The sequence below is a fragment of the Salvelinus namaycush genome, chromosome 26, assembly GCF_016432855.1.
Source record: "Salvelinus namaycush isolate Seneca chromosome 26, SaNama_1.0, whole genome shotgun sequence".
NCBI classification, from domain to species: domain Eukaryota; kingdom Metazoa; phylum Chordata; class Actinopteri; order Salmoniformes; family Salmonidae; genus Salvelinus; species Salvelinus namaycush.
In genome coordinates, this window is record NC_052332.1 from 39146489 (window position 1) to 39218577 (window position 72089).

Sequence of the window (72089 nt, forward strand, 5' to 3'; positions counted from 1 at the left end):
AAACCATTCACTCATGTACCTGATCTTCAGACCAAGTCTGTAAAACTACAAGTACACTATCTGCTTTGTAAAACACACTTTTTGTAAAACACTAAACACAGTCCTCTACATTAAACACATAATTCCAAAACTAATAGGCCTTGTGTTTCGTTTGGAAAACACTGCCATTCAAAATGCCACAATCATTTACCGATTTACCTCCACCCAGTGCTCACTTGTGAAAACACTTATATAGCTAATTTCTTCACTTAGAAAGTCGAGCTTGGGCGCTATAAATATGCTTTCTTGGTTTGGACAACAAATGGAGACCAATTGAGGAGAGAGAGATAGAGGATGAGGAGTGGGACGAGGAAGAGGAGGAAAGAGAACAATCACAGATGAGATCCGGGCCACTTTGGTTGAACCATGTGGTCAACCGTGGTTTGAGTTTTAGGGAAGCTGGGCAGAGGGTCCAGCCTAACTTGAGCCGCTACACCGCAGCAAGAGTCATCTGGACATTTTCGAAATGAGAACAGGTTAGTAAACCTACCCTCTACACCATGCTACTGTACTTACAGCACTACGATAACATTTCATACTGAAAGATATCTGACACACTAACCATTCACATCATGTCTTTGCAGAATTACTCGACGACCCTTCAATAGAGGCAAAAACCGTATGTTTACAAGCAGAGCAGGAACAACACATAGTGAATAGGGTCATTTCAAACAACAGCATATCTTTACGACAACCGCAACACCACATCGTCACTGACAACACAACGTTCAGTAATATGAATAGGGTGATTCGTATGAAGCAGCTCTACAGAGTGAAACAACTGCGCTATGAATACGTACAAGTCAACTATACTATCCTGTCATTGTAATGAAACAGCAGGGAGCAGGTCTCGTACCCTCGACCTTCTAGCCCGAGGTCCCGGCGCGCTATCGACTGTGCCGCAAAAGCATGCTCGAACGGCAGAGTCGATTTCCACGCTTATAAACCCAGGGTCGTTACAATATTGACTGCTCTATGTCTATTCATACAATAATGTCTGGTCTGTTTCAGAGAGTTGTGGAGCTAGATGCTGCTGCAGAGTATCATGATTTCGTCTACGTTGATGAGGTCAGCTTTAAGCTAGCCAAAACAAGACGCAGGGGAAGAAACCTCATATGACACTGCGCCATCGTCAATGTCCCTGGACAGCAGGGTGGCAACATCACAATGTGTGCAGCCGTTAGTCAGAACGGTGTCCTTCATTATCATGCCGCTCTTGGTCCTTTACAATACTGCCAACGTTATCACCTTCCTTGACACCCTGCATAATATCCTCATTCCCAATGACCAGAGGAATGGGCCAGAGCAGTCCAGGTTTGTTGTCATCTGGGACAACGTAAATTTCCACCGGGCTGCGCTGGGTCCGCAATTGGTTCATTGACCATCCGCAAGTTTTGATGCTCAACCTAGCCACCATATTCTCCATTTCTAAAACCAATAGAGGAGTTATTTTCGGCGTGGCGTTGGAAGGTATACGATCGCCAACCCCACCAACGCATACCCCTTCTCCAGGCGATGGAGGAGGCCTGTGGTGGCGCAGACGAGGGGGCATGCCAGGGCTGGATACGCCACTCCAGACACTACTTCCCCCGATGTTTAGCCAGTGAGAACATCACTTGTGATGTTGATGAGGTGCTGTGGCCAGACCCAAATAAGAGACAGGATGCACCCTAATTGTTTTTTTTCCTTTATAGTAACAAGCCTATTTGTTAATCTTCTACTGTATCTGTTTTGTCTGTTACTGTTCATCCCGAAATCTGGATGAAAATACAATGTATAGAGAAATAAATACATTACATTTTTTACCCCCTTTGCATTTCTGTTTATAGTGTAAATATATACTGAATATGCATACATACTGTATATATGTGTGCATATACATGTAGGTGTGAGTGCTATTACAAACTGCCGTGGACTCCACTGAACATGCAAAAGACACAAGATAGTAGTGTTTTACATTTGCCAAATCCGTGTGTAGTTGGTGTGTATAAGAGCTAATCATTTGATGGTTTGTGTGTAGAGTTTTGATGCAAAAACACATTGAATGAAGTGTTTGGTTTTGCAAGAGATGTGTGACGTTTTGCATGTTGTTTTTTGGGGTTTTGCATGTTGTGTGTTTTGGGGTTGTGTGTGTGTGTGTTTTGGGGTTGTGTGTGTGTTTTGGGGTTTTGTGTGTGTGTTTTGGGGTTGTGTGTGTGTGTGTGTTTTGGGGTTTTGTGTGTTGTGTGTTTTGGGGTTGTGGGTGTTGTCTAGAGAAAAGGAGCCATAGTTTCAGAAATCATGTGGAAGCAATTGTCAAAAACTGTAACCCATAGCAACCCATATTAACTCTGGTTCTCATAGCAACCCATATTAACTCTGGTTCCAATAGAAACCTATATTAACTCTGGTTCCCAAAGCAACCCATATTAACTCTGGTTCCCATGGCCAACCCATATTAACTCTGGTTCCCATAGCAACCCAAATTAACTCTGGTTCCCATAGCAAACCATATTAACTCTGGTTCCCATGGCCAACCCATATTAACTCTGGTTCCAATAGCCAACCCATATTAACTCTGGTTCCAATAGGAACCCATATTAACTCTGGTTCCAATAGGAACCTATATTAACTCTGGTTCCATAGAAACCCATATTAACTCTGGTTCCCATAGCAACCCATATTAACTCTGGTTCCCATAGCAACCCATGTTAACTCTGGTTCCCATAGCAACCCATATTAACTCTGGTTCCCATGGCAACCCATATTAACTCTGGTTCCCATAGCAACCCATATTAACTCTGGTTCCCATAGCAACCCATATTAACTCTGGTTCCCATAGCAACCCATATTAACTCTAGTTCCTATGTCCAACCCATATTAACTCTGGTTCCAATAGAAACCCATATTAACTCTGGTTCCCATAGCAATCCATATTAACTCTGGTTCCCATAGCCTACCTATATTAACTCTGGTTCCCATAGCAACCCATATTAACTCTGGTTCCATTAGCCAACCCATATTAACTCTGGTTCCAATAGAAACCCATATTAACTCTGGTTCCCATAGCAACCCATATTAACTCTGGTTCCTATGTCCAACCCATATTAACTCTGGTTCCAATAGAAACCCATATTAACTCTGGTTCCCATAGCCTACCTATATTAACTCTGGTTCCCATAGCAACCCATATTAACTCTGGTTCCATTAGCCAACCCATATTAACTCTGGTTCCAATAGAAACCCATATTAACTCTGGTTCCCATAGCAACCCATATTAACTCTGGTTCCCATAGCAACCCATATTAACTCTGGTTCCTATGTCCAACCCATATTAACTTTGGTTCCAATAGAAACCCATATTAACTCTGGTTCCCATAGCAATCCATATTAACTCTGGTTCCCATAGCAACCCATATTAACTCTGGCTCCCATAGCAACCCATATTAACTCTGGTTCCCATAGCAACCCATATTAACTCTGGTTCCCATACATTCCTTTGTACTTTTCTATTGTTTTGTTTCTGACTGATAGGTCCTGTGAGGGGCACTTGTTTTGAAACATTTCCTCCACATAACAGAGAATACGTCCCAAATGACACCCCATCCCCTAGTGCATCAGAGCCCTATGGTCCCTTGTCAAAAGTAGTGCACAATATAGGGAATGGGGTGCCATTTGCGACACAAGCACACAGAGAGAGTTCTTGCGGTCTAACTAAATGAAGTCTCTGGGTAATTTACTGGGTTGTAGTGCGAGGCTGAGGTTTGGCACCGGGCTAATAATGTGGATGTATCTACGGGTTGCCTCCTTGAGCCCCGGAGAGCACTTCCTGTTTGTCCTGCTGGTTGTCTGTATGTCTCTCCCTGCACTTCCTGTTTGTCCTGCTGGTTGTCTGTATGTCTCTCCCTGCACATCCTGTTTGTCCTGGTGGTTGTCTGTATGTCTCTCCCTGCACTTCCTGTTTGTCCAACTGATTGTCTGTATATCTCTCCCTGCACATCCTGTTTTGTCCTGCTGGTTGTCTGTATGTCTCTCTCCTCTCTCCCCCCTCTCCCCCTCCTCTCTCTCCCCTCTCCCTCTCCCCCCTCCTCTCTCTCCCCTCTCCCCCCTCCTCTCTCTCCCCTCTCCCCCCCTCTCTCTCCCCTCTCCCCCTCCTTTCTCTCCCCCCCCCTCCTCCCTCTCCCCCCTCCTCTCTCTCTCTCCCCTCCTCTCTCTCTCCCCTCTCCCCCCTCCTCTCCCTCTCCCCCCTCCTCTCTCTCTCTCCCCTCTCCCCCCTCCTCTCCCTCTCCATCTGGTTCTGTTGCAGCTCCCAGTCTGGAAGTCATTTTTCCAAATAGTCCTTCTATATACAGGTATCTGCCAAAATAAAGGAAACACCAACACCAAGTGTCTTAATAAGGAGATGGCCCACCAGCAGCTAGAACAGCTTCAGTGCACCTTTGCATTCATTCTACAAGTGTCTGGAACTCTATTGGAGGGATGTGACACCATTCTTCAACAAGAAATCGCATCACGTTGTGTTTTGTTGATGGTAGTGGAAAACACAATCGCCACTCCAGAATCGCCCATAAGAGTTCAATTGGGTTCTTGTGGCTACGAGATGGCATATGGTTTACATCATTTTCATGCTCATCAAACCATTCAGTGACTACTCGTCCTGTGGGTGGGGGCATTATCACCCTATGGAGGCATTATCACCCTATGGGGGCATAGCCATCGTAGCCAAAATAATGGCCTAACCAACATTTTTATACATTACCCTAAGCATATTATGGGATGTTAATTGCTTAATTATCTCAGGAACCACTTATGTGGAAGCACCTGCTTTCAATATACTCCCGAGTGCCGCAGGGGTCTAAGGCAATGCATCTCAGCGCTTGAGGTGTCATTACAGACACCCTGGTTCGATTCCAGGCTGTATCACAACCGGCCGTGATTGGGAGTCCCATAGGGCGGCGCACAATTGGCCCAGCATCGTCCGTGTTTGGCCGGTGTAGGCCGTCATTGTAAATAAGAATTTATTCTTAACTGATTTGCCTAGTTCAATAAAGGTTAAATTAAAAAAATATTAAAATGTACTCAAGTGTTTCCTTTATTTTGGCAGTTACCTGTACACAGAGCATTCGGAAAGTATTCAGACCCCTTCCCTATTTCCATTTTGTTAAGTTACAGCCTTATTCTAAAATGGATTAAATACATGTTTTTCATCATCAAACCACACACAATACCCCATAATGACAAAGTGAAAACAGGTTTTTAGGAATTTTTGCAATTTAAGTACAAATAAAAAACAGAAATACCTTATTTACATGTATTCAGATCCGTCGCTATGAGACTCTAAATTGAGCTCAGGTGCATCCTGTTTCCACTGATCATCCTTGAGATGTTTCTACAACTTGATTGGAGTCCACCTGTGGTAAATTAAATTAATTGGACATGATATGGAAAGGCACACACCTGTCTATATAAGGTCCCACAGTTGACAGTGCATGTCAGAGCAAAAACCAAGCCATGAGGTTGAAGGAATTGTCCGTAGAGCTCCAAGACAGGATTGTGTTGAGTCACAGATCTGGGGAAGGGTACCAAAAACTGCAGCATTGAAAGTCCTCAAGAACACAGTGGCCTCCATCTTTCTTGAATGGAAGAAGTTTGGAACCACCTCTTCCTAGAGCTGGCCGCTCGGCCAAACTGAGCAATCGGGGGAGAAGGGCCTTGGTCAGGGAGGTGGCCAAGAACCCGATGGTCATTCTGACAGAGCTCTAGAGTTCCTCTGTGGAGAACCTTCCAGAAGAATAACCATCTTTGGCCTGAATGCCAAGCTTCGCGTTTGGAGGAAACCTGGCACCATCCCTACTGTGAAGCATGTGGTGGCAGCATCATGCTGTGGGGATGTTTTTCAGCTGCAGGGACTGGTAGACTAGTCAGGATCGAGGGAAAGATGAATGGCGCAAAGTACAGAGAGATCCTTGATGAAAATTTGGAGAAAGTCATGAATACTTTCCGTGTGTGTGTGTGTGTGTGTGTGTGTGTGTGTGTGTGTGTGTGTGTGTGTGTGTGTGTGTGTGTGTGTGTGTGTGTGTGTGTGTGTGTGTGTGTGTGTGTGTGTGTGTGTGTGTGTGTGTGTGTGTGTGTGTGTGTGTGGTACCAGTCAAAAGTTTGGACACACCTACTCATCCAAGGGTTGTTCTTTATTTGTTCTATATTGTAGAATAATAGTGAAGACATCCTTAACTATGAAATAACACATATGGAATCATGTAGTAACCAAAAAAGTGTTAAACAAATCAAAATATATTTTATATTTGAGGTTCTTCAAAGTAGCCACCCTTTGCCTTGACAGCTTTGCACACTCTTGGAATTCTCTCAACCAGCTTCATGACGTAGTCACCTGAAATGCATTTAAATGAACAGGTGTGCCTTGTTAAAAGTTAATTTGTGGAATTTCTTTCCTTCTCAATGTGTTTGAGCCAATCAGTTGTGTTGTACCACTCCTTCAAGGTAGGGGTGGTATACAAAAGATAGCCCTATTTAGTAAAAGACCAAGTCCATATTATGGCAAGAACAGCTCAAATAAGCAAAGACAAACGACAGTCTATCATTACTTTAAGACATGTAGGTCAGCCAATACGGAAAAATGGTTGAATTGCTGCATAGAAACCACTACAAAAGGACACCAATAATAAGAAGAGACTTGCTTGGGCCAAGAAACACGAGCAATGGACATTAGACCGGCAGAAATCTGTCCTTTGGTCTGATGAGTCCAAATTTGAGATTTTTGGTTCCAACAACCGTGTCCTTTTGAGACACGGAGTAGGTGAACGGATGATCTCCGCATGTGTGGTTCCCACCCTGAAGCATGGAGGAGGAGGTGTGATGGTGCCTTGCTGGTGACACTGTCAGTGATTTATTTATAATTCAAGTCACACTTAACCAGCATGGCTACCACAGCATTCTGCAGCGATACACCATCCCATCTGGTTTGCGCTTAGTGGGACTATCATCTGTTTTTCAACAGGACAATGACCCAACACACCTCCAAGCTGTGTAAGGGCTATTTGACCGAGAAGGAGAGTGATGGAGTGCTCCATCAGATGACCTGGCCTCCACAATCACCTGACCTCAACCCAATTGAGATGGCTTGGGATGAGTTGGACCACAGAGTGAAGGAAAAGCATCCAACAAGTGCTCAGCATATGTGGGAACTCCTTCAAGACTGTTGGAAAAGCATTCCAGGTGAAGCTGGTTGAGAGAATGCCAAGAGTGTGCAAAGCTGTCGTCAAGGCAAAAGGTGGCTACTTTGAAGAATATGAAATATTTTGATTTGTTTTACACTTTTTTGGTTACTACATGATTCCATATGTGTTATTTCATAGTTTTGATGTCTTCACTATTATTATACAATGTAGAAAATATTATAAAGAAAGAAAAACGCTTGAATGAGTAGGTGTCCAAACTTTTGACTGGTACTGTATATTTATAATTTGTATTTATTTATCAAATATTCTGTATATTAACCAGATGTATTGCAGTGACTACAGGGCTAAACAGACATTGGCCATAGAAACGGCTTACTGTCAGTCCAATCTGTCTCTTATACACATGTCATTGTTTGGTCACTACTACCACCTATACGTTGAATTGATACACAACTCTCACTCGCGGGTGCAACAAAATTGTTGTCTTTTTCAAGGCATGCCTTAAAATATTGTAATAAATCAGAAACAACAATACCATGCACCCACTAGTGATCCCAATTTACTGTACTTACTGCATTCTGTGGGGTCGAATTACGCTCCCATTTGAAATACAGTCCTTCTTTACAGTAATGTACTGTTAAACCAAGGTTTCATTGGAACTGACGGTATCATTCACCAGTTACGCCTAAAATAAGTGCAGTGCGAAATGCGGCAATTTACTGTAAATAATTAATATGTTACATTGCTGTTAGTTTTATTGTATATAAAAACAAGATTTTAGCCCAAAACAAAAGTACCATACCACATCTTTGGAGCGCCAAAAACCTTTTGACCACTAATGGGTGCATGGTATTGTTGTTTCTGGCTCATTGTCATATTTTAAGACGTGCCTTGTAAAAGGCAACAATTTTATGGGGTCTGTGAATAAGAGTTCGGTATCAATACAATTTATAGGTGGTAGATGAAATGTGTATGGGGTCAGATTGGAGAGGTAGCATATTTGCCATGTCCTTGGTGTGTTTTGCCCCGTAGTCACTGCAAGTTTGGAAGCCTTTGTTAAGGCCTCTAGAAGTGCAGGTGATTCATACCTATTCAGTATATATACAGTATATATTTGATATCCATCATGTGAACAGGTTTTATCCTCCTATCTCCCTCCCTTTAATAGGACACATGTTCTGCTCTTTCTGGACATAATTTTTTACCTTTATTTAACTAGGCAAGTCAGTTAAGAACAAATTCTTAATTTCAATAACGGCCTAGGAACAGCTGGTTAACTGCCTTGTTCAGGGGCAGAACGAAAGACTTTTACCTCGTCAGCTCGGGGATTTGATCTGGCAAACGTTCAGTTATTAGTCCATGGCTCTAACCACTAGACTACCTGCCGCCTCTAATAATAATAGCCTATAGTATATCATATTTGGTTCTTACAATTATGTTGTTTATTGAGCTACACCCAAAACGAAATGTTACTAGCCTTAGCCCAAGAAGTCTGACTGTGACGACATAATGTTAGGTTTTTGAGTCCTAATATATAAAGAAAACATTGAAACAAACCCACCTGTGATTTGTTTATAATAGGTTATAAACAATAATGTCCTACAAAAACGCCATAGAAGCTCTCGCTTTATTGATTTATTCTCAACTTCAAGCTGAAGCATTTCTATGAACATGTGATACTCGTTATCAATTTGCATCAGTATCCTAGAGCCTCCCTCGGACTGCTGTTCATTGCGGATGTATACAACCCGTATTGTCTGAGTGCCGTGCCTGGTCCGTTAATGACGCAAGCCCGACTGGCGACAGTCAGTCTAGAAGTTTGACATGTTCACAGTTTACAGCAACTGCTGTGGAACTTAACAATACTTCCAATTTTAAGCGCATCCATTTCGAGAAGGATCCTCTCGAACCATATTTATCGGGACTCTGATGGATCGTGGCCAGAGCGTAGTGTGGAAAAGTAGTCAGGAGACCTGCCACACTGGTTGAATCAATGTTGTTTCCACTCAATTCAATGAAATGACGTTGAACCAACGTGGAATATACGTTTAATTGACGTATGTGCAGAGTGGGTCGTGATTCAAAGTACCTACATCCAACCCGCTCACGTAGAAGCGCTAGTGAATGTGTGTTTCTATCATCCCAGTATCAAATAGTTCACAAATATTTCTGATCCCTCTTTTGCATAGAAACTAGGCTATTTAAGATTCAAATTAGGTACAAAAAGACACGGACTAGGCGAAACCAATAATTCCAGACACTTGTAGAATATATGACAAGGCGCATTGAATCTGTTCTGGTGGCTCGTGGTGGCCCAACGCCCTATTAAGACTCTTTATGTTGGTGTTTCCTTAATTTTGGCAGTTACCTGTATACCATATACATAGAGCGGTGAGGAGTAAGAGTACCCGGTTTTATCTTCTGGATTCAGGTTCACTCAAACATCGTTTTAAGCTTTGTTTTAATATTGAAAGTCATAGCTGATTTCTTGCATTTATATCGATTTGTTCTCCTTAAATATTATGTATTCGTTTCAGTCTCTTGAGTTGTTTAAACAAACCGTTTGCCGACAGCTCCTGATATCCAGGCATAAAAACTACAATCTGTCCTGAATTAGCCTAGTTCGCATGTGCGCTGAGCTACATCCTGTCCCCGGTTTTCCTTGGCAAAACTAGCTGGCTAGCTGATCTATGCTCGTTTTCGTCCTCATTGCCTAACATCATAAATACTCCACCCTCAACTTCCAAACCCATTTGCTAGTTATACAATCATGTAACTAAAGAAATTCGCTTGAAAGACACATGAAAATGTGTTGTTTTATTGTTTTATTGAATAGACATGACTGGTTCGAGCTATCTGTCACTCATGTCGTAAGACAACAGTGGCTAATTATTTTATATATGTTTTTATTTAACTAGGCAAGCCAGTTAAACAAGAACAAATTCTTATTTACTATGATGGCCTAACCCAGATGACGCTGGGCCAATTGTGTACCGGCCCTACGGGACTCCCAATCACAGCCGGTTGTGATACAGCAGAGGATCAAACCAGGGTGTCTCTAGTGACTCCTCTAACACTGTGATGTAGTGCCTTAAACCCCTGTGATACAGCCTGTAATGGAACCAGGGTCTGTAGTGACTCCTCTAACACTGTGATGCAGTGCCTTAGACCGCTGTGATACAGCCTGGAATGGAACCAGGGTCTGTAGTGACTCCTCTAACACTGAGATGCAGTGCCTTAGACCGCTGTGATACAGCCTGGAATGGAACCAGGGTCTGTAGTGACTCCTCTAACACTGTGATGTAGTGCCTTAGACCGCTGTGATACAGCCTGGAATGGAACCAGGGTCTGTAGTGACTCCTCTAACACTGAGATGCAGTGTCTTAGACCGCTGTGATACAGCCTGGAATGGAACCAGGGTCTGTAGTGACTCCTCTAACACTGAGATGCAGTGTCTTAGACCGCTGTGATACAGCCTGGAATGGAACCAGGGTCTGTAGTGACTCCTCTAACACTGAGATGCAGTGTCTTAGACCACTGTGATACAGCCTGTAATGGAACCAGGGTCTGTAGTGACTCCTCTAACACTGAGATGCAGTGTCTTAGACCGCTGTGATACAGCCTGGAATGGAACCAGGGTCTGTAGTGACTCCTCTAACACTGAGATGCAGTGTCTTAGACCACTGTGATACAGCCTGTAATGGAACCAGGGTCTGTAGTGACTCCTCTAACACTGAGATGCAGTGTCTTAGACCGCTGTGATACAGCCTGGAATGGAACCAGGGTCTGTAGTGACTCCTCTAACACTGTGATGTAGTGCCTTAGACCGCTGTGATACAGCCTGTAATGGAACCAGGGTCTGTAGTGACTCCTCTAACACTGAGATGCAGTGTCTTAGACCGCTGTGATACAGCCTGGAATGGAACCAGGGTCTGTAGTGACTCCTCTAACACTGAGATGCAGTGTCTTAGACCGCTGTGATACAGCCTGGAATGGAACCAGGGTCTGTAGTGACTCCTCTAACACTGAGATGCAGTGCCTTAGACCGCTGTGATACAGCCTGGAATGGAACCAGGGTCTGTAGTGACTCCTCTAACATTGAGATGCAGTGCCTTAGACCGCTGTGATACAGCCTGGAATGGAACCAGGGTCTGTAGTGACTCCTCTAACATTGAGATGCAGTGTCTTAGACCGCTGTGATACAGCCTGGAATGGAACCAGGGTCTGTAGTGACTCCTCTAACATTGAGATGCAGTGTCTTAGACCGCTGTGATACAGCCTGGAATGGAACCAGGGTCTGTAGTGACTCCTCTAACACTGAGATGCAGTGTCTTAGACCGCTGTGATACAGCCTGGAATGGAACCAGGGTCTGTAGTGACTCCTCTAGCACTGAGATGCAGTGTCTTAGACCACTGTGATACAGCCTGGAATGGAACCAGGGTCTGTAGTGACTCCTCTAACATTGAGATGCAGTGTCTTAGACCACTGTGATACAGCCTGGAATGGAACCAGGGTCTGTAGTGACTCCTCTAGCACTGAGATGCAGTGTCTTAGACCGCTGTGATACAGCCTGGAATGGAACCAGGGTCTGTAGTGACTCCTCTAGCACTGAGATGCAGTGTCTTAGACCGCTGTGATACACAGGAGCCCAAGTGTTATGGATTCAAGTTCAGTTTTGCTATCCACCGGCGTTGCTGGACGTTTCTAGTCGTCTGACTTCGATATGTAGTGATTTGACAAAACAACCAGATACACTACATGACCAAAAGTATGTGGACACCTGCTCATCGAACATCTCATTCCAAAATCGTGGACATTAATATGGAATTGGTCCCCTCCTTTAGCTGCTATAACAGCCTCTACTTGTCTGGGAAGGCTTTCCACTAGATGTTGGAACATTGCTGTGGGGACTTGCTTCCATTCAGCCACGAGCATTAGGGAGGTCGGACACTGATGTTGGGCGATTAGTCCAGGCTCGCAGTCGGTGTTCCAATTCATCCCAAAGGTGTTCGATGGGGTTGGGGTCAGGGCTCTGTGCAGGCCAGTCAAGTTCTTCAACACCGATCTCGACAAACCATTTCTGTATGGAGCTCGCTTTGTGCATGGGGGCATTGTCATGCTGAAACAGGAAAGGGCCTTCTCCAAACTGTTGCCACAAAGTTGGAAGCACAGAATCATCTAGAATGTAATTGTATGCTGCAGTGTTAAGATTCCCTTCACTGGAATTAAGGGGCCTGAACCATGAAAAACAGCCCCAGCTTGTGTGGCCTACCACTTTACGACTGTGATGTTGTTGCTCCTAGACGTTTCCACTTCACAATAACAGCACTACAGTTGACCCGGGCAGCTCTAGCAGGGCAGAAATTTGACTAACTGACTTGTTGGAAAGGTGGCATCCTATGACAGTTTCACGTTGAGAGTCACTGAGATCTTCTACTGCCAATGTTTGTCTATGGAGATTGCATGGCTGTGTGCTCAATTTTATACACCTGTCAGCAACAGGTGTGGCTGAAATAGCGGAATCCACTCATTTGAAGGGGTGTCCACATACTTTTGTATATAGTGTATGTACATTCCTGTACCCTTTACCTTCTTATTTGTTGATTAAATCTGACTTTATTAGTATAATGAGTAATCCAGGAATGTTATGAGTTAATTGACAAGAGAAAACTCAATGTAAATAGAAACTCTACAGGATGCCAATGGCTACAATGAATGACTAAATTACTTCCGGAGACAAAGGCTCCACGGAATGGTCCTCCTCCCCACCACTCTATATACATATATGTTTAATTTGCTGTAATATGAAAATACATTACTTAGCAGCCAACCTGTTTGCACCAATCCCATGCAATTACGGTAAAATAATGTAAAATACAAACCCCGCCTCCCCTAAATTAATGAAAATGATTAATCCATTCATTCATGACAATTACTGTACAAATATTACAGTATGAATATTGGTACAATAGGCTTATTTAGTTACTGTAAAACGTTTTACTGCATCCCTTCTTGTAAATCAAAATTTACAATATTTAGCTGAAAATGTTGTACATTTACAAGGGAAAGTTGTAGAGTGTAATCATTACAATAATTATTATCTGGGAGATTTTTTTCTTTACAAAAAAAAACTAAAATAGTCTGAGATTCATGTGGCTCACCCGACAGCATGAGGTTGGCGACTGAACATTTAAATCTACAGTAGGCATAAGCAATTACTGTAAAGAAATACAGCATTTTAGAGACATTTTTACAGGAGGATTCCAATTACAGTTAATAGCCATATTTTACCCATAATACAATGCAATCTACAACATTAATTCAATGGTACACATTTAAGGTATTCTTATTTTAAATTATGGCCTAGGAGGTTACCTGTCTTGTTCATGGGCAGAAGGACAGATTTTTACCTTGTCAGCTTGGGGATTTGATCTTGCAACCTTTTGGTTACTAGTCCAACGCTCTAACCACTAGGCTACCTGCCACCCCTCTCCTACAACATGGAGTAGAATAATAGTATTTGAAGTTGTTATGTTGTGCATTTCAGACATCAAAATTACACGACATAGAGAGACAGATATTGATAAGTGGAAAAATAATGTTGTGAAACATTTTCATAATTCTGAAGACAAAATGGTATGGAACAGGTGGCCGAGCCGATCAATGGATCAATGTCTGTTAAATGAAGGTTAAATAAATAAAAATATCCTCATACCTTATACTCAGCCTACACAACCATACATATTCACTCTATACTAGGTTCATTCATGTATTCATAGTAGGCTATTAATTCTGTAAGAGCAATAGAATTCCAATTAGTTTTGCAGTGTTGTCGATCGTGACTTTAGGATGAGCAGCATACAGAGAGAAAGAGAGAGGGAGAGAGAGAGAGAGAGAGAGAGAAAGAGAGAAAGAGAGAGAGAGACAGAGAGAGAGAGACAGAGAGAGAGAGAGAAAGAGAGAGAGACAGAGACAGAGAGCAAGAGAGAGAGAGAGAGACAGAGACAGAGAGAAAGAGAGAGAGCACACCGCTGCTGTCTGTCTGAATCTTTCTCGAATCCTGGGAAAGTTCCAGGGGCAGGCTGGCTGGCGGAGGGATCTGGCACGCAGGCACTGCGGCTCCAGCCTGGCTGACGCCGGGGTTGTGGCGCTCCGCTCGGCTCGTGGAGGCTCAAGGGCTCCTAGCAAACACGCTCCCCACCTTGCTCTATCCGCGCCACGCTCAACTGGGCAGCCAGACATCACACGCAGGAACAGAGGGACAGGAATTGCCCCCGTCTTTCACAACAGTGAAGCGCTGTAGTGAATGGACATCACACAGCAGAGGTGAGAGATTAAAAATGTACCTTTTTTAAAGGATATTAATAACTTTGTGTGGGTCTTCTAGGGGGTTGTTGTAGGCTATCACTTACAAGGAGCATGTTGTTTAAGGATACAGTGTAATGGAAAATGGTAAATTATACGGTCATTTTTGGGTATTTATCAACAGTAAAATACTCTCACACGTTTTACTGTGGCATACTGTAAATTATGGTGCATTGTGGGAAAATGTTGTGGGTGGGAATGGAATTGCTGTATTTTGAATGGTACTGTAATTCCACCCCACAGAATACAGTACCATACTGTATCTTTGGAGTGACAAAAACCTTTTGACCACTAGTGGGTGCATGGTATTGTTGATTCTGGCTCATTAACATATCGAAGGCGTGCTCTATATGTTGCACCCCTGAGTGAGAATGCTGTACCAATTTAACTCCTATGTGGTTATAGTGCCCCTTAATTGTGTGTTGGGGACGGATTGTAGTGGCAGCAAGTCTTAAACCTTAAAAGGGTTGAGCATTTTGCCATGTCATTTTGTTCTGTTTTGCCTTGTCGTCACTGCCAGTTTTGGAAGCCTTTGTTAAGGCGTTTAGAAGTGCCACTGATATAAAACACCAAAATATTAATTAATATACTTAAATGTTTAAAAGCGTTACCTAGCTGCCAAACTGCTCGCACCAATCCTATGTCATTACAGTATAAGACTGGGAAATAAAACCCCTCATCTCAATGAATTTCAAACAGCCATTCATTCATTCAGATTACTGAAGAATTATTTTTTTTTTTTACTGTATTTTACTGTGTGTACTTGCTTTGATACTGTATTAATATTACAGTAGGTATACTGTAATATGAAATACAGCATTTTACTGTATTTGCCTGTAAGCTACTGTCAAATTCACATTAACCCCTTTACAGTGTAGGTAGGTGAAACAATATGAACATGACGACTGTTGAACGGCATGACAAACATTTTCAAATGTCTGATTCACTTTATTTTATCTCAAACTTTTTATTTCACCTTATATTTAATAATGAGCTTAGGTTATTGTTTGTTCATAGGAAGTGAATGTCCCTGTTTGAAAGCGTGGTTGGCTTTTTGGCTATAGTGGGAAACAACATTGTGAAACAGTAGAAGACATTGTGATGCAAATGTAACCTACTACTAATGCGGAAAGCGGTTACCTTGTCGCTCTGTGATAGTGTGTAGCTGTGCAGAGGGCCGGGGAGGGGACCACGTCCTCAACATGTCATGTACAGAAGAAAAAAAACGTCCTCGTAGTAAAGGGAAACTGGTGTGTTTACCTTCGGGGTTGTGTGCTGATGATAAAGCATTAGGTAATTAAGCCTATCTCAGCCCGTAGACTGAGTGACGCCAGCTTCAGAAAGGAGTCAACGCAGGCAGAGCGGAACAGACGCGCTGGTGCCGCGCTGCCGCATTCAAGTGCAGTGGGCGTTGAGCGCCTGTAGTGCGCACCACATTTAGCCAAAATACAAACCTACGCTGTTATTATAGGCTACTTTTCCAACTAACATATAGGCTAAATATGTGGTGTCAGATGATTCAATTTCTTAATTCCAGTGGGTTTTTAATTGACCGTGACTGACTGAACTGAAGAAAGATACGAGTCGCTGTCCTGTAGCCATTCGAACAGAGCGCTGCGCGTCGTCACAGCATAACTCACGTGTCTGCTGCTGAATTATAGGGACGCTTGCTCACGGCATGTTTGGCATTCTTATGTTCCCCAGGCTAGTACATTGTTTCTATGTGCTATGGATTTTAATCCAGATATATCATGATTATAACAATACATTCGTTTTTGTTGTCATCTCAGTCCAAGAGAGGTTCAAACAGAGCAACAGATCATAAACAGTAGCCAGGGTTTTTCAGGAGGAAACGTAGGACTGAAAATCACAAGAATCACTCTTTTACAAGACCACGTTAACGACTCAACTACCAGACTACTCTGTGTAGGCTTCCTTAGACTGTTTTACAATGGAATAAATATCCCCCTCTTTCTGTATGGGAGGAGAAGGGGAGAGAGAGAGAGAGAGAAAGAGACATAAATAAATAAAGAGAGCAGGAGAGAGAGAGGGAGAGAGAGAGAGGGAGAGAAAGAGAGAGAGGGGGGAGGGGGGAGAGAGAGGGGGGAGGGGGGGAGAGAGAGAGAGAAAGGATGCTGTCACATTAAAGTTGTTTATTTAAAGCAAATATCTGAGTTCTTCCATCTACCAGTACAGTAGCTTATGAATAGCACATTAGGTAATGTTGTAGTCAGCCTGACTACAAGGCAGAGAGAGAGAGAGAGACAGAGAGAGAGGGAGAGAGAGAGAGAGAGAGAGAGGAGAGAGAGAGACAGAGAGAGAGAGAGACAGAGAGAGAGACAAGACAGAGAGAGAGGGAGAGAGAGAGACAGAGAGAGAGAGAGAGAGAGGGAGAGAGAGAGAGAGAGACAGAGAGACAAGACAGAGAGAGAGGGAGAGAGAGGAGAGAGAGACAGAGAGAGAGAGAGAGGGAGAGAGAGGGAGAGAGAGAGAGAGAGAGAGAGAGGAGAGAGAGAGGGAGACAGAGAGAGAGAGAGAGAGAGAGAGAGAGAGAGAGAGAGAGAGAGAGAGAGAGAGAGAGGGAGAGAGAGAGAGAGAGAGAGAGCATGCCTGTCTGGATCAGAATGTTTCAGTTTCCATGCTGTCTGTCCGTCGGTCCATCTGTGAGTGGTGTGACCCATGCTGGCCAGACTGTGGGGCTCCTCACTATGAGACAGTGGGATGTACACTGAGTCAATACTTTGTACAAGCACCTTTGGCGGTGATTATAGCTGTGAGTCTTTTTTGGGGGTGAGTCTCTAAGAGCTTTGCACATCTGGATTGTACAATATTTGCCCATTAGTCTTAAAAAAAATTCTTCAAGTTCTGTCAAGTTGGTTGTTGATCATTGCTAGACATCCATTTTCAAGTCTTGCCATAGATTTTCAAGTTGATTTCACTCAAAACTGTAACTAGGCCACTCAGGAACATTCAATGTATTCTTGGTAAGCAACTCCAGTGAAGATTTGGCCTTGTGTTTTAAGTTATTGTCCTGCTGAAAGGTAAATTAGTCTCCCAGTGTCTGTTGGAAAGTAGACTGAACCAGGTTTTCCTGTAGAATTTTGCCGATAGCTATAGCTGTATTCTGTTTCTATTTGTCCTGAAAAACTCCCTAGTCCTTGCCGATTACAAGCAGACCCATAACATGATGCAGCCACCACCATGCTTGAAAATATGAAAAGTGGTACTCAGTGATGTGTTGTGTTGGATTTGCCCCAAACATAACGGTTAGTATTCTGGACAAAAAGTTAATTTCTTTGCCACATTTTTTCAGTATTGCCAAAGTGACTTGTTGCAAACAGGATGCATGTTAATATTTTGTATTGTGTACAGGCTTCCTTCTTTTCACTCTTGTCAATTAGGTTAGTATTGTGGAGTAACTACAATGTTGTTGATCCATCCTCAGTTTTCTCCGATCACAGCCATCAAACTCTGTAACTGTTTTAAAATCACCATTGGCCTCATCAAATCAAATCAAAGTTTATTTGTCACGTGCGCCGAATACAACAGATGTAGACCTTACAGTGAAATGCTTACTTACAGGCTCTAACCAATAGTGCAAAAAAGGTATTAGGTGAACAAAAGGTAAGTAAAGAAATAAAAACAACAGTAAAAAGACAGTGAAAAATAACAGTAGCGAGGCTATAAACAGTAGCGAGGCTACATACAGACACCGGTTAGTCAGGCTTATTGAGGTAGTATGTACATGTAGATATGGTTAAAGTGACTATGCATATATGATGAACAGAGAGTAGCAGTAGCGTAAAAGAGGGGTTGGCGGGTGGCGGGACACAATGCAGATAGAAATCCCTGAGCAGTTTCCTTCCTCTCCGGCAACTTCTAAAAACATGTTTTCACTTGGTCATTATGGGGTATTGTGTGTAGATGGCTGAGAGAGAAAAAAAATCAATTGAATCCATTTTGAATTCAGGCTAATGTGGAATAAGTCAAAAGGGTATGAAGACTTTCTGAAGGCCATATACATCCCATATAGTCCCCATAGACAAGTCCTAATTCTCTCCTAAATCTTCTGTTGTATTTAACCTCTGGTTCATATGACTCACAGCCCTGCTGAACAGCTCTTTGTTTCTGTTAAATTAGCGCCTAATTTCATCTCTCTCTTCTCTGGTCAGATGACTGAAACCTGACCTGCACGAGGAATAACATTCACTACCGGAGGCTACCATTCTGACCAGACTGTATTTCTGCTAAGAGAGAGAGAGAGAGGAAGAAAGAGACAGAGAAAAATAAGATATTTGGGATTATTCCAACATTCCCACCTCTGTTCCAGACTTTCCTCCCTCCTGGTCTCTTCAGGAAGCACCAACGGAACTAATGAACCCCAGCTTCTGTTTACATAGACTCCTCACACTCCTCTTCGAGCTCCTTCCCTGATCCCTCGCTCCTGCTGTCCTTTACCCATCTGGGCAACAATCCATCCCTCACACTCCTCTTCTATCCCCCTGTCCCCCCCTCTCTCACCTCCTCTCATCACATTCCCTCCCTCTTTCACCCGAAGTGGTGTTTCTCATCCCTCCCCCATCCATCTCTACATAGCACCATCCATCCCTCCCTCCATCCATCTCTACATAGCACCATCCCTCCCTCCATCCATCTCTACATAGCACCATCCCTCCCTCCATCCATCTCTACATAGCACCATCCATCCCTCATGCATTCCACCACCTCTATCACGTCCCTCTTCTCCTTCACGAGCCCTGCAGTGAAGAGGCTTCTGGGATGGAAACAGGGGGATGAGGAGGAGAAGTGGGCAGAGAAGGCTGTGGACTCTCTGGTGAAGAAACTAAAGAAGAAGAAGGGAGCGATGGAGGAGTTAGAGAAGGCCCTCAGCTGCCCCGGACAGCCCAGTGAGTAACCCCGTCTGATCAAATCACATTTTATTTGTCACATGCGTTGGTGTAGACTAACAGTGAAATGCTTACTTACTACAGGCCCTTTCCCAACAATGCAGAGAGAAAGAAAATAGAGACATAATAGAAAAGTAATAACATTTAATAATAAATACACAATGAGTAACGATAACTTGGCTGTATACACGGGGTACCAGTACTGAGTCAATGATAACTATATACAGGAAGTACCAGGTAATAACTTGGCTATATACACATGGTACCAGTACTGAGTCAATGATAACTATATACAGGAAGTACCAGGTAATAACTTGGCTATATACACATGGTACCAGTACTGAGTCAATGATAACTAGGTTATATACAGGAAGTACAAGGTAATAACTTGGCTATATACACGGGGTACCAGTACTGAGTCAATGATACCTAGGTTATATACAGGAAGTACCAGGTAATAACTTGGCTACATACCCAGGGTACCAGTACCTAGTCGATGTGCAGGGGTACGAGGTAAGTGAGGTAGATATGTACATAATATGTATATTATAGGAATAAAGTTACCGATAGTTAACAGTAGCTGTAGCGTATATGTGATCAGTCAAAAAGGTTAGTGCAAAATTGGGTCAATGCAGATAGTCCGGGTAGTTATTGGTTAACTATTTAACTAACTACACTGAACAGAAATATAAAACGCAACATGTAAAGTGTTGGTCCCATGTTTCATGAGATGAAATAAAAGATCCCAGAAATGTTCCATACGCACAAAAAGCTTATTTCACTCAATGTTGTGCACAAATTTACATCCATGTTAGTGAGCATTTCTCCTTTGCCAAGATAACAGGTGTGGCATATCAAGAATCTGATTAAACAGCATGACCATTACACAGGTGCACCTTGTGCTGGGGACAATAAAAGACCACTCTAAAATGTGCAGTTTTGTCAAACCTGTAACGACTTTCTTCCTGAGATGAAGGAGAGGACCAAAATGCAGCGTGGTTAGTGTTCAACATGTTTAATTTGAACATAAACGGTGAACACTTACAACAATACAAAAACAACAAATGTGAAAGTCGAGACAGTCCTATCTGGTGCAGAACACAAACACAGAGACAGGAAACAAACACCCACAAAATCCCAACACAAAACAAGCCTCCTATATATGATTCTCAATCAGGGACAACGATTACCATCTGCCTCTGATTGAGAACCATATTAGGCTGGACATAGAAACAGACAAACTAGACACACAACATAGAATTCCCACCCAGCTCACGTCCTGACCAACTAAACACATACAAAACAACAGAAAACAGGTCAGGAACGTGACAGAACCCCCCCCTCAAGGTGCGAACTCCGGGCGCACCCCTAAAACTCAAGGGGAGGGTCTGGGTGGGCATCTGTCCGCGGTGGCGGCTCCGGCGCAGGACGAGGACACCACTCCACCACTGTCTTTGTCCCCCTCCTTAGCGTCCTTTGAGTGGCGACCCTCGCCCACGACCTAGGCCTAAGAATCCTCCCCAAGGCCCCCACATGATTTAGGAGGTAGCTCAGGACAGAGAGGTAGCTCAGGACAGAGAGGTAGCTCAGGACAGAGAGGTAGCTCAGGACAGAGGGGCAACTCCGGACTGAGTGGCAGCTCCGGACTGAGTGGCAGCTCCGGACTGAGTGGCAGCTCCGGACTGAGTGGCAGCTCATGACTGGAAGGCAGCTCATGACTGGAGGGCAGCTCATGACTGGAGGGCAGCTCATGACTGGAGGGCAGCTCATGACTGTAGGGCAGCTCATGACTGTAGGGCAGCTCATGACTGTAGGGCAGCTCATGACTGTAGGGCAGCTCATGACTGGAGGGCAGCTCATGACTGTAGGGCAGCTCATGACTGTAGGGCAGCTCTGGCAGCTCCTGACTGGCTGGCGTCTCTGGCAGCTCCTGACTGGCTGGCGTCTCTGGCAGCTCCTGACTGGCTGGCGTCTCTGGCAGCTCCTGACTGGCTGGCGTCTCTGGCAGCTCCTGACTGGCTGGCGTCTCTGGCAGCTCCTGACTGGCTGGCGTCTCTGGCAGCTCCTGACTGGCTGGCGTCTCTGGCAGCTCCTGACTGACGGACGGCTCTAGCGGCTCCTGACTGACGGACGGCTCTAATGGCTCGGGACAGACGGGCGGCTCTAATGGCTCGTGGCAGACGGATGACTCAGATGGCGCTGGGCAGACGGATGGCTCAGATGGCGCTGGGCAGACGGATGGCTCAGATGGCGCTGGGCAGACGGATGGCTCAGATGGCGCTGGGCAGACGGATGGCTCAGATGGCGCTGGGCAGACGGATGGCTCAGACGGCGCTGGGCAGACGGATGACTCTGGCCGGCTGAGACGCACAATAGGCCTGATGCGTGGTGCCGGAACTGGAGGTACCGGGCTGAGGGCACGCACCTCAGGGCGAGTGCGGGGAGGAGGAACAGGGCTCTGGAGATGCACTGGAAGCCTGGTGCGTGGTGTAGGCACTGGTGGTACTGGGCTGGGGCGGGAAGGTGGCGCCGGATATACCGGACCGTGAAGGAGGACACGCGCTCTTGAGCACCGAGCCTCTCCAACCTTACCAGGTTGAATGGTCCCCGTAGCCCTGCCAGTGCGGCGAGGTGGAACAACCCGCACTGGGCTATGCAGGCGAACCGGGGACACCACCTGTAAGGCTGGTGCCATGTACGCCGGCCCGAGGAGACGTACTGGAGGCCAGATACGTTGGGCCGGCTTCATGACATCCGGCTCGATGCCCAACCTAGCCCTCCCAGTGCGGCAAGGTGGAATAGCCCGCACTGGGCTAAGCACGCGTACTGGGGACAGCGTGCGCTTTACCGCATAACACGGTGTCTGACCAGTACGACGGTAAGCCCGGGGAGTTGGCTCAGGTATCCAACCCGGCTTCGCCACACTCCCCTTTAGCCCCCCCCCCCCCCCCCAAGAAATTTTTGGGTGAGCCTCTCGGGTTTCCAGCCACTCTGCCTTGCAAGCGCCTCATAATGCCGCCTCTCCGCTTTTGATGCCTCCAGCTCCGCTTTGGGACGGCGACACTCCTCTGGCTCTGCCCAGGGTCCTTCTCCGTCCAGAATCTCCTCCCATGTCCATTCCTCCTTGTACTGCTGCTGCTGTTGCTGCTGCCCGTTGCCACGCTGCTTGGTCCGGGTTTGGTGGGTGTTTCTGTAACGACTTTCTTCCTGAGATGAAGGAGAGGACCAAAATGCAGCGCGGTTAGTGTTCAACATGTTTAATTTGAACATAAACGGTGAACACTTACAACAATACAAAAACAACAAATGTGAAAGTCGAGACAGTCCTATCTGGTGCAGAACACAAACACAGAGACAGGAAACAAACACCCACAAAATCCCAACACAAAACAAGCCTCCTATATATGATTCTCAATCAGGGACAACGATTACCATCTGCCTCTGATTGAGAACCATATTAGGCTGGACATAGAAACAGACAAACTAGACACACAACATAGAATTCCCACCCAGCTCACGTCCTGACCAACTAAACACATACAAAACAACAGAAAACAGGTCAGGAACGTGACAAAACCACACAATGCCACAGATGTCTCAAGTTTTGAGTAAGCGTGCAATTGGCATGCTGACTGAAGGAATGCCCACCAGAGCTGGAGAAAAATCCACCAGGGGAAATTGAATGTTAATTTCTCTACCATACAGTAAGTCACCTCCAACGTCGTTTTAGAGAATTTGGCAGTACTTCCAACAGGCCTCACAACCGCAGACCACATGTAACCACGCCAGCCCAGGACCTCCACATCCGGCTTCTTCACCTGCGGGATCATCTGAGACCAGCAACCCGGGCAGCTGATGAAACTCAGGAGTATTTCTGTCTGTAATAAAGCCCTTTTGTGGGGAAAAACTCATTCTGATTGGTTGGGCCTGGCTCCCTAGTGGGTGGACCTATGCCCTACCAGGCCCACCTATGACTGAGTGAAATCCAGGATTAGGGCCTAATGCATTTATTTAAATTGACTGATTTCCTTATTTACTTACTGAAACTCAGTAAAATCGTTGAAATTGTTGCATGTTGCATTTATATTTGTGTTCAGTCTATTTAGAAGTCTTATGGCTTGGGGGTAGAAGCTGTTCAGGGTCCTGTTGGTGTAACGGATGTGAAATGGCTAGCTAGTTAGCGGGTACGCGCTACTAGCGTTTCAATCAGTTACGTCACTTGCTCTGAAACCTAGAAGTAGTGTTGCCCCTTGCTCTGCAAGGGCCGCGGCCTTTGTGGAGCGATGGGTAACGATGCTTCGTGGGTGACCGTTGTTGATGTGTGCAGAGGGTCCCTGGTTCGCGCCCGGGTCGAGGGGACGTACTAAAGTTAAACTGTTACATTGGTTCCAGACTTGGTGTATTGGTACCGCTTGCCGTGCTGTAGCAGAGAGAACAGTCTATGACTTGGGTGGCTGGAGTCTTTGACCATTCTTAGGGCCTTCCTCTGACACCGCCTGGTATAGAGGTCCTGGATGGCAGGGAGCTTGGCCCCAGTGATATACTGGGACATACACACTACCCTCTGTTGCACCTTGCGGTCAGATGCCAAGCAGTTGCCATACCAACCGGTGATGCTCTCAATGGTGCCACTGTAAAACATTTTGAGGATCTGAGGGCCCATGCCAAATCTTTTCAGCCTCCTGAGGGGAAAGAGGCTTTGTCGTCGTGCCCTCTTCACTGCTGTGTTGGTGTGTTTGGACCATGATAGATGCTTAGTGATGTGGACACAGAGAAACTTCAAGCTTTCGACTCGCTCCACTACAGCCCTGTCGATGTAAATGGGGGTCTGCTCGACCCCTCGTTTCCTGTAGTCCACGATCAGCTCCTTGGTCTTGCTGATGTTGAGGGAGAGGTTGTTGTCCTGGCACCACACTGCCAGTTCTCTGACCTCCTCCCTATAGGTTGTCTCATCACCGTCATTGATCAGGCCTACCACTGTTATGTCGTCTGCAAACTTAATCATGGTGTTGGAATTGTGCTTGGCCACGCAGTCGTGGGTGAACAGGGAGTACAGGAGGGTACTGAGCACTCACCCCTGAGAGGCCTCCGTGTTGAGGGTCAGTGTGGCGGATGAGTTGTTGCCTACCTTTTCTACCTGGGGGTGTCCCGGCAGGAAGTCCATGATCCAGTTGCAGAGGGAGGTGTTCAGTCCCAGGGTCCTTAGCTTTGTGATGAGCTTCGAGGGCCCTATGGTGTTGAATGCTGAGCTATAGTCAATATACAGCATTCTCACATAGGTGTTCCTTTTGTCCAAGTGGGAAAGGGCAGTGTGGAGTGCAATATAGATGGGATCAGTTGGGGCGGTATGTGAAATGGAGTGGGTCCAGCGTGTCTGGGATGATGGTGTTGTTGTGAACCATGACCAGCTTTTCAAAGCATTTCATGGCTACAGATGTGAGTGCTACGGGGCAATAGTCATTTAGACAGGTTACCTTAGTGTTCTTGGGCATGGGGACTATGGTGGTCTGCTTGAAACATGTAGGTATTACAGACTGGGTCAGGAGAGCGGTTGAAAATGGCAGTGAAGACACTTTCCAGCTGGTCAGCCCATGCTCCGAGTACTCGTCCTGGTAATTTGTCTGACCCTGCTGTCTTGTGAACATCGACCTGTTTAAAGGTCTTACTCACATCGGCCACGGAGAGCGTGATCACACAGTCGTCCAGAACAGTTGGTGCTTTCAAGCATGGTTCAGTGTTGCTTGCCTCTAACTGAGCATAGAATATATTTAGCTCGTCTGGTAGGCTCGTGTCACTGGGCAGCTCGCAGCTGGGTTTCCCTTTGTAATCCGTGATAGTTTGCAAGCCCTGCCACATCCAACGAGTGTCAGAGCCGGTGTAGTAGGATTCGATCTTAGTTCTGTATAGTTGTTTTGCATGTCTTATAAACATCCGGGTTAGAGTCCCACTCCTTGAAAGCGGTGGCTCTAGCCTTTAGCTCAGTGCGGATGTTGCCTGCTATCCATGGTTTCTGGTTGGGATATGTACGTACGGTCACTGTGGGGATGACGCCGTCGATACACTTATTGATGAAGCCAGTAACTGATGTGCCTGTTTGAGTTTTTGCTTGTAAGTAGGAATCAGGAGGATAGAGTTATGGTCAGATACTACAAATGGAGGACAGGGGACAGCTTTATATGCACGTCTGTTTTTGGAGTAAAGGTAGAGTTTCTTTCGCCTCCAGTTGCACAGGTGACATGCTGGTAGAAATGAGGGAAAACGGATTTCAGTTTTCCTGCATTGAAGTCACCGGCCACTAGGAGAACCGCCTCTGGATGAGCATTTTCTTGTTTGCTTATGGCCTTATACAGGTCGTTGAGTGCGGTCTTGGTGCCAGCATCGGTTTGTGGTGAAAATCAACAGCTACAAAAAATATAGATGATAACTCTTCTCGGCAAATAGTATAGTCTACAGCTTGTCAATTAGGTATTCTTTTCTGAGGTGAGCAGAGATCCTTAGTGTTAGAGATGTTAGACCCCCCCTTGTAATAATGCCGTTCTGTCCTACCGATGCACAGAAAAAAAACAGCTAGATGTATATTATCCATGTCCTTGTTTATTTAATTTTTTATTTTACCTTTATTTAACTTGGCAAGTCAGTTAAGAACAAATTATTTTTTTCAATGACAGCCTAGGAACAGTGGGTTAACTGCCTTGTTCAGGAGCAGAACGACAGATTTGTACCTTGTCAGCTCGGGAATTCGATCTTGCAACCTTTCGGTTACTAGTCCAACGCTCTAACCACTAGTCTACGCTGCCGCCGTTTAGCCACGACTCCCAAGAAGCGTAGGATGTTACAATTCTTCAGGTCCAGTTCATAGGATGGTCTCGGAACGGAGCAGTTTATTTTTTTTCTCCAGTGATTATACATAGAACAGAGGAGTAGAGGCGGTTTATTTACGCGTCGCCATAGTTTCATCAGGACGGCCGCACGTCGGCCTCTATGTCGCCCATCTCTTTTCGCTTCCGAGTCTCGAGGATTAGGGCCTGGATTGGGGTGAGCATGAAGTCCTGCGCTGTCGACCTGTTGAAAGAAGATATCTTCATCCAAATGGAGGTTAGTGATCTCTGTTCTGATGTCAGGAAGATATCTTCATCCAAGGAAACGATGGCGGGAACATTATGTAAAAAAATATATATATATATTAAAAGTTATGAGGAGCGCAAAAAATATCAGAACTGGTCAGAAGCACGTAAAACGGTCGCTAAATAATTCAGCGCCATTTCACACGTGTGTGTGACCAGATAAAGAGTGTTTATCCAGAGATGATGTCATAACTAGGACCAGGAAACACATCACTCCCCGGTGTCCATAACAGACAGGAAGTACACATACATAGGAACCAACTGTTCCTAAACCGTTTCATTCAGTTCCGTTCACCTTTTGTAGCTTATTCTGAAGTAGTCTACAACACCTCTGATCCAATCTCTCTCTACCTCCTCCACCAGGTAAGTGTGTGACCATCCCTCGGTCTCTGGACGGTCGTCTCCAGGTATCCCATCGTAAAGGTCTTCCCCACGTCATCTACTGCAGAGTGTGGAGGTGGCCCGACCTACAGTCTCATCACGAACTCAAGGCCTTGGAGTGCTGCGAATTCGCCTTCGGATCCAAACAGAAAGACATCTGTATCAACCCCTACCACTACAGACGGGTAGAGACACCAGGTATGAAGCTATATTAACCCCTGCAGATGGGTAGAGACACCAGGTATGAAGCTATATTAACCACTGCAGACGGGTACAGACACCAGGTATGAAGCTATATTAACCCCTGCAGACAGGTACAGACACCAGGTATGAAGCTATATTAACCCGTGCAGACAGGTACAGACACCAGGTATGAAGCTATATTAACCACTACAGACACCAGGTATGAAGCTATATTAACCACTACAGACGGCTACAGACACCAGGTATGAAGCTATATTAACCACTGCAGACGGGTATAGACACCAGGTATGAAGCTATATTAACCCCTGCAGACAGGTAGAGACACCAGGTATGAAGCTATATTAACCACTGCAGACGGGTACAGACACCAGGTATGAAGCTATATTAACCCCTGCAGACAGGTAGAGACACCAGGTATGAAGCTATATTAACCACTGCAGACGGGTACAGACACCAGGTATGAAGCTATATTAACCACTACAGACACCAGGTATGAAGCTATATTAACCACTACAGACACCAGGTATGAAGCTATATTAACCCCTACAGACACCAGGTATGAAGCTATATTAACCCCTGCAGATGGGTACAGACACCAGGTATGAAGCTATATTAACCCCTACAGACACCAGGTATGAAGCTATATTAACCACTACAGACACCAGGTATGAAGCTATATTAACCCCTACAGACACCAGGTATGAAGCTATATTAACCACTACAGACACCAGGTATGAAGCTATATTAACCCCTACAGACACCAGGTATGAAGCTATATTAACCACTACAGACACCAGGTATGAAGCTATATTAACCCCTACAGACACCAGGTATGAAGCTATATCAACCACTACAAACACCAGGTATGAAGCTATATTAACCCCTACAGACACCAGGTATAAAGCTATATTAACCCCTACAGACAGGTAGAGACACCAGGTATGAAGCTATATTAACCCCTACAGACACCAGGTATGAAGCTATATTAACCCCTACAGACAGGTACAGACACCAGGTATGAAGCTATATTAACCCCTGCAGACAGGTAGAGACACCAGATATGAAGCTATATTAACCACTACAGACACCAGGTATGAAGCTATATTAACCCCTACAGACACCAGGTATGAAGCTATATTAACCCCTGCAGACAGGTACAGACACCAGGTATGAAGCTATATTAACCCCTACAGACACCAGGTATGAAGCTTTATTAACCCCTACAGACAGGTAGATACACCAGGTATGAAGCTATATTAACCACTACAGACACCAGGTATGAAGCTATATTAACCCCTACAGACACCAGGTATGAAGCTATATTAACCCCTGCAGACACCAGGTATGAAGCTATATTAACCCCTGCAGACAGGTACAGACACCAGGTATGAAGCTATATTAACCCCTACAGACACCAGGTATGAAGCTATATTAACCCCTGCAGACAGGTAGAGACACCAGGTATGAAGCTATATTAACCCCTGCAGACACCAGGTATGAAGCTATATTAACCACTACAGACACCAGGTATGAAGCTATATTAACCCCTGCAGACAGGTACAGACACCAGGTATGAAGCTATATTAACCCCTGCAGATGGGTACAGACACCAGGTATGAAGCTATATTAACCCCTACAGACACCAGGTATGAAGCTATATTAACCACTACAGACACCAGGTATGAAGCTATATTAACCCCTACAGACACCAGGTATGAAGCTATATTAACCACTACAGACACCAGGTATGAAGCTATATTAACCCCTACAGACACCAGGTATGAAGCTATATTAACCACTACAGACACCAGGTATGAAGCTATATTAACCCCTACAGACACCAGGTATGAAGCTATATCAACCACTACAAACACCAGGTATGAAGCTATATTAACCCCTACAGACACCAGGTATAAAGCTATATTAACCCCTACAGACAGGTAGAGACACCAGGTATGAAGCTATATTAACCCCTACAGACACCAGGTATGAAGCTATATTAACCCCTACAGACAGGTACAGACACCAGGTATGAAGCTATATTAACCCCTGCAGACAGGTAGAGACACCAGATATGAAGCTATATTAACCACTACAGACACCAGGTATGAAGCTATATTAACCCCTACAGACACCAGGTATGAAGCTATATTAACCCCTGCAGACAGGTACAGACACCAGGTATGAAGCTATATTAACCCCTACAGACACCAGGTATGAAGCTTTATTAACCCCTACAGACAGGTAGATACACCAGGTATGAAGCTATATTAACCACTACAGACACCAGGTATGAAGCTATATTAACCCCTACAGACACCAGGTATGAAGCTATATTAACCCCTGCAGACACCAGGTATGAAGCTATATTAACCCCTGCAGACAGGTACAGACACCAGGTATGAAGCTATATTAACCCCTACAGACACCAGGTATGAAGCTATATTAACCCCTGCAGACAGGTAGAGACACCAGGTATGAAGCTATATTAACCCCTGCAGACACCAGGTATGAAGCTATATTAACCACTACAGACACCAGGTATGAAGCTATATTAACCCCTGCAGACAGGTACAGACACCAGGTGTGAAGCTATATTAACCCCTGCAGACAGGTACAGACACCAGGTATGAAGCTATATTAACCCCTGCAGACAGGTACACACACCAGGTATGAAGCTATATTAACCCCTGCAGACAGGTACAGACACCAGGTATGAAGCTATATTAACCCCTGCAGACACCAGGTATGAAGCTATATTAACCCCTGCAGACAGGTACAGACACCAGGTGTGAAGCTATATTAACCCCTGCAGACAGGTACAGACACCAGGTGTGAAGCTATATTAACCCCTGCATACAGGTACAGACACCAGGTATGAAGCTATATTAACCCCTGCAGACACCAGGTATGAAGCTATATTAACCCCTGCAGACAGGTACAAACACCAGGTGTGAAGCTATATTAACCCCTGCAGACAGGTACAGACACCAGGTGTGAAGCTATATTAACCCCTGCAGACAGGTACAGACACCAGGTATGAAGCTATATTAACCCCTACAGACAGGTACAGACACCAGGTATGAAGCTATATTAACCCCTGCAGACACCAGGTATGAAGCTATATTAACCCCTGCAGACACCAGGTATGAAGCTATATTAACCCCTGCAGACAGGTACAGACACCAGGTGTGAAGCTATATTAACCCCTGCAGACAGGTACAGACACCAGGTATGAAGCTATATTAACCCCTGCAGACAGGTAGAGACACCAGGTATGAAGCTATATTAACCCCTGCAGACAGGTACAGACACCAGGTGTGAAGCTATATTAACCCCTGCAGACAGGTACAGACACCAGGTATGAAGCTATATTAACCCCTGCAGACAGGTACAGACACCAGGTATGAAGCTATATTAACCCCTGCAGACAGGTACAGACACCAGGTATGAAGCTATATTAACCCCTGCAGACAGGTACAGACACCAGGTGTGAAGCTATATTAACCCCTGCAGACAGGTACAGACACCAGGTATGAAGCTATATTAACCACTACAGACACCAGGTATGAAGCTATATTAACCACTACAGACGGCTACAGACACCAGGTATGAAGCTATATTAACCCCTGCAGACAGGTCCAGACACCAGGTGTGAAGCTATATTAACCGCTGCAGACAGGTACAGACACCAGGTATGAAGCTATATTAACCCCTGCAGACAGGTACAGACACCAGGTGTGAAGCTATATTAACCCCTGCAGACAGGTAGAGACACCAGGTATGAAGCTATATTAACCCCTGCAGACAGGTACAGACACCAGGTATGAAGCTATATTAACCACTGCAGACACCAGGTGTGAAGCTATATTAACCCCTGCAGACAGGTACAGACACCAGGTATGAAGCTATATTAACCCCTGCAGACAGGTACAGACACCAGGTGTATTACAATACGGGATGAGATAATACGTCACAAAGCCTAGACTTTTATATAAAGCAGCTTACCTTTTACTGATTACATACCTTTTTTACTATGTACAGTATGTAAATCAGAGATGGGATTTTGCCAGACTAAGTAGAAAGTCCTGTGTTATCTAACCCAGTCGGGATTGGCACCCTATACAATAAATAGTGCACTACTGTTGACCAGGGCCCGCATAGGGAATAGGGTGCCATTTCAGACTAATCTCAGTGGTCTGTCTGTCTCTGTATTGTTCCTGTGTTTTAATTATCTGAGATAAAGGTCAGTAGAGGGATGTGGGACGAAACCTGATCTCAGCCGCACTGTGTTCTGTTCAGAGACAAACTGGATGTACAGTTATTTGATATGAGAAGAACTGTACTGACTGATCAATCTCTCTTTCTCTGTCTCTGTCTGTCTCTCTCTCTGTTTCTCTCCTCTCTCTCTCTCTGTTTCTCTCCTCTCTCTCTGTCTCTCCTCTCCCTCTCTCTCCTCTCCCTCTCTCTCCTCTCTCTCTGTTTCTCTCCTCTCTCTCTCTCTTTGTTTCTCTCCTCTCTCTCTGTCTCTCTCTGTTTCTCTCCTCTCTCTCTCACTCTCTCTGTTTCTCTCCTCTCTCTCTGTTTCTCTCCTCTCTCTGTCTCTCCTCTCTCTCTCTGTTTCTCTCCTCTCTCTCTCTCTCTCTCTCTCCTCTCTCTCTCTCTCTCTCTCTCTCTCTCTCTCTCTCTCTATCTGTCTCTCCTCTCTCCTCTCTCTCTGTTTCTCTCCTCTCTCTCTCTCTCTCTGTCTCTCCTCTCTCTGTCTCTCCTCTCTCTCTGTTTATCTGCTCTTTCTCTCTGTTTCTCTCCTCTCTCTCTCTCTCTCTCTCTCTCTCTCTCTCTCTCTCTCTCTCTCTCTCTCTCTCTCTCTCTCTCTCTCTCTCTCTCTCTCTCTCTCTCTCTCTCTCTCTCTGTCTCTCCTCTCTCTCTGTCTCTCCTCTCTCTCTGTCTGTCTCTCTCCTCTCCCTCTCTCTCCTCTCTCTCTCTCTCTCTCCTCTCTCTCTGTTTTTCTCCTCTCTCTCTCTCTGTTTCTCTCTCTCTCTTTGTCTCTCTCTCTCCTCTCCCTCTCTCTCCTCTCTCTCTGTTTCTCTCCTCTCTCTTTCTCTGTTTCTCTCCTCTCTCTCTCTCTCTCTCTCTCTCTGTCTCTCCTCTCTCGCTCTCTCTGTATGTCTGTCTCTCGCTCTCTCTCGCTCTCCGCCTTTCTCTGTCTCTCTTTCACTGTTGATCTCTCTCTTTCTCTGTCTCTCCCTTTCTCTGTCTTGTCTGTCTGTCTGTCCCCTCCCCCTCTCAGTGCTTCCCCCAGTGTTGGTCCCCCGCCACAGTGAGTTTAACCCTCAGCACAGTCTACTGGCTAAATTCCGGAATGCCTCGCTCCACAACGAGCCCCTGATGCCCCAGAACGCTACATACCCGGACTCCTTCCCTCCTTTCCCCTGCGCCTCCTCATCCTGCGCCTCCTCATCCTCTCTCACCCAGTCCCCCACCTCCGCCAGCTACCCCAACTCTCCCAGCAGCGCAGTCGAACCTACCAGCCCCTACCACATCACAGGTACTACTACTAAATACATACGTATACTTAATACTACATAACTACTACTACAGTCCTATAGCCAGCCCCTACCACATCACAGGTACTACTACTAAATACATACGTGTACTTAATACTACATAACTACTACTACAGTCCTAGAGCCAGCCCCTACCACATCACAGGTACTACTACTAAATACATACGTATACTTAATACTACATAACTACTACTACAGTCCTAGAGCCAGCCCCTACCACATCACAGGTACTACTACTAAATACATACGTATACTTAATACTACATAACTACTACTACAGTCCTATAGCCAGCCCCTACCACATCACAGGTACTACTACTAAATACATACGTGTACTTAATAGTACATAACTACTACTACAGTCCTAGAGCCAGTCCCTACCACATCACAGGTACTACTACTAAATACATACGTATACTTAATACTACATAACTACTACTACAGTCCTAGAGCCAGCCCCTACCACATCACAGGTACTACTACTAAATACATACGTATACTTAATACTACATAACTACTACTACAGTCCTATAGCCAGCCCCTACCACATCACAGGTACTACTACTAAATACATACGTGTACTTAATACTACATAACTACTACTACAGTCCTAGAGCCAGCCCCTACCACATCACAGGTACTACTACTAAATACATACGTATACTTAATACTACATAACTACTACTACAGTCCTAGAGCCAGCCCCTACCACATCACAGGTACTACTACTAAATACATACGTATACTTAATACTACATAACTACTACTACAGTCCTATAGCCAGCCCCTACCACATCACAGGTACTACTACTAAATACATACGTGTACTTAATAGTACATAACTACTACTACAGTCCTAGAGCCAGCCCCTACCACATCACAGGTACTACTACTAAATACATACGTATACTTAATACTACATAACTACTACTACAGTCCTAGAGCCAGCCCCTACCACATCACAGGTACTACTACTAAATACATACGTATACTTAATACTACATAACTACTACTACAGTCCTAGAGCCAGCCCCTACCACATCACAGGTACTACTACTAAATACATACGTATACTTAATACTACATAACTACTACTACAGTCCTATAGCCAGCCCCTACCACATCCCAGGTACTACTACTAAATACATACGTATACTTAATACTACATAACTACTACTACAGTCCTATAGCCAGCCCCTACCACATCCCAGGTACTACTACTAAATACATACGTATACTTAATACTACATAACTACTACTACAGTCCTAGAGCCAGCCCCTACCACATCACAGGTACTACTACTAAATACATACGTATACTTAATACTACATAACTACTACTACAGTCCTAGAGCCAGCCCCTACCACATCACAGGTACTACTACTAAATACATACGTATACTCAATACTACATAACTACTACTACAGTCCTAGAGCCAGCCCCTACCACATCACAGGTACTACTACTAAATACATACGTATACTTAATACTACATAACTACTACTACAGTCCTAGAGCCAGCCCCTACCACATCACAGGTACTACTACTAAATACATACGTATACTTAATACTACATAACTACTACTACAGTCCTAGAGCCAGCCCCTACCACATCACAGGTACTACTACTAAATACATACGTGTACTTAATACTACATAACTACTACTACAGTCCTAGAGCCAGCCCCTACCACATCACAGGTACTACTACTAAATACATACGTATACTTAATACTACATAACTACTACAACAGTCCTAGAGCCAGCCCCTACCACATCACAGGTACTACTACTAAATACATACGTATACTTAATACTACATAACTACTACTACTGTCCTAGAGCCAGCCCCTACCACATCACAGGTACTACTACTAAATACATACGTATACTTAATACTACATAACTACTACTGCAGTCCTATAGCCAGCCCCTACCACATCACAGGTACTACTACTAAATACATACGTATACTTAATACTACATAACTACTACTACAGTCCTAGAGCCAGCCCCTACCACATCACAGGTACTACTACTAAATACATACGTGTACTTAATACTACATAACTACTACTACAGTCCTAGAGCCAGCCCCTACCACATCACAGGTACTACTACTAAATACATACGTATACTTAATACTACATAACTGCTACTACAGTCCTAGAGCCAGCCCCTACCACGTCACAGGTACTACTACTAAATACATACGTATACTTAATACTACATAACTACTACTACAGTCCTATAGCCAGCCCCTACCACATCACAGGTACTACTACTAAATACATATGTGTACTTAATACTACATAACTACTACTACAGTCCTAGAGCCAGCCCCTACCACATCACAGGTACTACTACTAAATACATATGTGTACTTAATACTACATAACTACTACTACAGTCCTAGAGCCAGCCCCTACCACATCACAGGTACTACTACTAAATACATATGTATACTTAATACTACATAACTACTACTACAGTCCTAGAGCCAGCCCCTACCACATTATAGGTAGAAACGCGATTACTGTGTTGCTTTAGGCTGCTATTATCTCTATTGAGTTTATAACTGCAATGTAGCCCACATGCCAGCAGATGGCGATATTGAGTCGTTTCCATCGTACCATCCAAATGGCCGGCAATGCACTGGTATCCCCCCGTGGAGCGGCTCATACCTGAAACATTCTCCATTCAGGCTGCAAAGGCGTCGATTTCATCCTTAACTAGATTTAATAGTGACAAGGAGGGGAAAAACGCTGAAAATATGCGCACTTTCTTTATGAAACACAAAAACACAAAGGCTAATGCCTAGGGATGCTAGTCCTAGTTTGTTGTTTACCCCTGGCTGAACGCAGGGCGCAACATCAGGAAGTGGCATTAGCCACTAACATGGTGGTGGAAAACAGTGTTTCATAAAGAAAGAACGCATATTTTCTCTGTTTTTTTCCACCTTCATCCCATTAAATCTAGTTCAGGAGGAAATCAACGCCTTTGCAGCCTGAATGGAGAATGTTTCAGGTATGAGCCGCTCCACGGGGGGATACCAGTGCATTGTCAGCCATTTGGATGGTAAGATGGAAACGACTCAATATCGCCATCTGCTGGCATGTGGGCTACATTGCAGTTACGAGCCGCTCCACGGGGGGATAGTGTATTGGTATAATCCTTTTGTAGATATATTTTTACTTTTGATGTGTTGTAATTTCTCTTCCTTTCCCCCCTCTGTTCCCCTCCGCCCCCCTCTGTTCCTTTCCCCCCCTCTGCTCCCTCTTCCCCCCTCTGTTCCTTTCCCCCACTCTACTCCCTATTCCCCCCTCTGTTCCCCTCCGCCCCCCTCTGTTACTTTCCCCCCCGCTGCTCCCTCTTCCCCCCCTCTGTTCCTTTCCCCCCCCCTCTGCTCCCTCTTCCCCCCCTCTGTTCCTTTCCCCCCCTCTGCTCCCTCTTCCCCCCCTCTGTTCCTTTCCCCCCCTCTGCTCCCTCTTCCCCCTCTGTTCCTTTCCCCCCCTCTACTCCTTATTCCCCCCTCTGTTCCCCTCCGCCCCCCTCTGTTCCTTTCCCCCCCTCTACTCCCTCTTCCCCCCTCTGTTCCTTACCCCCCCTCTACCCCCCCCCCCCCCTCTGCCCCTCTCCCCCTGTTCCCCTCCTCCCCCCTCTGTTCCTCTCCGCCCCCCTCTGTTCCCCATCCACCCCCCTGTTCCCTGCCCCCCTCTTCCCCCCTCTGCCCCCCCCCCCCCCTCTGTTCCCCTCCACCCCTCTGTTCCCCTCCACCCCTCTGTCCCCCCCCCCCCCCCCCTGTTCCCTTCCCCCCTCTGCTCCCCCCCCCCTCTGTTCCCCTCCACCCCTCTGCCCCCCCCCCCCCCCCCCCCCCTGTTCCCCTCCTCCCAGCAGAGACTCCACCTCCCCCCTATAGCATGATGGAGACAGTCCCAACTGAGGATGTCAAGCCTGGAGACTCCTCCAACACACACAAGCTCACCTTCTCAGCTCCGCACACAGGTACAAAAATTATATGAGCAAAATGCTTTTCTCAAACTAATCCTAGCACTTGTCCTTTTCTACTAATACCGACGCTGCTGATATCGGCTTTATTGAGGAAACATGTACTTACTATGACTGTGATATGTGGTTGTCTCACCTAGCTATCTGAAGATGAATGTACTGACTATGACTGTGATATGTGGTTGTCTCACCTAGCTATCTGAAGATGAATGTACTGACTATGACTGTGATATGTTGTTGTCTCACCTAGCTATCTGAAGATGAATGTACTGACTATGACTGTGATATGTGGTTGTCTCACCTAGCTATCTGTAGATGAATGTACTGACTATGACTGTGATATGTGGTTGTCCCACCTAGCTATCTGTAGATGAATGTACTGACTATGACTGTGATATGTGGTTGTCCCACCTAGCTATCTGAAGATGAATGTACTGACTATGACTGTGATGTGTGGTTGTCTCACCTAGCTATCTGAAGATGAATGTACTGACTGTCTGAAGATGAATGTACTGACTATGACTGTGATATGTGGTTGTCCCACCTAGCTATCTGGAGATGAATGTACTGACTATGACTGTGATATGTGGTTGTCTCACCTAGCTATCTGAAGATGAATGTACTGACTATGACTGTGATATGTGGTTGTCCCACCTAGCTATCTGAAGATGAATGTACTGACTATGACTGTGATATGTGGTTGTCCCACCTAGCTATCTGAAGATGAATGTACTGACTATGACTGTGATATGTGGTTGTCTCACCTAGCTGTCTGAAGATGAATGTACTGACTATGACTGTGATATGTGGTTGTCCCACCTAGCTATCTGAAGATGAATGTACTGACTATGACTGTGATATGTGGTTGTCTCACCTAGCTATCTGAAGATGAATGTACTGACTATGACTGTGATATGTGGTTGTCCCACCTAGCTATCTGAAGATGAATGTACTGACTATGACTGTGATATGTGGTTGTCCCACCTAGCTATCTGTAGATGAATGTACTGACTATGACTGTGATATGTGGTTGTCTCACCTAGCTATCTGTAGATGAATGTACTGACTATGACTGTGATATGTGGTTGTCCCACCTAGCTATCTGAAGATGAATGTACTGACTATGACTGTGATATGTGGTTGTCCCACCTAGCTATCTGGAGATGAATGTACTGACTATGACTGTGATATGTGGTTGTCTCACCTAGCTATCTGAAGATGAATGTACTGACTATGACTGTGATATGTGGTTGTCTCACCTAGCTATCTGGAGATGAATGTACTGACTATGACTGTGATATGTGGTTGTCCCACCTAGCTATCTGAAGATGAATGTACTGACTATGACTGTGATATGTGGTTGTCTCACCTAGCTATCTGAAGATGAATGTACTGACTATGACTGTGATATGTGGTTGTCTCACCTAGCTATCTGAAGATGAATGTACTGACTATGACTGTGATATGTGGTTGTCTCACCTAGCTATCTGTAGATGAATGTACTGACTATGACTGTGATATGTGGTCGTCCCACGTAGCTACAGTGTATTCGGAAAGTATTCAGACCCCTTGACTTTTTCCACATTTTGTTACGTTACAGCCTTATTCTAAAATTGATTAAATTGTTTTTTCCCCCTAATAATTATAGACACAATACCCCATAATGACATCACAATATCCCATAATGACAAAGCATAAACAGGTTTTTAGAACATTTTGCAAATGTATTAAAAATAAAACAATACTTAAATATCATATTTACATAAGTATTCAGACACTTTACTCAGGACTTTGTTGAAGCATTTTTGGCAGTGATTACAGCCTCGAGTCTTCTTTGGTATGGAGTTCCTCCCATTCTTCTCTGCAGATCCTCTCAAGCTATGTCAGGCTGGATGGGGAGCGTTGCTGCACAGCTATTTTCAGATCTCACCAGAGATGTTCGATCGGGTTTAAGTCCGGGCTCTAGCTGGGCCACTCATGGACATTCAGAGACGTGTCCTGAAGCCATTCCTGCCTTGTCTTGGCTGTGTGCTTAGTGTCATTGTCTTGTTGAAAGGTGAACCTTCGCCCCAGTCTGAGGTCCTGAGCGCTCTGGAGCAGGTTTTCATCAAGGATCTCTCTGTACCTTACTCCGTTCATCTTTCCCTCGATCCTGACTAGTCTCCCAGTCCCTGCTGCTGAAAAACATTGACACAGCATGATGCTGCCACCACCATGCTTCACCGTAGGGATGGTGCCAGGTTTCCTTCAGAAGTGACGCTTGGCATTCAGGCCAAAGAGTTGAGTCTTGGTTTCATCAGACCAGAGAATCTTGTTTCTCATGGTCAGAGTCCTTTAGGTGCCTTTTGGCAAACTCCAAGCGGGCTGCCATGTGCCTTTTACTGAGGAGTGGCTTCCGTCTGGTCACTCTACCACAACGGCCTGACTGGTGGAGTGCTGCAGAGATGGTTGTCCTTTTGGAAGGTTCTCCCAATTCTAGAGCTCTGTCAGAGTGACCATCAGGTGTTTGGTCACCTCCCTGACCAAGGCCCTTCTCCCCGATTGCTCAGTTTGGCCGGGCAGCCGGCTCTAGGAAGAGTCTTGTTGGTTATAAACTTCTTCCATTTAAAAATGATGAAGGCCACTGTGTTCTTTGGGACCTTCAATGCTGCAGATTTTTTTTGGTAACCTTCCCCAGTTCTCTGCCTCGACACAATCCTGTCTCTGAGCTCTACGGACAATTCCTTCGACCTCATGGCTTGGTTTTTGCTCTGACATGCACTGCCAACAGTGGGACCTTATATAGACAGGTGTGTGCCTTTCCAAATCATGTCCAATCAATTGAATTTACCACAGGTGGACTCCAATCAAGTTGTAGAAACATCTCAAGGATGATCAATGGAAACAGGATGCACCTGAGCTCAATTTTGAGTCTCATAACAAAGAGTCTGAATACTTATGTAAATAAGATGTTTGTGTTATTTATATTTTAGAAATGTGCTACAATTTCTAAAAAACCTGTTTTCGCTTTGTCATTATGGGGTATTGTGGGTAGATTGATGAGAAACAAATAATATTTAATCCATTTTAGATTAACGCTGTAGCGTAGCAACATGTGGAACAAGGGAAGGGGTCTGAATACTTTCTGAATGCTCTGTATCTTAAGATAAATGCGATGTAAATACCTCTGGATAAGAACATGTGCTAAATGATTAAAATGTCAAATGTAGCTGACAAACACACACTCTAAAGCGTCAGCATGCTTCAGTCAGCGTGCTTCAGTCAGCGTGCTTCAGTCAGCGTGCTTCAGTCAGCGTGCTTCAGTCAACGTGCTTCAGTCAGCGTGCTTCAGTCAGCGTGCTTCAGTCAGCGTGCTTCAGTCAGCGTGCTTCAGTCAGCATGCTTCAGTCAACATGCTTCAGTCAGCGTGCTTCAGTCAACGTGCTTCAGTCAACGTGCTTCAGTCAGCGTGCTTCAGTCAGCGTGCTTCAGTCAACGTGCTTCAGTCAACGTGCTTCAGTCAGCGTGCTTCAGTCAGCGTGCTTCAGTCAACGTGCTTCAGTCAGCATGCTTCAGTTCGGCTGCCGAACCGAAAAAGTGTACTCGCATACTCCCTTAAAAGACCTTCCCTTGAAAAATGGGGGGAAAACGCGGCAATAGTACTGTTTGTCCATCTTGAGACGCCGTAGCCAGTATACACTTCCTAGTCATAATTAATCTAAGATAACTCAAGAAATCTGTTGTTAATTTTGATGTTTTTTTGCCGTGGAGATCTTAGTCACACAATTGTAGATCTAACTAAGATATTTGGTGCATTATTTTTCAACTGTTTTGGCCTGGAAGCATGTGGACGTCTTAAACCCCCTTCCTGTCTGTATAGACCTGCGGCCTGTGTGTTATGAGGAACCAGAGTACTGGTGTTCAGTGGCGTACTACGAGCTGAATAATCGTGTCGGAGAGACGTTCCACGCTTCGTCCCGTAGCGTCCTGGTGGACGGCTTCACCGACCCCTCCAACAACAAGAACCGCTTCTGTCTCGGCCTGTTGTCTAACGTCAACCGCAACTCGACCATCGAACACACACGCAGGCACATCGGAAAAGGTGAGAACACACACACACAGGAACATATTGAAAATGACCCATTTTAAATAAAGTGTTCATTCATTATGAGTGTTTGTTTCACAATGTAAACAACTAGTCATCTGCCACTGTGCCTCCCTAATGGTGCTCAATTCCTTAAATAGTGTATTCCTTTTGACCAGAGACCTCTGGGAGCCATAGGAAGACATAGGAAGACATTTGAAGACATTTGGAGCCATAGGGAGCCATTGGAAGCCATTTGAAGCCATAGGGAGCCATTGGAAGCCATTTGAAGCCATAGGGAGCCATTGGAAGCCATTTGAAGCCATTGGAAGCCATTTGAAGCCATAGGGAGCCATAGAAAGCCAATTGAAGCCATAGGGAGCCATTGGAAGCCATTTGGAGCCATAGGGAGCCATTGGAAGCCATTTGAAGCCATAGGGAGTGATAGGAAGCCATAGGGAGCCATAGAAAGCCATTTGAAGCCATAGGGAGCCATTGGAAGCCATTTGGAGCCATAGGGAGCCATTGGAAGCCATAGGGAGCCATTGGAAAGCCATTTGAAGCCATAGGGAGCCATTGGAAGCCATTTGGAGCCATAGGGAGCCATTGGAAGCCATAGGGAGCCATTGGAAAGCCATTTGGAGCCATAGGGAGCCATTGGAAGCCATTTGGAGCCATAGGGAGCCATTGGAAGCCATTTGAAGCCATAGGGAACCATTGGAAGGCATTTGAAGCCACAGGGAGCCATTGCCATTTGGAGCCATAGGAGGCCATAGGGAGTGATAGGAGGCCATAGGGAGTGATAGGAAGCCATAGGGAGTGATAGGAAGCCATAGGGAGTGATAGGAAGCCATAGGGAGTGATAGGAAGCCATAGGGAGTGATAGGAGGCCATAGGGAGTGATAGGAAGCCATAGGGAGTGATAGGAAGCCATAGGGAGCCATAGGGAGCCATAGGGAGCCATTGGAAGCCATTTGAAGCCATATGGAACCATTGGAAGGCATTTGAAGCCACAGGGAGCCATTGCCATTTGGAGCCATAGGAGGCCATAGGGAGTGATAGGAAGCCATAGGGAGTGATAGGAAGCCATAGGGAGTGATAGGAAGCCATAGGGAGTGATAGGAAGCCATAGGGAGTGATAGGAAGCCATAGGGAGTGATAGGAAGCCATAGGGAGTGATAGGAAGCCATAGGGAGCCATTTGGGATGCAGACATAGTAACATGTCTTCTTCTTTTATTAAAGAGAGTTCAGTAACAGAGGAAAAGTCCTGCTGGTCTCTCACTTAGACTGGCGCCGAACCATGTACCATGGCTGTTGTAGGTCTCTCTCTCTCTCTCTCTCTCTCTCTCTCTCTCTCTCTCTCTCTCTCTCTCTCCTCTCCTCTCTCTCTGTGTGTGCGTGTGTGTGTGTGTGTGTGTGTGTGTGTGTGTGTGTGTGTGTGTGTGTGTGTGTGTGTGTGTGTGTGTGTGTGTGTGAAAGAGGCCCATATGACCTGGAACAGCCTGGCCTTTTGGCTTTTCTCATGGTGTCAGATCATAGTTGCCGTGCCAACATTGGATAAAGATAAAACGTTGCCATGGGCTGCTGTCAAAAACACGTGTGTGTGTGTGGTGTTGGGAACTAGGGAAATAGGAGAGGTCGGAGGGGTGGGAGAGGAGCCAAGTTTGGGCCTCCTCCCACATCCCTCAGTCCCCCCTATTACACACACAGACACACACACACACACACACACACACACACACACACACACACACCCGCACGCACGCACGCACACACGCACACACACACAGGGGATCAGACACAAGTGAAGTGAAGCTATCCAGACACGGCTGGTTTATAAGGAGACCATTACCGCTCTGTCTTGGCAAGGGATGAAACACTCAGCTAGGTGTGCCATGATACCTTGCTTTGGAGATATTACACTGGAATGATAGTGTCATGATAGCTTGCTTTGGATTACACTGGAATGATAGTGCCATGATAGCTTGCTTTGGATTACACTGGAATAATAGTGCCATGATACCTTGCTTTGGAGATATTACACTGGAATGATAGTGCCATGATAGCTTCCTTTGGAGATATTACACTGGAATGATAGTGCCATGATAACTTGCTTTGGAGATATTACACTGGAATGATAGTGCCATGATAGCTTCCTTTGGAGATATTACACTGGAATGATAGTGCCATGATAACTTGCTTTGGAGATATTACACTGGAATGATAGTGCCATGATAGCTTGCTTTGGAGATATTACACTGGAATGATAGTGCCATGATAGCTTGCATTGCTGATATTACACTGGAATGATAGTGCCATGATAGCTTGCTTTGGAGATATTACACTGGAATGATAGTGCCATGATAGCTTCCTTTGGAGATATTACACTGGAATGATAGTGCCATGATAGCTTGCTTTGGAGATATTACACTGGAATGATAGTGTCATGATAGCTTGCTTTGGAGATATTACACTGGAATGATAGTGCCATGATAGCTTGCTTTGGAGATATTACACTGGAATGATAGTGTCATGATAGCTTGCTTTGGAGATATTACACTGGAATGATAGTGCCATGATAGCTTGCTTTGGAGATATTACACTGGAATGATAGTGCCATGATAGCTTCCTTTGGAGACATTACACTGGAATGATAGTGCCATGATACCTTGCTTTGGAGATATTACACTGAAATGATAGTGCCATGATACCTTGCTTTGGAGATATTACACTGGAATGATAGTGTCATGATAGCTTGCTTTGGATTACACTGGAATGATAGTGCCATAATAGCTTGCTTTGCTGATATTACACTGGAATGATAGTGTCATGATAGCTTGCTTTGGAGATATTACACTTAGAATGATAGTGTCATGATAGCTTGCTTTGGAGATATTACACTGGAATGATAGTGCCATTATAGCTTGCTTTGGAGATATTACACTGGAATGATAGTGCCATGGTAGCTTCCTTTGGAGATATTACACTGGAATGATAGTGCCATGATACCTTCCTTTGGAGATATTACACTGTAATGATAGTGCCATGATAGCTTGCTTTGGTGATATTACACTGGAATGATAGTGCCATGATAGCTTGCTTTGGAGATATTACACTGGAATGATAGTGTCATGATACCTTCCTTTGGAGATATTACACTGAGAATGATAGTGTCATGATAGCTTGCTTTGGAGATATTACACTGAGAATGATAGTGTCATGATAGCTTGCTTTGGAGATATTACACTGAGAATGATAGTGTCATGATAGCTTGCTTTGGAGATATTACACTGAGAATGATAGTGTCATGATAGCTTGCATTGCTGATATTACACTGGAATGATAGTGTCATGATAGCTTGCTTTGGAGATATTACACTGGAATGATAGTGCCATGATAGCTTGCTTTGGAGATATTACACTGAGAATGATAGTGTCATGATATCTTGCTTTGGAGATATTACACTGAGAATGATAGTGTCATGATAGCTTGCTTTGCTGATATTACACTGGAATGATAGTGCCACGATAGCTTGCGTTGGAGATATTACATTGGAATGATAGTGTCATGATAGCTTGCTTTGGAGATATTACACTGGAATGATAGTGCCATGATAGCTTGCTTTGGATTACACTGGAACGATAGTGCCATGATAGCTTGCTTTGGAGATATTACACTTAGAATGATAGTGTCATGATAGCTTGCTTTGGAGATATTACACTGAGAATGATAGTGTCATGATAGCTTGCTTTGGAGATATTACACTGAGAATGATAGTGTCATGATAGCTTGCTTTGGAGATATTACACTGAGAATGATAGTGTCATGATAGCTTGCTTTGGAGATATTACACTGAGAATGATAGTGTCATGATAGCTTGCTTTGGAGATATTACACTGGAATGATAGTGCCATGATACCTTGCTTTGGAGATATTACACTGGAATGATAGTGTCATGATAGCTTGCTTTGGAGATATTACACTGTAATCATGGTGTCATTATAGCTTGCGTTGGAGATATTACACTGGAATAATAGTGTCATGATAGCTTGCATTGCTGATATTACACTGGAATGATAGTGTCATGATAACTTCCTTTGGAGATATTACACTGGAATGATAGTGCCATGATACCTTGCTTTGGAGATATTACACTGGAATGATAGTGCCATGATACCTTGCTTTGGAGATATTACACTGGAATGATAGTGTCATGATAGCTTGCTTTGGAGATATTACACTGGAATGATAGTGCCATGATAGCTTGCTTTGGAGAGATTACACTGGAATGATAGTGTCATGATAGCTTGCTTTGGAGATATTACACTGGAATGATAGTGCCATGATAGCTTGCTTTGGAGATATTACACTGGAATGATAGTGCCATGATAGCTTGCTTTGGAGATATTACACTGGAATGATAGTGTCATGATAGCTTCCTTTGGAGATATTACACTGGAATGATAGTGCCATGATAGCTTGCTTTGGAGATATTACACTGGAATGATAGTACCATGATACCTTGCTTTGGAGATATTACACTGGAATGATAGTGCCATGATAGCTTGCTTTGGAGATATTACACTGGAATGATAGTGCCATGATAGCTTGCTTTGGAGATATTACACTGGAATGATAGTGTCATGATAGCTTGCTTTGGAGATATTACACTGGAATGATAGTGCCATGATAGCTTGCTTTGCTGATATTACACTGGAAAACTCTGCTTGGAACCAGGGAGTTATCCATAAATATAGTCAGTTTTTAAAGACGCAAACTGTTATTGTATGCTACTGCTATAAAATAATTATATTATTGGAGTGATTTTATTTTCTACTTATTCATGTCTCTCCGTACGTCCTCTTCTCTGCCAAGACGATAGCAGATAGCAATGAGCTCAAGGATTTTAACCCTTCTGGCTCTCTCCTCCCCCCCTCCAGGTGTCCATCTCTACTACGTGGGTGGTGAGGTCTATGCAGAGTGTCTGAGTGACAGCAGTATCTTCGTCCAGAGTCGTAACTGTAACTATCAGCATGGTTTCCATGCCACCACCGTGTGTAAGATCCCCAGCGGCTGTAGTCTGAAGATCTTCAACAACCAGCTGTTCGCCGAGCTCCTCTCTCAGTCCGTCAACCACGGCTTCGAGGTGGTCTACGAACTCACCAAGATGTGTACTATACGCATGAGCTTCGTCAAGGTAACTATGGGTTCAGGGGTTAGAGGTCAGGGGTGAGGGTGAAGGGTCAGGTGTTAAGAGGGTAGTGTTATGAGAGAGTCTGCATGGGCAGTGAATGTAGCACTGAAATTCACATTTAAACAGATGTCTGTGAGCGAAAAGAGGAGAACTGAGATGTCTACGTTGTTTCCACGGTAACTCAACACCATGTTATTCTGATACTTGGTTCAGTAGAAACGACATTGTTTAGAAGCTTCAAGAAGGAATGATGTAATAGTTAACAGCCTACAAAACTACAGATGGCATTCAATATCTTTTTTATGTTTGCCAAATATTTCTAAATGGTTTTATGATTTGTAAAAAATTTGAAAGAAGTCATTAGGTTGAAAGCGCTGTTTCCACGGTAACTCAACACCATGTTATTCTGATATTTGGCTCCTGCCTGGAGTGAGAGTGTTCCAAGACCACTACACAGATATATATTGGTCACGGTCATATCTCGTTACACACACGTACACCAACACACACCCGCGCATACACGTATATACGCAAAGGGGTACACACGATTCTCAAGTTGCCACACATACACACACCAAAGTCATATTCACTACGCACCAAACAAGAAAATGGACAGGGGGGACTACAGGGAGGAACTACAGGGAGGGACTACAGAGAGGAACTACAGAGAGGGACTACAGGGAGGAACTACAGAGAGGAACTACAGAGAGGGACTACAGAGAGGGACTACAGAGAGGAACTACAGGGAGGGACTACAGGGAGGGACTACAGGGAGGAACTACAGAGAGGGACTACAGAGAGGAACTACAGGGAGGGACTACAGGGAGGGACTACAGGGAGGAACTACAGAGAGGGACTACAGAGAGGAACTACAGGGAGGGACTACAGGGAGGGACTACAGGGAGGAACTACAGAGAAGGACTACAGAGAGGAACTACAGGGAGGGACTACAGAGAGGAACTACAGGGAGGAACTACAGGGAGGGACTACAGAGAGGGACTACAGGGAGGGACTACAGGGAGGAACTACAGGGAGGAACTACAGAGAGGGACTACAGGGAGGAACTACAGGGAGGAACTACAGAGAGGGACTACAGAGAGGAACTACAGGGAGGAACTACAGAGAGGGACTACAGAGAGGTACTACAGGGAAGAACTACAGGGAGGGACTACAGGGAGGGACTACAGAGAGGAACTACAGGGAGGGACTACAGGGAGGAACTACAGAGAGGGACTACAGGGAGGAACTACAGGGAGGGACTACAGGGAGGAACTACAGAGAGGAACTACAGGGAAGAACTACAGGGAGGGACTACAGGGAGGAACTACTGGGAGGAACTACAGAGAGGAACTACTGGGAGGGACTACAGAGAGGAACTACAGGGAGGAACTACAGAGAGGAACTACTGGGAGGGACTACAGAGAGGAACTACAGGGAGGAACTACAGGGAGGAACTACTGGGAGGAACTACAGAGAGGAACTACTGGGAGGGACTACAGAGAGGAACTACTGGGAGGGACTACAGAGAGGGACTACAGGGAGGAACTACAGAGAGGAACTACAGGGAGGAACTACAGAGAGGAACTACTGGGAGGGACTACAGGGAGGGACTACAGGGAGGAACTACAGGGAGGGACTACAGAGAGGAACTACAGGGAGGGACTACAGAGAGGAACTACAGGGAGGAACTACAGGGAGGGACTACAGAGAGGGACTACAGAGAGGAACTACAGGGAGGGACTACAGAGAGGAACTACAGGGAGGAACTACAGGGAGGGACTACAGAGAGGGACTACAGAGAGGAACTACAGGGAGGGACTACAGAGAGGAACTACAGGGAGGAACTACAGGGAGGGACTACAGAGAGGAACTACAGGGAGGGACTACAGGGAGGGACTACAGGGAGGAACTACAGGGAGGGACTACAGGGAGGGACTACAGAGAGGGACTACAGAGAGGAACTACAGGGAGGGACTACAGGGAGGGACTACAGGGAGGGACTACAGGGAGGAACTACAGAGAGGGACTACAGGGAGGAACTACAGGGAGGGACTACAGGGAGGGACTACAGGGAGGAACTACAGGGAGGGACTACAGGGAGGAACTACAGGGAGGGACTACAGGGAGGGACTACAGGGAGGAACTACAAAGGAACTACAGGGAGGGACTACAGAGAGGAACTACAGGGAGGAACTACAGAGAGGAACTACTGGGAGGGACTACAGGGAGGAACTACAGGGAGGAACTACAGGGAGGGACTACAGAGAGGGACTACAGGGAGGAACTACAGGGAGGGACTACAGGGACGGACTACCTGAACTTGTTCAATAAGAAACATTTTAGTTTTCTGTTGCCAAACCCTTTTGCGATGTTTTGTTACAGTGTGCACTAATCAATACGACCCAACTGGGCCACATTCAATTGCCAAACGTTATCGAATGTTGCACATAGAAATTCCATGAATAGAGCAGATGTGATACTTTGTCTGAGAGGCATGTTTGTTCTACATAACATATTTCTATCTGAATGTTCCAAAACTTCCGGTTGAACACGTCTCTGAAAATGTGTTTACTTCCTCTTCTTCTATGCAGGGCTGGGGTGCAGAGTACCACCGTCAGGACGTCACCAGCACCCCCTGCTGGATAGAGGTGCACCTGCACGGCCCTCTGCAGTGGCTGGACAAAGTCCTCACACAGATGGGCTCTCCCCATAACCCCATCTCCTCCGTGTCCTAACACATACACACACACACACACACACACAGATGTGGTCTGTCCTAAAACACACACACACATATCCTCTGTATCTTGACACACACACACATTTTAATGGATCTATGCTTATCTCGACTGATGCTATTGAAATAGCAGCCTTTTCTTCCTGACTGGAATCAACCGTCATTTAACATTACGATGGTATTTCAGTTGATGACAATCAATCAATCATACATAAGTTACTGTAGCTTTCAGTTAGTCAATGTACAACGTGCCAGTGTTGCAGATACATATTGTATTGTTTTAGCTACTCTGCTGTTTAGTTATACTTCTACTGTAAGGGACAGTAACCAGCGACAACCGACATCGGAATATGCGTTTCATAGTTTTTTGTTTAGGTGATGTCGGAGGTGTAACTGTGATGGGAGCTGTCGTAAATCGGTGAGCGGCTGCTCTTGTCGTCATTGTAACGAAATAACACATCTTTAAATCCCACCTGCGTTAGAAGTTCAGAACGAGAAAAGTGTAGGCTATAGTTGAAATAATGACACTCAAATTAAACAATTATAAGGATTTTTATATCAGCCAATCGAGGTGTAGATTACAACACACGATCCAGTGTTCCAACTTGTAACACAGCTACATGAGGTCATTACTAACGCAACTAGATGTATCCAATGGCAATGTCCTGTACAGGTATAACACCAGGAGCCGGTTGCTGATTTGACAGCTCTAACGCTGTACACCTCTCCCACAACGCCTAAACACAAACAATGATGCTGCTAAGCAGTTGTGGGTTAAGGCAGAACTGATTAAATCGAGCCCTTCAGTTTCATTAGACTATGTTGTGGGTTAAGGCAGAATTGGTTTAATCGAGCCCTTCAGTGTCATTAGACTATGTTGTGGGTTAAGGCAGAATTGGTTTAATCGAGCCCTTCAGTTTCATTAGACTATGGTTTCAACTATCATTCAATCACCTTTTTGTTTACTGTAAGCTACAGATACTGTATTCAATCACACATAGCTCTGTTTAAATAACCCTTTAACTCACTCAAAGACGGTTGTGTGCATCCCCTATGGCACCCTATTCCCTATTATAGTGCAGTAGGGTACCATTTGAGATCAAAGGAAACATTACAGTAGTTACTAATAGAGACTTATATGTCAGTGTATAAAATGGTGTTTGTGGTGTTTTACGTGTTGGGAAAATTATAAACATGTATTTACTGTTGTTTCTGACTGCCTTTCTGATTATTTCATTAAATCTTTTTTTTTTAATTGAAAGGATTTTGTTTTGTAGTATATTTATGATATGGGAAGTAGTTTTATGTGTCCTATATTTACGATACACGAAGTCGTTTTATGTGTAGTATATTCACAATACATGAAGTAGTTTTATGTGTAGTATATTCACAATACATGAAGTAGTTTTATGTGTAGTATATTTACAATACATGAAGTAGTTTTATGTGTAGTATATTTACGATACATTAAGTAGTTTTACATGTAGTATATTTACGATACATTAAGTAGTTTTACATGTAGTATATTTACGATACATGAAGTAGTTTTACGTGTGGTATATTTACGATACATGAAGGAACTGTGCTCATAAACATAATATGACATCTGTAATAGCATTCTCGGTGAATAAAGGCGGGATTCAATCCGATTGCGCTACGTAGCTCACTTGACATATAATTAAAGGTAACTTCCAACATATCCACGGATTACCACGAACACTGCAACATTGCTTTTAAAGAGGTGCAATCGTAGCCTAATGCGCAATTGGATTGAATCCCTGCCTAAATGTATTTATTCAGAGAAAGCTATTCTAGATGTTGCACTAGCGCTTCTTAAAAGTGTAGTTAACGAGACAACACAAACTCGACACATAGTCAAACACAGTGTTTAATAGACATTACATAGATGAGAGGAGAGTACCATCATGTGGTAGGTAAATACCAGATTGAAGTTGCCCCTATAACCACTGATCCAAGGTCAGATGTTACCAGTAGATGACTTGTAAAGGTTGAAGTTGCCCCTATAACCATTGATCCAAGGTCAGATGTGACCAGTAGATGACTTGTAAAGGTTGAAGTTGCCCCTATAACCACTGATCCAAGGTCAGATGTCATTCCCATCCTAATTTATACCCTACGCAAGAACGCAAAGCAAGAAAGCAATTAGCTACGCAAAATGGCCGCTCTTCGTACTTGCGCAACAAAAATATGCAAACGTGTCTAGACCTGCAATTTGTCACGACGCATCTATGCAGGATAACCATAGCTAATTGCATTTGGTATTAATCAGGTTTGGGGTCAATTCAGAAAGTGAACCTAATTCCAAACTTTACTCATTGAAAAGCATTGGAATTTCACTGTACTTTGTGAATTGAGTTTAAATGGAATTGACCCCAAACCTGGTATAAATAGGACTTAATGGTTAAGGATTGGTACATAGGGTAATCTGATCCTAGATCTGTGGTTAGGGGTGCAGGTTCTACCCCAAGCGACATCACAACAAATAGATTATACCAGGGTTGTGGTAAATCCCATTTCAATTCAGGAAGTAAATTGAAAATTCCAATTCTCTTCAACGATTTTGAATTGGGAAAATGTGGAATTAGGTTTACTTCCTGAATTGACCCCAACCTTGATTTAAAAACCCAGCAGACAGTCACATAGTAGCTCTTTAGTACCCTGCCCACTGTCCCTACCTTCAAGCATCACGCTATGCCCCCCCCCCCCCCCCCCCCGACTGAAACATGATTGTCATCGTCACACGTAATCACAGAAAAACTGATAGCAATCTGATACAGTGAATTCAGACTCGATACATCTGTCATCTAACAACAGCCACACAATGCTACCTAATTATTAAAACAGAAGTTTTGGTATAAACTGATATTCTTCATCACATCTACTATCCGTTTACTACAGTCTTGTTTTCAAAATCAAATCTAAATTAGTCCAAAACATCAGTTTAACACAGCAGACAATACAAAATAAAACATTAAAACAATGAGTTCCCTTTTTTTAGCTGACATGGTGAAATTTAAAGCATGCGGTTTGCTTTACCAACTATTTAACAGATTGATTGATTAATGGATTGATTGATGGATTGGAAGCACAGTTGTTGTCGACAAGAGTACAGTCTCCATTACTCTGTAAGCCACGACTTCAGTCTTTACTACTCCGGTAAACAAGCCTGAATATCTTTCGCTGGGCGTCACTAGATGGCCATGCTGGATCACCTCACCGGATGGGCAGTACAGTACATAAGGATTTCAGTTTCTTTATGATTTTGGGGTATAGGCCCACATGATTCATTGCATAAGAAAGCAGGAAGGGAAAACCACGTAAGAACGGCTGCGTCGAGGTTTGGGGTCAACCCACTTAATTGGCCTAGTCCTGCACCAGTCCGAGCGGTGCACTTGACAGTTTGCACATATCAAGTGAACGGGTCATAAGATAGTTAGGGTAATGTCAGGGTTGTGTTAAGGTTAGGGGTTAGTTAACCCCCATGAGTTAGGTAGGTACTAACAACTGTGTCCTTCTCCTGTCACCGTGACAGATGGAATAGTTCCAGAATGAGTTAGCATAATTCCAGAACATTCTACATTCTAGAACCCATGTCTGGCGGTGGGACACACAGAGTGGCTGGCCCCTCCCCTGTTGTCCCGTTAGCAGCCCTGGAAGTCAGGCTGCGATTGGCTGTGACTTTGGGTGGTCAGGAGACGCTGCTGCTGCTGTAGAAACCTGATGACCTCAGGACTCCTCAGCAGAGACTGGGGACAAAACACACACACAGAACACGCACATAGTGTGACGTAATACATTGTTTGAATTCACGATACTGGTAGGTGCCATTACAGGGAGAGAAAATATGCTGCACATTTCAACAACCTAAGATGTGTTAACTGCTGTGTGTGTGTGTGTCTATGCGTGTCTGTGTGTGTGACTCACCAGTCTCTTCTGGTTGAGCACCTGTTCGATGAGGGAGGGTCTGGCCGGCCGGTCCCCCATGGTGCCGAGACGCTGCTTGTTCACAGACACAGGCCTCTCCTCCAAGTTCTCCTGATCAACACACACACACCGTATGGTTCAATATATAACCAGCACACATATCCCTTCAGACTAGAGCAGTAGGCTTCAGTCCTAGTCCTGGGGACCCACATCAGGGTTTTGTTCCAGCCCTATCTTAACAAACCTGACTCAACTAATGATGATGAGTTGGATCAGATGTATTAGCACTGGGCTGGAACAAAACCATGCACATATTGTGGATTTCCTGGACTATGATAGAAAAACAGGTGAAAGAATGCACCCGGTGTGTGTGTGTGTGTTTGTCTGTCAGCCAGGTAAATGCTTACATCTTGTTTCCCGCTGGACACGTGACCTTGGGCCTGATCACTCTTCTTCTTCTTGTACTTGTCTTTGTACATTTTGTTGCGGTGCTTCTTACACATCCACGGCTTCCGCTGCTTGGCTACCTGGGTCGTGGTCTCCGTACAACCGTCGTACGTGCACGTCTTCGACACGTTCTCGTTCTCCCCGAACCCGTCTTCCTCGTTGAGTTCTTCGGGACTCGCAGCGCTGTCACGGGGGTCCGAGGTGTCCAAAACATCGCTCTCCTCGTCGGCATCATCCATGTCGTACGAGAACATGTTATTGTCCGAATCTTGCGGCGTGACTACATTTCTGCTGTCGACAACACCGCTCTTGTCAACGTAGTACGTCTGTCCGTCCTTGGTTATTAGGAGCGAAATGCTCGAATCCTTGTTGTAACCGGTTGAGGTGGAACTCTCCTCTTCACTCATGATTGGGATTTAGATAAAATATCCCCACGATTTTGTAGAAAATGAATAACGTAAACAGTTGCCCAGAGAAGTGACTTGTCCCGTAATCTATTGATGTAACGTTAGGCTGTAGCTGGCAAGGTGTTGTGAGCCAACTCGCATGTACTGGAAGCTAGCTGGCTGGCTAGCTTGACATTTCATTCGCTTCCCTCTCATAGATCTAATGGAGTCTCTGCACGAAGCGATGGACCACGCTAATTAAATAATACGGTTATAGCTACCTGATCTAAAGCAACATCACATAATTAACGGAGGAAATTATTTATAAATACCCCAAATGCTTAATCTGTAGGCTGGATGCTTCTCCTCTCACACAACAAAAACAAACGAGGACACTCCGCCGAGAGAGCATGACAGGGAGGAGTCCTTCTGCAGGCTGCCCTCTGGTGGTCATATATGGAACTATCTCTCACACACCGGCATGAAATAGATTTGTGGCATACCTGTGTAACAGTATAACTTTAACCCGTCCCCTCGCCCCGACACGGGCGCGAACCAGGGACCCTCTGCACACATCAACAACTGACACCCACGAAGCGTCGTTACCCATCGCTCCACAAAAGCCACGGCCCTTGCAGAGCAAGGTGCAACACTACTTCTAGGTTTCAGAGCAAGTGACGTAACTGATTGAAACGCTAGTAGCGCGTACCCGCTAACTAGCTAGCCATTTCACATCCGTTACACCTGGAAATGCTCAGACAAAATGAAATGTGAATGTATACTGAAAGTTAACGTGTTATATTGATGTTGATGATATAAACAGCATTTTTTTTTATCACATTTTTTTCAATGTAAAACACATGAATACAAATACAGTTTGTCAAGTCAAGAGACATACATTTTCATTCAGTAATTTTACAAATAAATTTCCATATACATCAGAAAATGGATATTTCAAAACATAATCTTATCTGTTTAAGCCTCTCCAGCTGCAGTCAGAGGGGGTTATGGGGGTGTATCAATATGTTTCTCTGTTGTGGGTGAGGTGGCTAGCAGGGCTGTACCTAATACACTGTAAGGCTGGGCCTAATACACTGTAAGGTTATACCTAATACACTGTAAGGTTATACCTAATATACTGTAAGGTTATACCTAATATACTGTAGCGCTGTACCTAATACACTGTAAGGTTATACCTAATACACTGTAAGGTTATACCTAATATACTGTAAGGTTATACCTAATACACTGTAAGGTTATACCTAATATACTGTAGCGCTGTACCTAATATACTGTAAGGTTATACCTAATACACTGTAAGGTTATACCTAATACACTGTAAGGTTATACCTAATACACTGTAAGGTTATACCTAATACACTGTAAGGTTATACCTAATATACTGTAAGGCTGTACCTAATATACTGTAAGGCTGTACCTAATATACTGTAAGGTTATACCTAATATACTGTAAGGTTATACCTAATATACTGTAAGGTTATACCTAATATACTGTAGCGCTGTACCTAATATACTGTAAGGTTATACCTAATACACTGTAAGGTTATACCTAATATACTGTAAGGTTATACCTAATACACTGTAAGGTTATACCTAATATACTGTAGCGCTGTACCTAATATACTGTAAGGTTATACCTAATACACTGTAAGGTTATACCTAATACACTGTAAGGTTATACCTAATACACTGTAAGGTTATACCTAATACACTGTAAGGTTATACCTAATACACTGTAAGGTTATACCTAATATACTGTAAGGCTGTACCTAATATACTGTAAGGCTGTACCTAATATACTGTAAGGTTATACCTAATATACTGTAAGGTTATACCTAATATACTGTAAGGTTATACCTAATATACTGTAGCGCTGTACCTAATATACTGTAAGGTTATACCTAATACACTGTAAGGTTATACCTAATACACTGTAAGGTTATACCTAATATACTGTAAGGTTATACCTAATATACTGTAGCGCTGTACCTAATACACTGTAAGGTTATACCTAATATACTGTAAGGTTATACCTAATATACTGTAGCGCTGTACCTAATATACTGTAAGGTTATACCTAATACACTGTAAGGTTATACCTAATATACTGTAGCGCTGTACCTAATATACTGTAAGGTTATACCTAATATACTGTAAGGCTGTACCTAATATACTGTAAGGCTGTACCTAATACACTGTAAGGTTATACCTAATACACTGTAAGGTTATACCTAATATACTGTAGCGCTGTACCTAATATACTGTAAGGCTGTACCTAATACACTGTAAGGTTATACCTAATACACTGTAAGGTTATACCTAATATACTGTAGCGCTGTACCTAATACACTGTAAGGCTGTACCTAATACACTGTAAGGCTGTACCTAATACACTGTAAGGTTATACCTAATACACTGTAAGGTTATACCTAATATACTGTAAGGTTATACCTAATATACTGTAAGGTTATACCTAATACACTGTAAGGCTGTACCTAATACACTGTAAGGTTATACCTAATACACTGTAAGGTTATACCTAATACACTGTAAGGCTGTACCTAATACACTGTAAGGCTGTACCTAATACACTGTAAGGTTATACCTAATACACTGTAAGGTTATACCTAATATACTGTAAGGCTATACCTAATATACTGTAAGGTTATACCTAATATACTGTAAGGTTATACCTAATACACTGTAAGGTTATACCTAATATACTGTAGCGCTGTACCTAATACACTGTAAGGTTATACCTAATATACTGTAGCGCTGTACCTAATATACTGTAAGGTTATACCTAATACACTGTAAGGTTATACCTAATACACTGTAAGGTTATACCTAATATACTGTAGCGCTGTACCTAATATACTGTAGCGCTGTACCTAATATACTGTAAGGTTATACCTAATACACTGTAAGGTTATACCTAATACACTGTAAGGTTATACCTAATACACTGTAAGGTTATACCTAATACACTGTAAGGTTATACCTAATATACTGTAAGGTTATACCTAATATACTGTAGCGCTGTACCTAATATACTGTAAGGCTGTACCTAATACACTGTAAGGCTGTACCTAATATACTGTAGCGCTGTACCTAATATACTGTAAGGTTATACCTAATACACTGTAAGGTTATACCTAATACACTGTAAGGCTGTACCTAATATACTGTAGCGCTGTACCTAATATACTGGTAAGGTTATACCTAATACACTGTAAGGCTGTACCTAATACACTGTAAGGTTATACCTAATATACTGTAGCGCTGTACCTAATACACTGTAAGGTTATACCTAATACACTGTAAGGTTATACCTAATACACTGTAAGGTTATACCTAATATACTGTAAGGTTATACCTAATATACTGTAAGGTTATACCTAATACACTTAAGGTTATACCTAATACACTGTAAGGTTATACCTAATATACTGTAAGGTTATACCTAATATACTGTAGCGCTGTACCTAATACACTGTAAGGTTATACCTAATATACTGTAAGGTTATACCTAATACACTGTAAGGTTATACCTAATACACTGTAAGGTTATACCTAATATACTGTAAGGTTATACCTAATACACTGTAAGGTTATACCTAATACACTGTAAGGTTATACCTAATATACTGTAAGGTTATACCTAATATACTGTAGCGCTGTACCTAATATACTGTAAGGCTATACCTAATACACTGTAAGGTTATACCTAATACACTGTAAGGTTATACCTAATACACTGTAAGGTTATACCTAATACACTGTAAGGTTATACCTAATACACTGTAAGGCTGTACCTAATACACTGTAAGGTTATACCTAATATACTGTAAGGTTATACCTAATATACTGTAAGGTTATACCTAATACACTGTAAGGTTATACCTAATATACTGTAAGGTTATACCTAATACACTGTAAGGTTATACCTAATATACTGTAGCGCTGTACCTAATACACTGTAAGGTTATACCTAATACACTGTAAGGTTATACCTAATACACTGTAAGGTTATACCTAATACACTGTAAGGTTATACCTAATACACTGTAAGGCTGTACCTAATATACTGTAAGGCTGTACCTAATATACTGTAGCGCTGTACCTAATACACTGTAAGGTTATACCTAATATACTGTAAGGCTGTACCTAATATACTGTAAGGCTGTACCTAATATACTGTAGCGCTGTACCTAATACACTGTAAGGTTATACCTAATATACTGTAAGGTTATACCTAATACACTGTAAGGCTGTACCTAATACACTGTAAGGCTGTACCTAATATACTGTAAGGTTATACCTAATACACTGTAAGGCTGTACCTAATACACTGTAAGGCTGTACCTAATATACTGTAAGGTTATACCTAATACACTGTAAGGCTGTACCTAATATACTGTAAGGTTATACCTAATATACTGTAGCGCTGTACCTAATACACTGTAAGGTTATACCTAATACACTGTAAGGTTATACCTAATATACTGTAAGGTTATACCTAATACACTGTAAGGCTGGGCCTAATACACTGTAAGGCTGGGCCTAATACACTGTAAGGCTGGGCCTAATACACTGTAAGGCTGGGCCTAATACACTGTAAGGTTATACCTAATATACTGTAAGGTTATACCTAATACACTGTAAGGTTATACCTAATATACTGTAAGGTTATACCTAATATACTGTAAGGTTATACCTAATACACTGTAAGGTTATACCTAATACACTGTAAGGTTATACCTAATATACTGTAGCGCTGTACCTAATACACTGTAAGGTTATACCTAATACACTGTAAGGTTATACCTAATACACTGTAAGGTTATACCTAATACACTGTAAGGCTGTACCTAATATACTGTAAGGCTGTACCTAATACACTGTAAGGTTGTACCTAATACACTGTAAGGTTATACCTAATACACTGTAAGGTTATACCTAATACACTGTAAGGTTATACCTAATACACTGTAAGGCTGTACCTAATATACTGTAGCGCTGTACCTAAATTACGTATTTTCAATGGGGCTTTCTCTATTCTGATTGTTTTATACTGTTCAATCAAAAGTTTATCTCATTTGCGATCATATCCACACTGCCACGTAGGGCTGCACGATTTTGACAACATATCAAGGCTTTATTTTTAACCAAGTATTGCAACTGCGATTTCACTTGCGATTTATATCAAAACACTGGTGAACTGTTGGAATCATGGAAATAGAATAATTATTCAAATTCTATAGCCTAGTTGGAATGTAATAGTGGGCACTTTGAATACAGTGTTGTTTGAATTCATAGAATAAGAAATTGGAATAGTAATAAGATCTCTATGGAGGTGTTGTTGTAACAGGGTAGGGACCAAAGTGTTGGTCAGTGTTTCCCAGGGGAGTGGGACCCTATAATCTGTCGCAACATTCAATGTTTCCTCTTACAAAAAATAAGGCCTAGATTTGTTGTCAAAATCGTGCAGCCCTACGTGGCAGTGTGGATATTGGGGTGGCAGTTAGCCTAGTGGTTAGAGCATTGGGCCAGTAACTGGAAGGTTGCTGGATAGAATCCCCGAGCTGACAAGGTTAAAATCTGTCGTTCTGCCCCTGAACAAGGCAGTTAAACCACTGTTCCTAGGCCGTCATTGTAAATAAGAATTTGTTCTTAACTGACTTGCCTAGTTAAATAAAATAAAAAAATAATAATTGTCTGTTTAACCTGACAAAAGAACACTGTGGCGTTAGAGACGACAATAGTCAAACTCCCTTTAGCTTTTCTACCTGACACAAGGACACTGAGGTGTCAGGATAAAACCCTAGGTAGAGTGCTCAGTGAATGTTGTGTAGAATGTGTGTCAGAGATGACTCTGTAGTAGGATAGTGTTCCAGCCGACCAGTCCAGAAACACTGCTACTCTGTGTGAGTGGGAAGAGGAGGGGACAGATATTAAAGTGGTCTCCTTATTATAAAAAAAACTTGATTATTAGAGTAATTGAAGCAGGACAATATCCAGGACTTGTCAATGTATACAAACTCACTGCTGTCATCAAGGCAAAGGGTGGCTACTTTGAAGAATATCAAATTAATTTTGATTTGTTTAATACTTTTTTTGGTTACTACATGATTACATATGTGTTATTTCATAGTTTTGATGTCTTCCCTATTATTCTACATGATTCCTGCTGCTGCAACACTCTTTTTATAGTGGAAAAACGATTGGAACCATTTCCCTATTTGACCACTAGGTTTTATGGGTATTATGACTCATACTGTGGTACTCTACATGGCGACCAGTGGGTGTAGTGTAAAGGATTGAGCTAATTGGGCAGATTTGTTGCCACTCAATACCTTTTTGTGTGGCTGATTGGGCTGTACGACGAGTCGACACCTGTTCAAATGACTAGTGCACCGGTGTATTGAGCTGTTTGCTGACCTGCTTCCACTAGGCAGCTGTGTATCACGGTGTCGCCCGCGGTAGCTAAGGTGGCCTTTTTCCCTCCACTATTGAGTAAATGTTGGAAAAATATATTGGTTATTTTCTAAACATAGCAATGTGAATGCAAAGAGGACTCAGACCACAAACATGTTGAAGTGAACTGGTAAGAGAGCTGAGCATTCCAAGGCAAGGGCAGTGTGAATACACAGGAAACTGAGTTATGTTGCTTTTTTTTAACCCAGAGTTAACTTTAAAGAGGACTGAGATCAGTTCTTTTAAAGAGGACTATATGTGAAAACATCCTTAAAGTCACCATTGGCCTCATGGTGAAATCCCTGAGCAGTTTCCTTCCTCTCCGGCAACTGCGTTAGAAAGGACACTTGTATCTTTGTAGTGACGGGGTGTATTGATACACCATCAAAAGTGTAATTAATAACTTCACCATGCTCAAAGGGATATTCAATAGCTGCTTTTTTACCCATCTACCAATCGGTGCCCTTCGTTGCGAGGCATTGGAAAACCTACCTTTGTGGTTGAATCTGTATTTGAATAATGTTAAATTCTCCAACTCCCAACCACCCCCCCAGCCATACTCACTTACTTTTGAATGTGGAGTAATGAGTAGGATTCTGTTTTCAAATTTAAAAGTGATTGCTTTTGATAAAAAAACGCTTTATCTGCCTTCCCAATTAGAACTAATTAGAAAATTCCGAGATATAGTTTATGGAAAAAGGAAGTTGCATTGCTGCCTTGTTGACAACATGACCGAGCAAGGTGTATCTCCCTCACCGGTTAAACTCGGTCACGTGACGGACCATTGCCGGGTTCAACCGGGGACCTGTTTAATAGAAACCCTAAACGAGTCTGGCTAACCAGGCAAATCTTTTTCCCTCTCTGAAACACTGACAGATTGAGCATAAAAATATCAATGATCATTTAGTTCATGGCAACGTTTTCTTTTGAGATTGTAGACTAATATTGCTTGTAAACATATACGTACGATTCGCGCAAACTATGAGCGTCCTCACATTGTTATGGAAACGTCCCCACGTGGTCTTGTCATCGGCTGTGATTGGACCGCGCAACTGAGAGCATCTTCACATTGCTATGGAAACGCCACCACGTGGTCTCGTCGTCGGCTGTGATTGGACCGCGCAACTGAGAGCGGTTCGGACTTCGATTAGGATTTGTGTAAATCTGAAACAGCTGAGTTTTACACAGCAACAACTGAAACAGCTGAGTTTTACACAGCAACAGCTGAAACAGCTGATCAGTGCGTTCATCCGAATGAGACAAACCTGCATGCACAGGTCAATATAAACCGGTGGGAGGTAGCTAGTCATACCACGAGAAAACAATTTGGTCTTATCTAGTTTGTGCATCATCGGCTGTGTAACACGCAACCAAGGTTTGTAGAATTTTTATAAAAAAAATAAAAAGGTTTCAATTTTCAGCTACCTTAACAAGTCTAACATTTGAAGCGTTGGCTAACAAAGCGTGCACACATTGTTTTTAATTCGTTTTGTTTGTCTTTCATGGCTTTGCAATAATAGGTTAGCTAACCAGCTAGCTGAACTTTATTTGTGTAAAACAATTCAAGGCGAACGTGTTACCACCTCACTATCGGTAGTCATGGCAGCCAGTTTATACAGTTCCACTAGGTAAATTTGGTTTGTTTACCCTCTGATGTATAATCCCCTCTACTTCTAGCTGTTTAACTATTTTTAAAGATGAACTTCAGCACCGTCGCCCGTCTGGCCAGCCGTAGCAGCCAAGAAAATGTTCTGGCCTCAAATAGGATGGATTCATCCCGGATGGACAGGGCTAAACAGAGGACTATACTCGGCGTCTTAACAGAAAACGAACAGCACAGTCGATCTTTTGGTCAGGTGAGTAGTTTGAGAACTTTTCTGCGTCCAAAGCCTATTCAAATTGGCTAATCACTTTTTGTTTTTAGGGAGTTATTTTTTCCAAACGTGGCTCTATTTTGGACAACTCCCACACCAATCTCTTGGGTTGTCCCTCAAGCTCTAGCGCTGACATCTATGTGGATGAGCCATGTGAGGTCGTCATCCCAGCCTCTGGCGAACTAGTGGCTGCAGAGCCTCAGGTGGTGGATGAGGAAACTGCTGCCATGCAACATAAAGATTTCCGTCTCTTCCTGGACCTGAGCTCAGGTGAGGTCGGCCTGTGGTGGCATTACACACCAAGGGCACAATGATGCATCGCCATGTCAATTTTCACTTCATGTTCACAGCACTGACTCATTTAACAGTAAACCATTGTTTTGCAGGGTCATGCATGGACACTTCTATGCAGTCGCTCCCAGATAACGAGGCTCTCACCATTCAAAATGCCATGTGTGTGGCAGAATATTCCGAGGACATCCACAAACACTTACGCAAGAGTGAAGTGCGCACTCGTTCAAACTATACGGCTACTATAAATGTCTTCTATGCTTCTATTGACTTGAGGGCATCTGTTAAATGAAATGCACTGTTTACATCCTATCCTTTTTCTGAGGGTAATTCTCCCTATCACCATATTTAGGTGTACCCCCCCCCCCCCCCCCCCCGGATCCGGCACAGCAGCCATTGTGGCTTAACACTCCAGCACTTTAGTTGTAGCTTGGCTGGCATTTTATATATTTACTTTATTCTGTTAACCCCACACCAGCTAAGTATACATGTTCTTTAGATGTGTCTGTTTTAAATTGCTCTGTAACTGAAGGTGGTGAAGTCTCTTTCTAACCCTCTGTTCCAGATAAAGTGCCGTCCGAAGTCTGGCTACATGCGGAAGCAGCCGGATATCACCAACTGCATGCGTGTCATCCTGGTGGACTGGCTGGTGGAGGTCGGCCAGGAGTACAAGCTGTGTGGGGAGACTATCTACCTGGCTGTCAACTACATGGACCGCTTCCTCTCCTGCATGTCTGTACTCCGGGGCAAGCTGCAGCTGGTGGGCACCGCTGCACTTCTGCTGGCTGCGTAAGTCATGTTACAAATTTAGCAGAATTTTTATACACAAACTCTTGTTGTCTGTTCACAATACTCGTGGCAGGACTATGCCAGAACCAGTAATCTGTAGGAAGGTGGTTCACTTTCAGCTGTGGTAAATGGGCTTTTTAGTGTTAACCCTTTTCTCTGGTAGTAAATATGAGGAGATCTACCCTCCGGAGGTGGAGGACTTTGTGTACATCACAGATGACACTTACACCAAGAAGCAGCTGCTTCGTATGGAACACTTCCTGCTAAAGGTGCTGGCCTTCGACATGACCGTCCCCACCACACACCAGTTCCTCCGCCATTTCCTCACCGTCCAAGCGGTCTGCTTCAAGACTGAGAACCTTGCCCTGGTACTTACAGAGAACTAGATGCTCATGTCTGACTGCTTGATAGCTGTGCCATGTTTTTGAGATGTGCCTTTAGGCTAGCAGCATGGTATCCGGGTACATGAGTCAGTACTCTGACCCAAGTGTTCAATAGTTTAGTCACTCTTGTTAGAATGTGTTCTCACCTGGTTAAATAAAACCCAATGAGTTAACCCTGTAGGGTGACCCAAGTCCTCGGGTCCTGATTGGTGAAACACTTTCGCCCCAGAACACACTTGACTCAAATCAACTAATCATGAGCTTCAGTTAAATGCAATTAGTTTATCAGGTGTGTTTGCTGGGGGGGAGTGACACCAATCAGGCCTCTGAGAACTGGAATTGCCCAGGCCTGATGTGAAGTGTATTTCACCCCAGTTGACTAAATGGTTTATCAACATTATTAATTTAATGTGCAGGAGTGTTTTGCTGCAGTTAACAAGTGTGTTTTTGTGAACTCTACTCTCAGTATGTGGCAGAGCTGAGCATGTTGGAAGTGGATCCATTCCTGCACTACTTCCCCTCTATGGTGGCGGCTGCTGCTTTCTGTCTGGCCAACTACACCCTCAACAGGTCCCTCTGGGTAAGACATGCCTGTCTGCTGTACTCTGATGGCCATTGGTCTCATGCTCCTATGCTGACTGTTGCATCATCACTCTGGGGTAACCCACCCCCACCTAGAACTAGTGCCTGTTCTGACCTTAAATCCAGAATACCAACTCATATATGCATTTTATCCTGGTGTGGGTATCACATTCCTGATATCAGAGTAATCTCCCTTTTATACATTGTTCTCATAAGTAGGCTATATAAACTCAACCCAAAAAATGACCTTCTCCGTTTCAACTGCGTTTTATTTTCAGCAGACTTCATGTGTAAATATTTGTATGAATGTAACGAGATTCAACAACTGAGACATAAACTCAACAAGTTCCACAGACATGTAAATAACAAATTGAATGTGTCCCTGAACAAAGGGGGGGTCAAAAGTAAGTCAGTATCTGGTGTGGCCACCAGCTGCATTAAGTACTGCAGTGCCGCTCCTCCTCATGGACTGCACCAGATTTGCCAGTTCTTGCTGTGAGATGTTACCCCACTCTTCCACCAAGGCACCTGCAAGTTCCTGGACATTTCTGGGGGGAATGGCACTAGCCCTCACCCTGTGATCCAACAGGTCCCAGATGTGCTCAATGAGATTGAGATCCGTGCTCTTCGCTGGCCATGGCAGAACACTGACATTCCTGTCTTGCAGGAAATCACACACAGAACGAGCAGTATGGCTGGTGGCTTTGCCATGCTGGAGGATTATGTCAGGATGAGCCTGCAGGAAGGGTACCACATGAGGGAGGAGGATGTCTTCCCTGTAACGCACAGCGTGGAGATTGCCTGCAATGACAACAAGCACAGTCCGAAGACGCTGTGACACACCACCCCAGACCATAACGGACCCTCCACCTCAATCGATCCCGCTCCAGAGTACAGGCCTCGGTGTAACGCTCATTCCTTCAAAATAAACACAAATCCGACCATCACCCCTGGTGAGACAAAACCACGACTTGTCAGTGAAGAGCACTTTTTGCCAGTCCTGCCTGGTCCAGTGACAGTGGGTTTGTGCCCATAGGCAACGTTGTTGCTGGTGAGGACCTCAGTCCACAATAGGCTGGACTGTCTGAGCACTGATGGAGTGATTGTGCGTTCCTGGTGTAACTCGGGCAGTTGTTGCCATCCTGTACCTGTCCCGCAAGGTGTGATGTTCGGCTGTACCGATCCTGTGCAAGTGTTACACGTGATCTGCCACTGCGAGGACGATCAGCTGATCGTCCTGTCTCCCTGTAGTGGCGTCTCACAGTACGGACATTGCAATTTATTGCCCTGGCCACATCTGCAGTCCTCATGCCTCCTTGCAGCATGCCTAAGGCACGTTCACGCAGATGAGCAGGGACCCTGGGCATCTTTTGGTGTTTTTCAGAGTCAGTAGAAAGGCCTCTTTAGTGTCCTAAGTTTTCATAACTGTGACCTGAATTGCCTACCGTCTGTAAACTTAGTGTCTTAACGACCGTTCTACAGGTGCATGTTCATTCATTGTTCATTGAACAAGCATGGGAAACAGTATTTAAACCCTTTACAATGAAGTTCTGTGAAGTTATTTGGATTTTTATAAATTATCTTTGAAAGACCGGGTCCTGAAAGGGATGTTTTTTTTTTTGCTGAGGGTAGAAAGTCCTACACCAGGTGGGTGCAGTGACATGTTTGACAGTGCCAGTCCTAGTATGGCACCCAGGAGTAAGTTAGGGTGGAGTTCCTTGCTCAAGGGCACATCGGCATATTTTTCACCTTGTCGGCTCTGGTATTCGCAAAGCGTCCTTTCGGTTACTGTCCATTACTCTAACTGCTAGGCTACCTGATTCCCTAGTTAGACTGGTTTGACTCGCTAAACTACCCGTGTGGCATCTGTTTTTCCAGCCTGACGCCCTGTACACCTTCACTGGCTACACCCTGGCAGAGATTGCACCCTGCCTCAAGGACCTCCACAAGATGTACCTCAGTGCCTACAGTCGCCCCCAACAGGCCATCAGGGAGAAGTACAAGGGTTCAAAGTGAGTTGGTAATCTGTACTATAATTCCTTAAACATAACCATGGTGTCTAACCTTAACCATGTCTGTCTTTAGCCACAGCACTACTCCTGTTGTGTTCACTACCTGAACTTGTCCAATAACACTTGTTTCCTGTTGCCAAACTTTTTGCTGATTTGAGTACTACCATGAACATCTGCTGACTGGCTCTGACTGGCTCTCTCTCTGCAGGTTTGGCAACGTGTCTATGCTAAGTCCTCCTGAGGATCTGCCTTTTTACTGAAGTTCCTGGGAAATGACTGACAACACAGCTCTTAGCTCCCTCTGTAGATGCCTACTGGAGAACTTTTATTTGTATTGCTTTTAAAAATTTTAAATCTTATTAACACTTTGTTCTAGCTAGCTATTTGTGTAGGTAGCTATCAAGTAAACACAATGATAGTAACTTGTTGACTTAACTCTAGAATGCCTACTTCAAGTGTTTTAGTACTAGTCTGTAATCTCAGGACTTAACCTATGCCTTTTTTTATTTTTTTTTAAACAGGTGGTTGAATCTTTGTTTTTACTGTACGAAGTCATTTTTGCTTTTGGTCACTGCCAGACAATCATGGACCTCAGGCTGCATCTTGTATGTTGCATCATGTGATTAAAGGAAACAAGTTGCCCATATTTTGGCCTCGGCATTGCTTTACTCCGCTTCTCAATCCTTGATACTGGGAGCTTTCATGTATGCGTTATTTTTTTGCCATGCTTTTCTTCTGTATCAGTTTGGTCATGGCTGTGGGCTCTTTCCACTGCTCTGGGGATTTGGTTTTATTACATTTTGCTACATTCATAATTGGTAAGAGAAGAACATAAAATGAACCTTCCTACGCTGCAATATTTAACATGTCCCAGTGGAGCATAGTATTTGTTTCACAGCATCCTCACGTGTCTGCCATACTGTAACTGTCTCAATATAGATAGCTGCAGCCCACTAAAGTACCACACTGAGCCATAACCCAGCGGTCCAATGGGGAAATGGTTCCAACAGTTTTCCCACAAGGGATTTGACACACTCAATGGCTGTTTCCTGTTGACTTGCTCTCGGACAAGATGACTAATCACTATTTGCCTGTATTTAACCCAAATCAAATGCGGCTCAGAACTACAGATGCCATGACGAGACTGCACACAAGTCAAAGGACTCTGGATGACCTGTTAAATTTGAACAATTCAGAACTGTCTAGCAAGTTTTTGACAATACCTGTTAGCGAAGGTGTCAGCTGATGGCTAGCAGGGATTTGTAGTCTAGCTATAGGGTGACCAGATGTCCCTGTTTTTGGTGGCCTGTCCCTGTTTTTTAACTGGTTTTACTTGGCAAGAAAGACCGTGCAGCGTACCGGTTGACGTCTCAATCGCGTTGTGCTTGTTTTGTCCAGAGGGGGCTGCTCGCTATAGCAGCTTCATTCACTCTCTTCCTAACTACTTGCTCGCGATAGTTTTAGAGCACTGCTGTGAAACTCGGCCAGAAGCTAGCAAGTATCAAGTGAATCCACAACATCACATGTGTTTTCAAGCCAGGTAAGTTACAATCGTTTGAGATACTAGCTAGTGATGTCAAATTTATATAGCCCTTCGTACATCAGCTAATATCTCAAAGTGCTGTACAGAAACCCAGCCTAAAACCCCAAACAGCAAGCAATGCAGGTGTAGAAGCACGGTGGCTAGGAAAAACTCCCTAGAAAGGCTAAAACCTAGGAAGAAACCTAGAGGAACCAGGCTGAGGGGTGGCCAGCCCTCTTCTGGCTGTGCTGGGTTGAGATTATAAAAGAACATGGCCAAGATGTTCAAATGTTCATAAATGACCAGCATGGTCAAATAATCACAGTAGTTATCGAGGGTGTAGCAAGTCAGCACCTCAGGAGTAAATGTCAGTTGGCTTTTCATAGCCGATCATTAAGAGTATCTCTACCGCTGGGACAGGTAGCACGTCCGGTGGACAGGTCAGGGTTCCATAGCCGCAGGCAGAACAGTTGAAACTAGAACAGCAGCAAGGCCCGGTGGACTGGGGACAGCAAGGAGTCATCATGCCCGGTAGTCCTGACGCATGGTCCTAGGGCTCAGGTCCTCCGAGAGAAAGAGAGGAGAGAATTAGAGCATACTTAAATTCACACAGGGCACCGGATAAGACAGAAGTACTCCAGATATAACAAACTGACCCTAGCCCCCCAACACAAACTACTGCAGCGTAAATACTGGAGGCTGAGACAGGAGGGGTCAGGAAACACTGTGGCCCCATCCGAGGACAGGGCCAAACAGGAAGGATATAACCCCACCCACTTTGCCAAAGCACAGCCCCCGCACCACTGATGTAATGTCACAATTTATTATATAGATCTGCTCTATAAGGTCTTAAATAGGTTGTATGGTATGTAGACTAAGTTAGCTAGCTACTGTTATGGTAGCTAGGTTAAAAAACATTCACATGTAAACATGCAGTGGATGGGCTATTTTTAAAATATATTAAATGAATGCACAATTAATTCTGCGAATATTTTTGTAGATTACAATTGTAATGGTTTGGCATTATTAGTAGTGTGAAAATATAATTAGAAATGTTCATGGATAAAATTAGCATTGGAGAGGAAGACTGGATAGGAAGAAGAGTGAAGGAGACAGAGGAAAGGTAAAGATATGGTTATAGAGCCTGCCAGTTTATTATTCCAAACAAAGTTTTTGAGATAAAATACAAAAATGAGGCAAGCAATGGGAATCTGTTAACCGAAGTATTTTATCTAATGGTATGCTATTTATTAATACAGATTGGAGAGGAAGGAAAATTGGAGTAAAAAGCGTGAAGCAAGGAGAGTGTAGAAGAGTGAGGTGGAAAGGTGAAGAGAAGGAAAGGAAGACAGCAGCAAGGCCCGGGTGGCGGCCTGACCTCCCGGGTGGCGCAGTGGTCTAGGGCACTGCGCCACCAGAGTCTCTGGGTTCGCGCCCAGGCTCTGTCGCAGCCGGCCGCAACCGGGAGGTCCGTGGGGCGACGCACAATTGGCATAGCGTCGTCCGGGTTAGGGAGGGTTTGGCCGGTAGGGATATCCTTGTCTCAGTATGTAAAAATGTAATAAAAATTTATGCACTCTACTGTAAGTCGCTCTGGATAAGAGCGTCTGCTAAATGACTAAAATGTAAAAATGTAAATGTAAGACGAGTGAAGAAAAGAGGAGAAAGATTGGAGGAGAAAAAGTTATGAGAGTAAGAAGAGTGACACAAGGAGAGTGAAGAACAGACAGGAGATACAATGACTCTTTCCAAGAAACGGAAATGCACTTTTTATGAAAAACATGAGAGAATTTCCATTTATACGCTCAGGTCAAGACGATAGAATGGTTCACTGCACCCTTTGTAATTCCTCTCTTTCAATTGGCAGCGGGGGAAGTACGGCAGTGGTAGAACATCAGCAGATGAAAAAGCATAAAGCCTCTCTGACTGCCCGTGTTGGTATGCCCTCTGTCACCACATTCTTCAAGAAGGTAGAGCCTTCCCAAGAAGAATATGGTTTAGCTGTGCAGGAGGGTGTCTTTGCATACCACACTATGTGACACAATCATAGTTACACATCTCTGGGCTGCACGGCACAACTGACACGGAAGATTTATGAGCCGAAGTTTACATGTGCTAGGACAAAATGTGACGTCATAGTGAGTAACGTGTTAGCACCATGGGCAACTACTTTGGTACCACAGGACCTAGACCAGGTTGAATTTGTGTCCCTGGTCATTGATGCGTCCAGTCATGGACATGCAAAACTGCTGCCAATAGTAGTCAGATATTGTAAGATATATGATGGCAGCACATCTGTGGAAACAAAACTGCTTGATTTTGTTGAATTGAATGGAGAAACAGCAGAGGAAATTGCAGCTGAGGTCCTGGTGGTCATCCATAAATGTAACCTGGGAAACATTATCTGCCGACAACAAATACCAACTTCGGAGGACCGAAGAGGCTGGGGAGGGTCAATGTCCAGACCAAAGTTAAAAATGCTCTGCAGCGGGAGGTGATTGGCTTAGGTTGTCCTGCCCACATCCTTCATAACACGGCCAGAACAGCTTTGGATATGATGTTGAGTACCTGCTCACAAAGATATTTGGATATGTTCATATTTTCCCCGTCAGAGTAGAAAGACTGAAGGGCTTTTGTGAGTTTGTTGGCCAGGAGTACCATAACATTTTAGGACACAGCAATGTTCGCTGGATGTCCATGCTCCCTGCTCTAGAAAGAGTGCTGAAAAGGTATGTGCCATTGAAATCCTTTTTTCTTTCTGAAGACAAATGCCCTGTTGTCCTGCGAACAATGTTCGAAGATCCACTGACTGAACTTTGGCTGGCCTTTGTCCATGGAAACTTGACTGTATTCAGTGACACGATCAAGATGCTTGGAGGCCAGGACCACTGTGCTGTGGAGTCCGCTGCAATTCTGAGAAACGTTGAGTCAAAATTGACTGCAAGACGTGATGATAACTTCATTCCAGTTTTGGTCAGAGGACTTCTGAAAGAGCTAGAGGAAAATGGAGCCATGTCTAAAGAGAGCTTTCTCAAAACATCCCAATCATTCTTCACTACGGCTGTGAACTACTTGCAAGCATTGGGGAAAGCAAACAGATAATCTAAAAGATTTACATTGTCTCCTTTTAAAAAGGCAACCTCTGCATGAAGAGAGAAGGCAGCAGGCACACTGCAGGACAAATGCCCCAATGTGACCATCAATGAGGATGTATAGTGTGACGAGGTTACTGGCCTGCAAGAGTGTTACGATAATTTTGTTCTCAATGTTCATAAACTGAACTTCAATTAAACTACTCTGTCTGTTACTAAGAATTTGTAAGGTTCTTTATTGAAATGAAACAGACAGAGATGCCAGTCTACAATTGTCGGAATGTTTATTTACGAGAGCTCTGCTGTGCATATACAAAAATGTTCCTTTTATACTATTCTCTTAACCTACGCACATACATACACACTAATATTTGGATTCTCTCTTCTTCTCCTGGAGTCTCACCACAGTTTATTACCACTCAGCTGACAGTTCCAGTCCCCCCCCCAGATACGGGAAATCTGGAGGGGCTCTCCCTGTCCTATCTTATCTCCCCAGAGTTATAGCCGGGTCGGTTCAAACGTAGTTTAATGATCCACTTTGTTTTCTTTAGGCACACACATACATTCCTCTCTTCCCAGGTACATGCTACATAACCTCTTTCTTATGAACTAACATTATTTATCAATATAGAAAAACAGGGTAGAATTCAGTTAGTTATAGGTCTACGTTAAATGTATACATCATTTAGTCATTATTCATCAAATTCATAACAAAGAGTTCCTAAAGGGGGGATCGCTTGAAGAATGGAAAACATCTGAGACACTGCTTAGTCAGAGATGGAGCACGGTGGTTACCCACTTCAAAGAGAATGACATCCCACACACTAACCTGGCTAGATTAGCGTCTGTTGTCATGTGCTTACCTGGAAGTAATGCACCAGTCGAGAGAGTGTTCTCCCAAATGAATGATCTATGGACAGCAGCAAGAAATAGGTTCACTGTTCCTACCATCAAGGCCATGAGTATTGTGAAGACAAACTTCAATCTCCCCTGCCAGGAGTTCATGGGGAAGCTGGCCAAAGACAGAGCAATCCTGAAGAAGATGCATTCTTCTGAGAAATATACAGATTAGGTTGCTATAAGTATATTATGTAGTTACCAATCTCATCAGCATATTATTTCTTTATTATGTTAAGTATTTCACATATACTATTGTCTGTTTTTTCATTTTTGCTCATGTTCTCTTCTGCTCTTATTCTACCCAGACTACCAGGACCACTGAATGGCTGTTCAGATCGGACAGTTCTGTCTCGTCTGTAGTGTTTCTGTAATATAGTTGTTTTCTCTATCACAGTGTGTCTGTTAGACTAAATACATGAAACCGGAATTGTCCCCCTTTTTTATTTCATAGATAATAACATTGGATATTTTAATGATATATTGACCGCCGAACTGGAAATGTCCCCGGTTTTCATTTCAGAAATCTGGTCACCTTAGTCTAGCATGATGTCTACTTTGACGCTAAGCATTTTTGAATCTGCATAAATAGCTCAGACTACG

The 72089-nt window shown here is 44.0% G+C and overlaps 3 protein-coding genes across 4 annotated transcripts; 2 read left to right on the top strand and 1 right to left on the bottom strand.

The window, feature by feature from the left end:
* Nucleotides 1-14266: 14266 nt before the first annotated feature.
* Nucleotides 14267-50032, top strand: smad9 (SMAD family member 9). 2 transcript variants are annotated; one of them, XM_038965406.1, is made up of 8 exons: nt 14267-14541; nt 18753-19487; nt 26975-27190; nt 32487-32744; nt 36663-36770; nt 40633-40854; nt 45778-46034; nt 48623-50032. In XM_038965406.1, the coding sequence occupies exons 2-8, from the start codon at nt 19292-19294 to the stop codon at nt 48764-48766; spliced, it is 1401 nt and encodes a 466-aa protein (XP_038821334.1). In that variant the 5' UTR covers nt 14267-14541; nt 18753-19291; the 3' UTR covers nt 48767-50032. The 2 variants fall into 2 exon arrangements, with proteins under 2 accessions (XP_038821334.1, XP_038821333.1); XM_038965405.1 differs by having other exon boundaries at nt 14268-14541; nt 36660-36770.
* Nucleotides 50033-51494: 1462 nt separating this feature from the next.
* LOC120021647 (regulatory factor X-associated protein) lies at nt 51495-53949 on the bottom strand. Its single transcript, XM_038965457.1, has 3 exons — nt 53121-53949; nt 52714-52824; nt 51495-52535 (listed from the first exon to the last, which is right to left on the bottom strand). The coding sequence occupies exons 1-3, from the start codon at nt 53565-53567 to the stop codon at nt 52431-52433; spliced, it is 663 nt and encodes a 220-aa protein (XP_038821385.1). The 5' UTR covers nt 53568-53949; the 3' UTR covers nt 51495-52430.
* Nucleotides 53950-61741: 7792 nt separating this feature from the next.
* ccna1 (cyclin A1) lies at nt 61742-66621 on the top strand. Its single transcript, XM_038965570.1, has 8 exons — nt 61742-61900; nt 61969-62188; nt 62305-62423; nt 62775-62998; nt 63162-63366; nt 63848-63961; nt 65842-65975; nt 66184-66621. The coding sequence occupies exons 1-8, from the start codon at nt 61742-61744 to the stop codon at nt 66233-66235; spliced, it is 1227 nt and encodes a 408-aa protein (XP_038821498.1). The 3' UTR covers nt 66236-66621.
* Nucleotides 66622-72089: the final 5468 nt, after the last annotated feature.

What these genes read in the sequence shown, in the direction of transcription:
- LOC120021647 (XM_038965457.1), bottom strand. Translation starts at nt 53,567, where the DNA reads ATGAGTGAAGAGGAGAGTTCCACCTCAACCGGTTACAACAAGGATTCG. An exon ending in TGTCCAGCGGGAAACAAGAT is followed by an intron (nt 52,825 to 53,120) that starts GTAAGCATTTAC and finishes TGTGTTGATCAG; the next exon opens with GAGAACTTGGAGGAGAGGCC. An exon ending in TGCTCAACCAGAAGAGACTG is followed by an intron (nt 52,536 to 52,713) that starts GTGAGTCACACA and finishes TTTTGTCCCCAG; the next exon opens with TCTCTGCTGAGGAGTCCTGA.
- smad9 (XM_038965405.1), top strand. Translation starts at nt 19,292, where the DNA reads ATGCATTCCACCACCTCTATCACGTCCCTCTTCTCCTTCACGAGCCCT. An exon ending in CTTCTCAGCTCCGCACACAG is followed by an intron (nt 36,771 to 40,632) that starts GTACAAAAATTA and finishes CTGTCTGTATAG; the next exon opens with ACCTGCGGCCTGTGTGTTAT. An exon ending in TACGCATGAGCTTCGTCAAG is followed by an intron (nt 46,035 to 48,622) that starts GTAACTATGGGT and finishes TCTTCTATGCAG; the next exon opens with GGCTGGGGTGCAGAGTACCA.
- ccna1 (XM_038965570.1), top strand. Translation starts at nt 61,742, where the DNA reads ATGAACTTCAGCACCGTCGCCCGTCTGGCCAGCCGTAGCAGCCAAGAA. An exon ending in ACAGTCGATCTTTTGGTCAG is followed by an intron (nt 61,901 to 61,968) that starts GTGAGTAGTTTG and finishes TTTTGTTTTTAG; the next exon opens with GGAGTTATTTTTTCCAAACG. An exon ending in AGACTGAGAACCTTGCCCTG is followed by an intron (nt 63,367 to 63,847) that starts GTACTTACAGAG and finishes CTCTACTCTCAG; the next exon opens with TATGTGGCAGAGCTGAGCAT.